General features: G+C 46.3%; 2 protein-coding genes across 2 annotated transcripts; both read left to right on the plus strand.

Annotated features, from left to right (window-relative positions):
- Window positions 1-12,289: 12,289 nt before the first annotated feature.
- LOC141074073 (oocyte zinc finger protein XlCOF29-like) lies at window positions 12,290-44,363 on the plus strand. Its single transcript, XM_073561590.1, has 3 exons — window positions 12,290-12,334; window positions 43,960-44,139; window positions 44,223-44,363. The coding sequence occupies exons 1-3, from the start codon at window positions 12,290-12,292 to the stop codon at window positions 44,361-44,363; spliced, it is 366 nt and encodes a 121-aa protein (XP_073417691.1).
- An 8,786-nt stretch (window positions 44,364-53,149) lies between these two features.
- On the plus strand, window positions 53,150-55,084 carry LOC141074074 (uncharacterized; the record flags this gene model as incomplete). The annotated part of the gene is made up of 1 exon (XM_073561591.1): window positions 53,150-55,084. A coding segment is annotated over one exon (1,125 nt), but the record flags the coding sequence as incomplete, so codon positions are not given.
- Between the last annotated feature and the right edge of the window lie 17,005 nt (window positions 55,085-72,089).

A 72,089-nucleotide genomic window follows, 5' to 3' on the forward strand; every position in this document is an offset into this window, starting at 1 on the left:
CAGAATGTGGGAAATGTTTTAGCAGGAAATCAAATTATGTTCAGCACCAGAGAACCCACACAGAGGAGAAGCCTTTTTCCTGTTAATGTGGGAAATTTTTTAACCAGAAAGCGCTTCTTGATCGCCATCAGAGCAGTCACACAGAGGAGAAGCCATTTTCATTTTCTTAATGTGGGAAATATTTTACTTGGAAATCAGCTGTTAATAAACATCAGAGACGTCACGTAGGGGAGAAGCCTTTTTTATGTTCATAATGTTGGAATGGTTTTAACCAAAATTGAATCTTCTCAAATGGGTTGTCTCTTGTCATTCCTCATGTTTGCTGACAAAAGGATAAAACTAAACCTTATTAATTCCAAATATAAAGCTATACCCAAATTCACCCCCTGAAGATTAGTCAGAAGGTGACTAATAGAAAAAACATATACCACACATCTCAGTATATAGGGTGAGGTGACGTTTACACACTCACTCTCCAAGCCTTTCATTTCTATGGGTTTCATCGTCTTCACCGAAGACGACTCATGAAGAGACTATTTAATATTGCCCTATATTGAAGCGAGACTAAACGAAAAAAAAAACTATAATCATGTATCATATTATCCGAAACAGTCAGAAAACTAGCCCCATATTGGCAGATCCCACACCTCAAACTATATACTTTGGAAGTTTATAAGCCACTCCAGTGTCAGGAATAGATAATATGATTTTGAATTTACCAAATGGCTGCAATGAAACAAAGAGTGAAAAATTTAATGGGGTCTGAATACTTTCCATACCCACTGTATCAGTAAAAATAACTCCTCTTTATTAGGTAAAGTATGAAAGAATTGCGCCATTTTCCGATACCCGTCGCTTCTCCATTTTTCATGATTTCAGGTTGGGTGAAGGCTTATTTTTCGTGTCAAGCTGAATTTTTTAATGGATACCATTTTGGTGCAGATACGATCTTTTGGTCATCCTTTACTGAATTTTAATGTTGTGGTGACCAAGAAAAGTAATTCTGGTGCTTTGACTTTTTTTCTCTTTACGCCATTTAGCGATCGGGTTAATTCTTTTTTATATTGATAGATCGGGCGATTCTGAATGCCGCTATAACAAATATGTGTATCTTTGATTTTTTTCATTGTTTTATTTTGAAAGGGGGGTGATTTGAACTTTTATATTTTTTTAATATTTTTAAAAACTTTTTTACTTTTGGCATTGTGAAGACATACAGCATTGTATCTTAATTAACCAGACGACTATTTTTTAGCAAATGAAGAATAATAGAATGTTATCTGTATGTTGGCTTTAAATTTAAGTGTTGATTTCTAGTTGGTCAAGAAAACAGACTTTTGTTTGTGTAAGCAGGTAATATTGACTTTTATTGTGCGCTTATCCTTGATCACTGGTGATGTTTGCTGATATGCTAATTATACATTGTGTTATGGAGCCAGTTTGTTGACTTATAAAGCAGAGAGAGAAAAACTATGCAAATAGCTTAAATAATCAAGTAATGCTATAATAATCTCATCTCCATTCTTGCCCTTTATGTAAATACTGAATGAGGGACACTTGTTAAGTCTAAAAATAGGTTACATGCCTCTGTATAAAGAGACTGAGAGAAACAGCCAGAGAGATTCTGCCAAGACATCCATACATCCAAAGGACAAGAGACAGGACAGCAGCCATATTATCACAAGGGACATGGATCTATGATTCTATAGGAAACAACCTAGGGGTTTTCAGCCTCGGTTGGAAGAATACAGATCTGCTCCATTGACCATCACTGAACCATGGAGACGTTCGGAGAAGCCAGATTGTGGTCTTTGGATCAACTGGCCTTGTACCTTGTATGGACTCAATGGACTGTCATCTTCCTACACTTGTCGTTACCTCCTCTCTGTGTGCGGGCCACAGGTGGAGTAGTCGACCCTGGAAGATGAAGCCAGGTTGTGATCCTCGGATCAACTGGCCTTGTACCTTGTATGGACTGTCATCTCCCTACGCTTGTCATTACCCCCTGTGTGTGTGCCACAGGTGGAGTAGCAACCCTGGAAGATCTGAAGTCACAGCTGCCATTATCCCAGCGGGTCAGTGGAAGGGTGAGACTCTGTAATGTGCCCCATCTTGGGTGCTGTGCGGGGACTGTTCTATGTGTTATCTGCCTGTTCTGTGGTAGAATAAAGCATTGCCCACACTGTGTTACCCTCACCCTGCGTTGTCTGAGTAGCGTTTTGAACATGTTAAAAGTAGAGCGGGAGTTCGGCCGGACGATCCCTGATCCATGTGGTTTTGGCTAGCGGGCGGCGCTCATAGCATTCCGGCAGTGACAAGCATAGAGGTCTGCTGGAGATCTCTGGTTGTCATGCCAACCCATCCGTGACCCATGATCCTTTGATCGGGTCACCGATGGGTGGGATTTCCTACGTGCTAGCTGGAAGTGCACATTAAATGCCGCTGTCAGAGGCTGTTAGGGGCAAATGGCAGATGTGCAATACAGCTGACATGTGCCAGAAAAGATGTCGGCTCACCACCGGAGCCCTCATCAAAGGGAGGAAGCACATTTACTCCCAATGTCAGAAAGGGGTTAAATGGGATTGTTTTCACAGAGACAGAAGTAATTAATCATGTATACATACAAATAATTACAGAAATACGCAGCTTCTAATGGTAAATAGTATAGAGTTACCACAAGAAAATATAATTTGTGTAAACCATGTGTAGATATAAAAATTCAGGCAAATGTCAAATGTAGCTCCATCTAGTGGCCATGTGCAGAAGTGCCATCATAGAGTAACATGTATCCTAAGAGAGTGTCACTATCAAGGTGGAGATGAGATAAGTGCACCGTATTTATTGAGTATAAGATAAATCCATACATAGATATATGTAACCGGATTGTAGATCTATCACTGGATATCAGTGTATAAGGGGAATAGATCCTGTGCACTTATAGATGAATAGCTTATATAATGAGAGGACACAGAGCAAAGGGTATAAATAGTGAGAGAATAAAGAGCTGACAGCGCATTACATCCCTGGAGTACAAATATATATAATATAAATATTAGTCACCTGTGATCTGTGTCTCTCCCAGAAGAGAAGTCATCTGTTACACCGCTCCGCCATACTCACCCGGCCTCCGCTCCCACGCCGCAGTCGCCCTCCGCTCCCACGCCGCAGCCTCTCTCCACCCGACGGCCGCGGCGGTCACCTGAGACAGGCCCGCGACCGATGCCTTCCCTGCATGCTATGCGCATGCGCCATAGGCCGCGGCCGCGCCTCCTTCCTGCTTCTTATGCTCCGGCTGTGCCCTGACCCGGAAGCACCTTTGGACCAATGGCTGACCAGACGGGTCCATATCAGGCCGCTTCCCCCTGAGGGAGGCGCCTGATCGTTGTGTTTCCTGACACTCTGGCCTCGCTCCATCGTGCACTCTCTGCTCCTGCAGTTCCTGTCTCGGCTGCTCCTCACAGCAGCTTCTCAGTCCTGCTACCCGTGTGCCTGGTTACCTACTCCAGTCCTGCCTTCAGTGTTCCTGTCGTCCTACTCCAGACCTGCCTTGTGTTCCTGCCGTCCTACTCCAGTCCTGCCTTCAGTGTTCCTGCCGTCCTACTCCAGTCCTGCCTTGTGTTCCTGCCGTCCTACTCCAGTCCTGCCTTCAGTGTTCCTGCCGTCCTACTCCAGTCCTGCCTTCAGTGTTCCTGCCGTCCTACTCCAGTCCTGTCTTCAGTGCTCCTGCCGTCTACTCCAGTCTCAGTCTTACTCCGGTCCATCCTGAGCCGCCCCTCTCGGTACCGGCTACCGTGGTACTCGAACCCCTGGGCCTGCTCCTAACGGTCCCTGTATAGGGGTCGGTTCCACCTGGCAGCTCGCCCGGGGTCCCTCGGTGCCACGGTCCAGAGGGTCCACTCTCGGAGCTCCCGCTCCTGACCACCCACGCTAACAGTACGATCAGGCCATGGACTCCGCCGGTACTACGGCTGCTACCCAGAAAGAGTTGCTATTCCTACGGGAGAATCAGGGGCGCATTATGTCAATCATGAAGTTGATGGACACCCGTTTGTCGGCCTTACAGGTGGCCGATCCTGGAAATGCCACTCAGCTGGCCAGTCTCCAACAGGAGCTGGGTCAGCAGCAAGATACTCAAACCCACATTTTGTCCTACATGGCCTCCTTTGATAGTCGCTTGTCGGCCCTCCAGGCTGCCGCTGCAGTGCCGACTCCTCCCCCTGCGTCTGCTGCTCCTCCGACTCCCCGCCTCGCCAAGCCTCCTCGTTTCACCGGGGATCCCAAGCTCTGTAGGGGGTTCTTAAATCAGTGTAGTCTCCACTTTGAATGGCTGCCGCAGCAATGTCCCTCGGACCGGGCCAAAGTGGCCTTCATCATGTCCCATCTGGAGGGAGAGGCCCTTTCTTGGGTAAACCCGCTCTGGGAACGTGACGACCCGGTCGTTTCGAGTCTCCCGGTTTTCCTGGATACTTTTCGTAAGGTTTTCGATGAGCCGGGCCGGTTAGCCTCTCTCACTGAGTCACTCTTTAACTTACACCAGGGCTCTCTCACGGTCGCACAGTACGCTATTCGCTTTCGCACTATTTCCTCTGAGCTCGGCTGGAATAACGCAGCTTTGGTGGGGGCATTCTGGCGCGGTCTTTCTAGTAAAATAAAGGATGAACTCGCTGGTCGAGATACCCCGTCCACCTTAGAGGACCTTATCTCGCTGGCTACCCGCATTGACCTGCGCTTCCTGGAGCGCGCTCGGGAGTCAGTGAGAGACAGGCGCTCCTCCAGGTCAGTTTCTCCTTTCACTCAGTCGGCCAGCTCACGTTCAGTCGGATCTTCTTCCCTTTCTTCGGGTGAGCCCATGCAGATAGATCATCTCAGGTTGGCCGAGTTACGTCAGAGAGAGAGACGGGCACAAGGTCTGTGCCTCTATTGCGGTCATTCGTCACACTATATCCGCACCTGTCCTAAGAGACAGGGAAACGACTCCACCTAGGTCAGGTAAGAGAGGCCTTCCTAGGTGATGATGATGATTCCTCTCAACCCCTTACGATTTCTGTGCTTTTGGTTTCAGGAGGGAGGCGTGGTTCCGAGGTGGCCTACGTGGATTCGGGCTCAGCGGGTAACTTCATTCGGCCGGAAGAGGTAGACAAATACCAAATTCCTGTAGTCACTCTATCTAACCCAATTCAGATTGCCACCGTGGATGGCAAACCGCTACAGGTGACCGTCACCTTGGTCACTGAAGAGGTGGAATTGCAAATCGGAGCCTTACATCGAGAGAAGATAGCCTTTTACGTTTTACCTAAGCTCTCTCACGCCATTCTACTTGGTCTTCCATGGTTAAGAACTCATCAGCCTGTTCTCGACTGGTCTTCTGGGGAGATACTCCGCTGGGGGCACCCGTGCCAAGCTCGCTGTCTGACTCCTGTCCGCCTGGCGGCCGCTCCACGGTCACCTCCAGACCTCCCGGGTCTTCCTCCCGCTTACAGCTCCTACGCCGATGTTTTTGATAAGAAGGAAGCGGAGGTCCTCCCTCCACACCGGCCGTTTGACTGCCCAATTGAACTTGTTTCTGCTTCAACCCCCCCAAGGGGCAGAATCTACCCTCTGTCTCCCGCGGAGACCACCGCCATGTCCGAGTACGTCCGAGAGAACCTCGCCAAAGGCTTTATACGGAAATCCTCTTCGCCCGCGGGAGCCGGGTTCTTCTTCGTCAAAAAGAAGGACGGGACTCTACGACCATGCATTGACTATAGGGGCTTGAATGAGATTACCATCAAGAACAGGTACCCTCTTCCACTCATTCCGGAACTGTTTGACCGTCTCAGAGGGGCTCGGGTCTTTACCAAGCTGGACCTCAGAGGAGCCTACAATCTGGTCCGTATCCGTGCAGGTGACGAGTGGAAGACCGCTTTCAACACTCGAGATGGCCATTACGAGTACCTGGTCATGCCCTTCGGTCTTTGCAATGCTCCTGCAGTCTTTCAAGAGTTCGTCAACGAGATCTTCCGGGATCTCTTGTACTCCTGTGTGGTCGTGTACTTAGACGACATCCTCGTCTTCTCGCCGGACCTCTCGTCCCACAGAAAAAGTGTCCGCCTGGTGCTTCAGCGTCTTCGGGAGAACCGTCTGTATGCAAAGATCGAGAAATGTCTCTTCGAACAGACCTCTCTGCCATTTCTGGGATACATTATCTCCGACGCTGGTCTAAAGATGGATCCCGAGAAGTTGTCTGCCATCCTCAAATGGCCTCGCCCCGTCGGATTAAAGGCGATACAACGATTCCTCGGGTTCGCCAACTATTACCGGCAATTTGTCTCCCACTTCTCCGCGATCACAAGACCCATTTCTGTGCTCACCCGTAAAGGGTCTACTTCCAAGGATTGGTCTCCTGAGGCAGAGGAGGCCTTTCTGTCCCTAAAACGGGCTTTCTCCACGGCTCCGGTCCTGCATCGCCCTGAGAGCGATCGACCTTTTGTACTCGAGGTGGACGCTTCCTCGACTGGTGCCGGGGCGGTGCTGTCCCAGAGAACCGCCTCCGGTCGCCTGCACCCTTGTGGCTTCTTCTCGAAGGCCTTTTCTCCATCCGAGTGTAACTACTCGATCGGTGACCGGGAACTTTTGGCCATCAAGTTGGCCTTGGAGGAATGGCGCCACCTCCTGGAAGGAGCTGTCCATCCTTTTGTCATCTTCTCGGACCACAAGAATCTGGCCTATCTCCAGTCTGCCCAGAGACTAAACCCTCGCCAGGCCAGATGGTCTTTATTTTTTGCCCGATTTGATTTCGAGCTCCGATTCCGTCCCGGCAACAAGAATTCCAAAGCCGACGCCCTGTCCAGGGTCTTCCAACCACACGAATCCACGGAGGAACCGTCACATATCATTGATCCCACTAGGATCATCACCGTGGCTCCAGTGAACTGGCTTACTCCTCCGCCTGGCAAGACGCTTGTGCCAGAGAATCTCAAGCAAAAGGTTCTTCTATGGGGGCACTCCTCCAAACTGGCCGGCCATGCCGGAACTAAGAAGACCCTTGACCTTATCAAACGTCACTACTGGTGGCCCTCACTTCGCCAAGATGTACTCGACTTTGTGGCTTCTTGTCCATCCTGTGCAAAGAACAAGGTGCCACGGAGATCTCCGTCTGGCTTGTTGCTTCCGTTGCCTGTCCCTACGGTTCCTTGGGAGAACATCGCCATGGATTTCATCACCGACCTACCCTGCTCTGCGGGCTGCTCAGTCATTCTGGTGGTGGTGGATCGTTTTTCCAAGATGGCTCACTTCATCCCTCTGCCCGGTCTTCCCTCAGCGCCAGAGCTGGCCGAGATCTTCATTCATCAAGTCTTCAGGCTTCATGGACTACCTCGACGCATTGTGTCTGACCGAGGGGTTCAGTTTACCTCCAAGTTCTGGCATTCGCTTTGTAAGCTTATGAACGTTTCCCTCGACTTCTCCTCGGCCTACCATCCACAGTCCAACGGACAAGTAGAGCGTACCAACCAGACGCTTACGGGATACTTACGCCACTTCTCTAACGCCCACCAGAACGATTGGGTCAACTTACTCCCCTGGGCAGAGTTCGCTTATAACAACCATGCTGGTGAGTCTTCGGTCAAGTCTCCGTTTTTCATTGTTTTTGGCAGACATCCTGGTGTCCCTCTTCCGATAACCCCTGCCTCTGAGGTACCCGCGGCCAATGCCTTGTCCTCGGAATTTTCTAAGATTTGGGCTGAGACCAACACATCACTCAAGAGATCCGCTGATCAGATGAAGAACTATGCAGACAAAAAGAGGTTGGATTCTCCTCCGTATCGTGTTGGCGACAAGGTCTGGCTCTCCTCCAAATTCGTCCGACTAAAACTGCCCTCCTACAAGTTGGGTCCACGCTACATCGGTCCGTTTGAAATTCTGGGATGTATTAACGAAGTTGCCTACAAATTGAGGTTGCCTGCTTCGCTCCGGATCCCGAACACCTTTCACGTCTCTCTCCTGAAGCCTGTGGTGCTGAATCGTTTCCATTCCTCGCTTGATCTTGGTCCTCAGCCGGTGGGTGCCGACAACGTTTTTGAAGTGCAGGACATCCTCGCTGTGAAAAGGGTTAGAGGTAGGACTTTCTTTCTCGTTGATTGGAAGGGCTTTGGTCCTGAGGAGAGATCCTGGGAGCCTCGGGAGAATATTAATGCTCCCCGTATCCTCAAGAGGTTTCTTGTTAATCTCCGGGGGGGGGGCGGCTTAGGGGAGGGGGTACTGTTACACCGCTCCGCCATACTCACCCGGCCTCCGCTCCCACGCCGCAGTCGCCCTCCGCTCCCACGCCGCAGCCTCTCTCCACCCGACGGCCGCGGCGGTCACCTGAGACAGGCCCGCGACCGATGCCTTCCCTGCATGCTATGCGCATGCGCCATAGGCCGCGGCCGCGCCTCCTTCCTGCTTCTTATGCTCCGGCTGTGCCCTGACCCGGAAGCACCTTTGGACCAATGGCTGACCAGACGGGTCCATATCAGGCCGCTTCCCCCTGAGGGAGGCGCCTGATCGTTGTGTTTCCTGACACTCTGGCCTCGCTCCATCGTGCACTCTCTGCTCCTGCAGTTCCTGTCTCGGCTGCTCCTCACAGCAGCTTCTCAGTCCTGCTACCCGTGTTCCTGGTTACCTACTCCAGTCCTGCCTTCAGTGTTCCTGTCGTCCTACTCCAGTCCTGCCTTGTGTTCCTGCCGTCCTACTCCAGTCCTGCCTTCAGTGTTCCTGCCGTCCTACTCCAGTCCTGCCTTGTGTTCCTGCCGTCCTACTCCAGTCCTGCCTTCAGTGTTCCTGCAGTCCTACTCCAGTCCTGCCTTCAGTGTTCCTGCCGTCCTACTCCAGTCCTGTCTTCAGTGCTCCTGCCGTCCTACTCCAGTCTCAGTCTTACTCCGGTCCATCCTGAGCCGCCCCTCTCGGTACCGGCTACCGTGGTACTCGAACCCCTGGGCCTGCTTCTAACGGTCCCTGTATAGGGGTCGGTTCCACCTGGCAGCTCGCCCGGGGTCCCTCGGTGCCACGGTCCAGAGGGTCCACTCTCGGAGCTCCCGCTCCTGACCACCCACGCTAACATCATCACAGCGTCATTCCCCGTAATAACCGTATAGAGGAGGAAATGATCGCGGAGAGAGCGTCCATTGTTAGAATAGTGGGGAGACACAGATGGGATCCAATGCTCCTGACTGTCCGGATGTCTAGAGTGTCACGCTCGCGCCTTGGCTGAATGGCGCGAACCGGGGGTTGTGGCCCCACTGTGCCACAGACCAGACTACCCTGGAAGGGGCGTGACTGCGACAGCTACCTTGGTCTTCACTGGAGCCTCTGATGGTGAGCTCAGGCTTGTGCGGCAGATAGCTGTCGGGTGCCACTCCAGGGTGGTGTCTGGCTGTGGCTGCTGATCCCACTTGGAGACAAGTCACTTGGACAGATGTGACTGACAGGCAGACTGAGACACAGGGCAAGAAGGTACGACAGATACAGGGCAAGCAGGCGTGGCTTGGAGACACAGTACAGGCGGGCACGGATTGAGACACAGTACAGGCGGGCACGGCTTGAGACACAGGACAGGCGGGCACGGCTTGAGACACAGGACAGGCGGGCACGGCTTGAGACACAGGACAGGCGGGCACGGCTTGAGAAGGAACAGGTAGGGACCTGTTCACACAGCAGGTGCAGGTATGGATGCAGGCAGGCAGGAGTGGAATATGAAGGAACAGGTTTTGACCTGTTCACACAGGAGGTGCAGGTATGGATGCAGGCAGGCGTGGAATATGAAGGAACGGGTTTGGACCTGTTCACACAGGAGGTGCAGGTATGGATGCAGGCAGGCGTGGAATATGAAGGAACAGGTTTGGACCTGTTCACACAGGAGGTGCAGGTATGGATGCAGGCAGGCAAGAGTGAAATAAGAAGGAACAGGTTTGGACCTGTTCACACAGGAGGTGCAGGTGAAGGCAGGAGTGGAGAGAGAAGCTGCAGAAAGAGGTTCTGCAGCGGCAGCAGGAGTTGAGCAAAGCTGAACCACAAGGTCTGTGGAGAGAAGCTGCATCAAGAGGTTCCGCAGCAGGAATGGAGCAAAGCAGAACCACAAGGTCTGTGGAGAGAAGCTGCAGCAAGAGGTTCTGCAGCGGCAGCAGGACTGGAGCAAAGCAGAACCACAAGGTCTGTGGAGAGAAGCTGCAGCAAGGTGTTCTGCAGCAGCAGCAGGAATGGAGCAAAGCTGAACCACAAGGTCTGTGGAGGGAAGCTGCAGCAAGAGGTTCTGCAGCGGCAGCAGGAGTGGAGCAAAGCTGAACCACAAGGTCTGTGGAGAGAAGCTGCATCAAGAGGTTCCGCAGCAGGAATGGAGCAAAGCAGAACCACAAGGTCTGTGGAGAGAAGCTGCAGCAAGAGGTTCTGCAGCGGCAGCAGGACTGGAGCAAAGCAGAACCACAAGGTCTGTGGAGAGAAGCTGCACCAAGGGGTTCTGCAGCAGCAGCAGGAATGGAGCAAAGCTGAACCACAAGGTCTGTGGAGGGAAGCTGCAGCAAGAGGTTCTGCAGTGGCAGCAGGAATGGAGCAAAGCTGAACCACAAGGTCTGTGGAGAGAAGCTGCATCAAGAGGTTCCGCAGCAGGAATGGAGCAAAGCAGAACCACAAGGTCTGTGGAGAGAAGCTGCAGCAAGAGGTTCTGCAGCGGCAGCAGGACTGGAGCAAAGCAGAACCACAAGGTCTGTGGAGAGAAGCTGCAGCAAGGGGTTCTGCAGCAGCAGCAGGAATGGAGCAAAGCTGAACCACAAGGTCTGTGGAGGGAAGCTGCAGCAAGAGGTTCTGCAGTGGCAGCAGGAATGGAGCAAAGCTGAACCACAAGGTCTGTGGAGAGAAGCTGCAGCAAGACGTTCTGCAGCGGCAGCAGGAGCCGTGCAGACAGAGCGGCTAGAGTACAGATGCACAGATAAAGGTGCGAGAGTGCAGATGCACAGACAGGGAGGACACAAGGAAAGACACAGCAAGGAAGGGAGCCACGGACAAGGAGAAAGGGAGACTGATAGACAAAGGTAAGACTGAGTTCAGACAGAGACACAGACAAAGACACAAGGACCAGGATATTCAGCCTCCTGGCAGGCGGACAGAGAACAGACAAGGCACTGGGAACAAGACTCAAGGGCCAGGATATTCTGCCTCCTGGCAGGCAGACAGAGAAATGCTAGGCAAGGTACCAAGACACAAGAGTTCGCAGTAAGCGCCTTCAGAGAAGGCAAGACACAGAACAGGGCCTGGCTGGCTCAGCAGCAAGGCGCTAACTGAGTTTAGACATTGCACAGGCCATGTTTCAGTGGGTGTCACGGAGCTAAATAGTCAAGGGCTCCAGGTGATTGGTAAGGGACAGACTACACAGGTGCACCCTGACTGCATAAGAACCAGAGAATTCTGGCACCGCCCCCCCTATACACACATGGACAGGAAACATACAGGAGAGCAGAGGCAGAAAGTACGGAACACAGGGCTGGCAAGAGACAGAATTCACAGCATGGCTTGAAGCAGAAAGTAAGTTGGTGTGCGGGGGATGGGAGGCCATGCAGTGATGCCAGCAAGGTTGTTACATAGAGGATCGTCACCATCGGAGAGTAAAGTGCAGATCGGCAATCTTGTGACCGGTGTATTATGGGGAAATAAAAACAAATAAGACACATTGAGATCAGAGAAAACTGTTCTATGTAATAAAGAGTGTAGAGAACGAATTCCACCAAACCCCCTATAGGAAAGGGGAGAAGCTGAGAACTTCATTTACACCATTGGGATGTCAGGGATTTAATTGCCGGATCCATTTAGTTTCTAATTGTGACCATTAGTGATGGGCGAACCCCCCGATGATCGGGATCGGTGGCTTCACCCGAGTTTTTTTGTAAAGTTCAAGCTTGGGGCCGGAGATGACGCGAACTTGCGTCCGAACCCCGAGCTTGGACTTTACAGATATGGGATGGGGCGGGGGGCTGTAAAACAAAGCATAAAATTAATCATAAACATTATAATTATACTTACTGGTCCAGCGACGCGTCCTCCTGTCTCACTGTCTCCCGGCCCATCTACTTCGGGGGCCGCTCATTAACTTCCGGGTTATTTACTCCACCGTTCGGCAATTTTCAGTCGGCGACGTTTGTGTGGTGACGTCAGGGTTCACCCCACTTCATGGCCCGACCCATGAACTGGGATGAACTCTGACGTCACCACACGAACACTGCCGGAAACAGCCGAAGACTGCCGAGTGCAGTGAATACCGCCAGAAGGTAATGCGCGGAAGCAGATGTGGCCGGGAGTCAGCGGGATTGGAGGACGCGTCGCTGGACAGGTAAGCATAAGGATAATGTTTATTAGTCATTTTATGCTATTATGCTATTACAGGATTGGACCCGAACTGTAACATGGGTTTCCCATGGAAACCCATGTTCAGGACCTTGTGACCGAACACTATGTGTTTGGTACGGGTCCAGAACTTTACAGTTTGGGTTGGTCCATTTTCGTTTTTTTGTTTCTATTTTTCCTTCCCTTCTTCCCAGAGCCATAACTCTTTTCTCTCTGGCCACATAGACATATGAGGGCTTGATGTTTGCGGGGCGAGTTGTACTTTTCAATGACTCCCTTAATTTTACCACATAGTGTACTCAAAAACGAGGAAAAAATTCCAAGTGCGGTGAAATTGTGAAAAAAGCAATTCTGACATTGTTTTTTGTGAATTGTTTTTGTACATTTTGTGGTATAATTGACCATGTAATATGATTCTCCTCATCACTATGATTACGGCAACACCGAACATGTCCAGTTTTTATTCTTTTAATGCAGAAAAAAATCTGAGGTTTGCAATGAAAAATTTTCGGAGTAGTTTCTCCATTTCCCGAGACCCGTAACATTGTTATTTTCCTCCGGTGGAGCTGTATGATGGATTATTTTCTGCAGGACGAGATAACGTTTTTATTAGTACAATTGTGATCGCTCGTTACAGCATTTTTTGTGGAATTGTGCCATCCATAAATATGTAATTTTGGCAATTCTCACATTTTTTCTATTTCCGGTGTTTACTGATCGGGTTAATTGTTTTTATGTTTTTTACAGAGTGGTAAAAGACACACAGGCAGTGCTGTACTAAAACAACAGATAATGTAACAAAAAAGAACAGCGAGCACTGAAGGAGATAAAAACTGCCAAGATCCTGTTATTAGAGAAGCCGATAAAGGCAATAATGTAGTGTTAGTAGCAATGGACAATATAGTAAGGAGCAGAAAGACAGCGATCAGAGAGCAGCACATATAAAGGGCCTGTCACACTAAGCGATATCGCTGTGTCTGATACTTACCTCCGACCGCTCCCCCTCTGGTTATCGCTGATCGCGCAAAAACGTCCAGGACCGTTTCTCGTCGTCAGCCTCCTGCTGGGCTTCCTGTGGAGAGACGAGCGACGAGCGTGGACGCGGGTGGGAGGACATCAGGATCTCCTCATCTGACAGGTAAGTAGCGACCCCCGACCCCTGCGATGTCGCTGGTGAGGTCTGCCTGTGTGGCAGCTCACTATCGACCATTTAGCGATGTACCAGCGATCCTGACCGCTGGTCGGGATCGCTGGTACATCGCTAAGTGTGACAGTACCTTAAGAACAAGCGCTGATCCCGCAAATAAAGAGAAGGAACAACTAAGATCTTCTGTAAGATTTCAGATCGAGAAGGGACGATTGTCTAAGAAATACCAGAGAAACTCTTCCCTGAATTTCCACACAAGCCGCATTGGTGTTATATTCCTAAAGTCCACAAAGACTCAGCGCCCCCACCAGGCCGCCCGATAGTGTGCGGGGTCGGATCAGTAACAGAATCTTTATCTACATTTATAGACCGGTGTCTGAGACCATTACTGAGAATAGCACCTGCTCACATCAAGGACACCGGAGATTTATAGAGAATTGTGTCCGGTATAGATTGGCAGGAGGGTTATAAATTGGCTTTGATCGACGTCGGGAGCTTGTACGCACGAATTCCACAAATCACAGGACTGGAAGCAATAAAAAATCTATGGAAAACACTGCTGAAACAGATGACTATATTGGATTCATCCAGGAAAGCCTGAATGTTATATTGTCCCATAAGGCCTTCTCTTCTGGGGGCAGCTGGTCCACCCAGATGACGGGGACAGCGATGGGGGCGCCGGATGCTGCAGTTTCACTAATTTGTTCTTGCCAGACTTTGAAAACAAATATATTTATAGTGTAAAACCCCCACCTGACACCTCCGTGCGGACCACCGGTACATGGTTGATGTGTTTCTGGTGTGGGCTGGTACACAGTGGCGTAACTACAAAGTTATGGGCCCTGGTGTGAACTTTCAAATGGGGCCCCCATGCCATAATACACGTACATCTCTGCTCCTTACACCTCGTACACACGCAGCTCCGCTCCGTTCACCTCGTATACACACGGCTCTGCTCCGTTCACCTCTTATACACGTGGCTCCGCTCCGTACACCTCGTACACACGCAGCTCCGCTCCGTTCACCTCGTACACACACGGCTCTGCTCCGTTCACCTCTTATACACGTGGCTCCGCTCCGTACACCTCGTACACATGGCTCTGCTCCGTATACCTTGTACACATGCGGCTCCGCTCCTTAGACCTCGTACACATGGCTCCATTCCGTACACCTTGTACACACACGGCTCTGCTCCGTACACCTCGTACACACAGGGCTCCGCTCCGTACACCTTGTACACACACGGCTCCAAGAACACAAGAACTAAAATTATACATAAATTGCAATTTTATTAGAAATATCAATTTTTTTATATCACGTAACATTTATTATTAAGCAATTGTCTACCATATTTGAAAGGAAGAATAAGGCTAAGACATCATTAAACACAGTATGCAAATAAAAACTAAAAAAATCATTTCTGCTAATTTGCAAAAAAATATTCCACCATGAGATAATAAATATTATTATAAAAAAATCCTTTCCTAAATAATTAGCTGTAATTTTATCTGTCACATAAAGCATTATATAAAATATGCCAAAAAAGAATGTAATTATGACGGTGCTTTCATCTAGGAATTACCCACAGGTGAATAAAACAAAAAGACTCGTGCATCAATGTCTCTCCGCATACAAGAGCTGCGCTGATTCAGTCATTCTAATCATCTGCCGAAGGGCAGAGAACCAGAAAGAAGCGCTGCTAATACAATACAGTAGAGTTGAGTGAAACGGGTCGAAAAAATTCAAAAGTCGCAGACTTTCGCCAAAGTCGGGTTTCATGAAACGAAACTTGACCTTAGCGTGAGGTCGGCCATGAGGTCGGCGACTTTAGCACAAAAGTCGCGTTTCAAAAGATGCTTTAGCACCCTTTTGCAGCCAATCAGGAAGACCGGACACTGTGGGCAACGTGATGACATAGGCAGTGGTTACCACAATCTTGGAGAAGGGCATGCAAGTGATTGGCTTGCTTTGTGGGGCGTCACAGGGGGTATAAAAGGGCGGGGACGCCGACCACCATGTTACTCATGCTGATCTCAGAATAGGGAGAGCTGCTGCTGATTCTGTAGGGAGAGCGTTAGGAAGGCAAAAAGAAAAAAAACCGCTTCTGCTGATAGCACTTTTCACTGTAGTTACTGTGCAGTGAAAGGGGAGAATTTTTGCTTTTGTGCAGCAGCGCTGGTGGTGATTAGCCTGCCTTTTAAGGCTAGCTGCATTACTGTGTGCACACTGGTGTTCAAACTGCTTTTTTAAAAGCAATCCAAATTGTATTGTTTTGTCCTGGTGAGGTAGTGAGCGTTCATTTTTTCACACACCGTACAGCGGTGTACACTCCTCACACAGTACCGTGTACTGGCTGTTATCACAGCCAAATTGAAGCTATCTACGTGTCTGATTCTGTAAGGAAAAGTCGAGGAGTTTGTCCGTTCTTACAGACCTACACCTTATAGTTTTGTCCGTTTTTCAAACAGTTTAGTATATTTGCTGTTTGATTACATTCAAAACTAAAGAGAGACAGCATGTGTCAGCCGGAAAACAAAAACACGGAGCTTGACAATTATACATACACCGTACAGCGGTGTACGTGCACACTCCTCTCTCAGTACCGTGTAGCGGCTGTTATCACGGCCAAATTGAAGCTATCTACGTGTGTGACTCTGTAAGGAAAAGGCGAGGAGTTTGTAAATTCTTACAGACCTACACCTTATAGTTTTGTCCGTTTTTCAAACAGTTTAGTATATTTGCTGTTTGATTACATTCAAAACTAGAGAGAGACAGCGTGTGTCAGTCCGTATACAAAAACACGGAGCTTGACAATTTTACATACACTGACGAAGGAAGTTCTATTCCGAAACGCGTGTCGGGGCGCGTTCACAGGCATCCCCAGGCATCATCCTTCGGCTCTTTAGGTATTTTTCTTTTATTTCCAGCTCCCATTTCTTCTTTTTCTCTTTTCACATCATGTGGCACTCCATCAGTGTCTCTTTTTTGTCCACAGCACACATTTATTTTATTTTTTTTTTTATTTCACTTCTCATTTTATACATTGTTTGCACAGCTGTTGTTGTTCATTATTATTTTTTATTAATTTTTGTACACTGTGTATATACAACTTTTGGATATTTATCATTACATGGTGCACTGTATGCACAATTCTTTTTGGGGGCTTTATTAAGGTTTTATTTATATTTATTTATTTTTCTTTTTTCATATTTTTGAGCTTGTGCCTTATGGGTATATATTTAACCCTATGCTGTAGGTCATTATAATCCAACATTACGCATTTATTTGGGATACCTTTTTATTTATTTATTTTTAGTGTACACCCATTTATATTTCAATAAAGGTGTTTTTATTTATTTTCACGTGTTGCTGTACATATTGTTTCTACTTGGCACTCTGTCAGCATCATCTTCCACCATACTCATTGGTATTGGGTTTTTTCACAGCGGTGTACATGCACGCTCCTCTCTCAGTACCGTGTAACGGCTGATATCACGGCCAAGTTGAAGCTATCTACGTGTGTGACTCTGTAAGGAAAAGTCGAGGAGTTGTTCCGTTCTTACAAACCTACACCTTATAGTTTTGTCCGTTTTTCAAACAGTTTAGTATATTTGCTGTTTGATTACATTCAAAACTAGAGAGAGACAGCGTGTGTCAGTCCGTATACAAAAACACGGAGCTTGACAATTTTACATACACTGTACAGCGGTGTACATGCACGCTCCTCTCTCAGTACCGTGTAATGGCTGTTATCACGGCCAAATTGAATCTAAGTGTGTGACTCTGTAAGGAAAAGCTGATGAGTTTGTCCATTCTTACAGACCTACACTCTAGGGAGATTACAATTCTGCCCAATTCTATATACACCTTGTAGTTTGTCATACACTAGGCAATTTCTGCCGGTAACATTGCGGTGTTATAGACACAGGGCCTGACAGAATCCAACTGTGTCCTGAAGTGTAGAGAGATTCCAATTCTCCACAGTCCTCTATCCACCTTTCTTACAACATCCAGAATCTGCCTGTCACATTGCGGTGTAAAATAAACAGGGCCTGACAGAATCCAACTGTGTCCTGAAGTCTACAGAGATTCCAATTCTCCCCACTACTATATACACCTTGTACCTTGTTTTACAGTACCATATAGTTGGTGGTTTTTTGGGTACATTTTCCCCAAAAATGAGGAAGTGTGGTGGAAGAGTCCGTGGAAGTGGGCGGGGGTTGGCAGCTGGTAATGATGGTGTTGGTGGTGGATCTGCTGGTAGTGGCAAAAGCAAAATAGCACCTAATGCAGGAGGTGTTGAGCCTGCGTCATCATCTGGCTCCACAAGGCCTCGAAGGCTCCCTTTTCTGGGAGTAGGTAAACCGCTTTTAAAGCCGGAGCTTCAAGAACAAGTTTTGGCTTACATTGCTGACTCAGCCTCCAGTTCTATCGCCTCCTCTTCTGCAGTTTTAAAAAATAAAAGCACTGAATCATCATTGGAGGCTCATGTTCATGAACCACACCTTTCCTTGTGTCCTTCACCCCAACCAAAATTGAAGGATGCGGCAGGCCACACTACAGATTACTCCATGGAACTGTTTTCACATACCATGCCTGGGTTATCAAGTCAAATCGTGAATTACCCAGGCAAAGATGAATCTGACATGGCGTGTACTGATGCACAGCCACTGATAGATGATTCTGCTGGTACATTCCTTCAGAGCACTACATTGTCCTCGCAGTGTACTGAGCCAGAATCTGACCCAGATGAAACTCAGGTGCCCCTTCCCGCATACTATACCACCATACACGGTGACACAGAGGAAGGTGCACATGACATTGAAGAGGAGGTGATGGATGACCCAGTTGTTGACCCAGATTGGCATCCACTGGGGGTAGAGGGTGCCGCTGCCAATCGCTCAGAAGAGGAGGAGGAGGAGGAGCATCCGTAGCAGGCATCAACATTGCAACAGTTGTTATCTGGCAGGCCTGGAGCAGTCCAAAAACGGGTTACAAAAACCAAAAGAGTTGCAGGACAGCTTGGCCAGACGGTCAAAATAGCACAGCGTGCAAGGCCTCAAAATGTCTTCCATAGTAGGAAGAGTGCAGTGTGGCACTTTTTTGAACAAAATCCTAATGATCAGGCAAAGGTTATCTGTAAGAAGTGCGCAAAGACCTTTAACTGAGGGAAAAATCTGAGAAATTTGAATACCAGTTGCATGCTAAGACATTTAACCACCATGCACTTGCAAGCATGGACGGACTACCAAAACTCACGTACCACATGTGCTACTGCTCCCAAGGAAGGTAGTCAGCAACGCTACATTGTTTCCCCCACTGTAAGTCCACCGGTTAGCACACCACCAGCAGCAAATGTTGAGTTGTCGTCGCAAGGGCAAATCAGTCAGGGAATCACACTGTTATTACAACGAAAGACTGAATCTAGGCCATCAGAAAGAACACCAACTCCATCACCATCATCAACCCTCTCTCAGTCCGCCATGTCCACCGCTAGTTCCACCATATGCAGCTCTCAAGTCCAGCTCACCCTACCAGAGACTATGAGTAGGACAAGAAAGTACCCATCCTCTCATCCGCGTACACAGGGTTTGAACGCCCACATTGCCAAACTAATCTCGTTAGAGATTTTGCCCTATCGGTTGGTTGAAAGCGCAGCTTTCCGTGAACTCATGGCCTACGCAGTACCACGCTATGACCTACCCAGTCGCCACTTCTTTTCTCGCAAAGCCATCCCAGCCCTCCACCTTCATGTGAAAGACCGCATTGTCCATGCACTCAAGCAATCAGTGAGTGGAAAGGTGCACCTCACAACTGATGCATGGTCTAGTAGGCATGGCCAGGGCTGTTACGTGTCCATCACTGCGCACTGGGTTATTGTGGTGGATGCAGGGTCCACAGGGGACAGCTGTGATGGCACAGTGCTGTCTAGCCCATGGTATAGGAAACAGTTGGCTGTAGGCGTTCGACCCCCCTCCTCCTCCTCCTCCAGAAGCGAAAGCTCGTCCACAGAGCGCAGTTGCACGAGCACTGCATCCGCAGCTGACAGTGGTGCACACGATGTGTCCCTCTATTGATAAGCTAGTGGAAAGCGTCAGCAGGCTGTGTTGCAGATGATGTGTTTGGGCGACAGACACACATCGGAGGTACTGGCCGACTACTTTCAGTGACAAACTGAGTCATGGCTGGGCAGTCTACATCTTGAGGCAGGCAAGGTAGTTAGTGATAACGGCCAGATTTTTGAATTTTGTGGCAGCCGTAGCCCTTTCAAAACTCAGACACATACCTTGCCTGGCTCACACCTTGAACCTGGTGGTGCAGTGCTTCCTCACTAATTATCCGGAGTTAACAGCCCTGCTCCATAAGGTTCGAAGACTGTGCTCGCACATCTGCCGTTCGCCAGTACACTCCAGTCGTATGCAGAAGCTGCAGCGATTGCTCCACCTTCCCAACCACCGCCTCATTATCGACGTTGCAACAACGTGGAACTCCACCCTGCACATGGTTGAGCGGCTGTGCGAACAGTGACAGGCCGTAATGCATTTGTGGGAGGATACAAGGGCAGGCACTTTGAGGGCAGACATGGAGTTGACAAGTGTGCAGTGGTCGAAGCTGAAAGACTTCGGTAAAGTCCTTCAATGTTTTGAGGAATGCACACGGCTGGTAAGCGCAGACGACGCCATCATAAGCATGAGCATCCCACTTATGTGTCTGCTCATGCAAACTTTGACGGACATCAAGGAGCAGGCGTCTGCAGCCAAGGATGATGAGGAAGAGGAGGAGGGAAGCCTTGATGACAGTCAGCCATTGTCTGTTCAGGGAACTGTCGTGGACGAGGTGGAGGAAGAAGAGGAGGATGATGAAGGGGATGATTATTTAGGGGAGGAGGATGCTTCTCATGGGGCAAGAGAAAATGTTGGCGTGGCAAGGTCTGGTACTGGGTTTGTGCGTGACTGGAGGGATGGGGATTTGCCTGAAAGTGCTCATCCACCCAGCACTCGCAGTGCATCACTGACACCGGGAACATTGGCCCACATGTCAGATTATGCCTTGCAGATCCTAAAAAGGGACCCACGCATTGCCAAAATGATGAACGATGATGACTACTGGTTGGCCAGCATCCTGAATCCACCCTATAAAGGCAAATTCCAAAACATCATGCCACAGGAGAACCTTGACCTAATATTGGCTAACAAACAAGCAACTCTGGTAAACCGGTTGGTTGAGGCAGTCCCAGCACACAGCAGCGGTGATTGTTGTCACACGAGCCGTAGGGGCCGGGGGCAACTTGGAAGAGGTGTTGGTGGTGCACACATCAGAAGTGGCGTTGGAGACAGGGGTTTCATGACCATGTTGTGGACTGATTTTTCAAGTCCCGCTCACACGACTGGTAATACTGCATCAATTGAAAGTGACAGGAGACAGCACTTGTCAACTATGGTTACAAACTACTTTTCCTCCCATATTGATGTTCTCCCTCACAGGTCATTCCCATTTGACTATTGGGCAGCTAAACTGGACACCTGGCCTGAATTGGCACAATATGCCTTACAGGAGCTCGCTTGCCCAGCTGCAAGTGTGCTATCGGAAAGAGTCTTCAGTGCTGCTGGATCAATCCTGACAGAAAAAAGGACCCGTCTGTCGACTCAAAATGTGGATGATCTAACCTTCATTAAAATGAACCATGCTTGGGTTTCCAAGGATTTTGTCACACCTTACCCTGATGACACATAGGTTGACAGAAAAATGGCTTTCTTTGGTTCGCCTCTTCCTGGGACTTGACCAATTTCGCCTTTAGTAGCAGGTGAATGTCCCACATCAACATATGCCATTTTGTAAACCTCCCTAAATGGGCTGCCTCCTCCCCCATGGCCAGGGTCACCACCTAGAGCACGCAACCGTGCGAGTGCCGTTGCCCTGGACAGGTGGGTGGGCCGACTCTTGGGCGCGGGCACTGGCACAGGGTCCCTCATAGTGCAATCAAGTGTCTCTGATGGTGGGGGTGCACACCCGCCGTCAGACACACCGCCGTACTATGAGGGACCCTGTGCGAGTAACGACGTCCACGAGTGGGCCCCCTTGCTTGGGCAGGGCCCCAGCATTTGCAATGTTTACTTCTCCCTCCTCCTCCTCCACTGTGTAGTCTGGGCTGTAAAATCCTTCACTGGGACTGCCACTACAAATTTGGTGAACTGATAGAAGATGATGGTTAAGACGTAGCTATGCCCTGTCCCGCTGGCCGGGATCTAGCTTCAGATGATCAATGGCTTCCATTTCTTATGGACGTCGACTCACAATGAGATGCAGTGGTGGTTTCTCATCAGCTTTCACAGTTTTCCTACCCACAGACGTGTGACATTCCAGCGTACATTTTTAAATGTGCCCTCTCATGCCAATCCAAATGAATCGCCTACGGCCTGTGGCATCTGTCTTTTGCACTCCAAAGTTACGTGGCAGAGCATGATAGGCAGTGAGCACCATGTTTACATCTCTTCCTGTGATCAAAATTATATGGATATGAGTAATGGCGATGGGATCAACGGTACTGCGATACAGCAACACTTTCTTCACAAAGAAAGGTTTTTGCTGTCTCCACACACCAATTAATTGAGGGTCTGCATCGCCTCTGAGAATTGTGACGGAAGTTTATCCCGTGAATAGGAATTCCTAGATTTCTGCAATCACTAGAATTTATGTCAGTAATTGTATGCATCTCATTTCCTATTGCGGAGAGTCTGGAATGTCTTACTGAGACAGAAATATATATGAATATTTAAAAATACCACAAAAAGTGTATACTGGTGTACACATCAAATACACTTCCTTTTTTCTACTTTTCAGATTGTTGTCTAATCCATACTGAGAAGACGGAGATTTTAAATATTTAAACTATGCTATATATACCTGCTATCCAGTGATAATGTACCCTTTCTCACCTTTGTAAAAGCTGGTCAAATCCATACTGGGCCTGAGACCGTCTGAGCCTGCCTCCTGATCTATAGACATAGGTTTTTAATGTGTAAACTATGCTATACATACCTGTAATCCGGTGATGCGTTACCCTTTCTCACCTTTGTCCAATCACGTCTAATCCATACTGGGCCTGAGACCGTCTGAGCCTGCCTCCTGATATATAGACATAGGTTTTTAATGTGTAAACTATGCTACATATATACGTGTTACCCGGTGAAACTGTACCCTTTATCAACTTTCTAGAATTTTGTCGAATCCATACTGGGCCTGAGAATGGCGGCAGAGCTGTTAAGCAAGCTACAGCACCTGTGGTTTGGACATGTAATTTTTTGCATTTTTTCAGGAATGCCGGTTAGGCCTAATTCAGGAACTGCGGTTGACCTGCACTTACTGGGAAATCATCGTTCGCGGGGAATAATTGGAATCACAGATCCCCATCACTAACGGTGTTCTGCTGGTTATCTGCACCTGTAAGTGACAAAAGCTGGTCCTTTCAGTGTAGCGCGCATGCAGCCCCGGACATGTAACGCCATGATAGACCATGATAGTGCCAGAGCTTTGCGTATCCCTCTAGTAAGCTTGACGCGTACCGCGGGGCCATGCCGGAGTCTCGTTCGTTAACTGAATAAAGCTGACAAATTGCTAGCACAACTACAAACGGACATACCACACCACACACACAATCGACAAAGCTTTCAATGTGTGCATCTTTTCTTGAGGTGGCATGTAGAGTTGAGCGATACCGTCCGATACTTCAAAGTATCGTATCGGATGGTATCGGCCGATCTTTAAAAAAAGTATCGGTATCGCCGATTCCGATACCGGAAGTCCCATTCAAGTCTATGGGACTTCCGGTATCGGAATAAGAAAAACCCTTTCCTGCCCTTGTACAGCCTCTCTGGGGTCTGTACGGGCCTTTCGGGGGGCTGTGCCGGCCTGCCAGGGGGTCTGTGCAGGCTCCGGTGGTCTGTGCCGGCCTGCCGGTGGTCTGTGCAGGCTCCGGGGGGCTGTGCCGGCCTGCCGGGGGGCTGTGTTGGCCTGCCGGGGGGCTGTGCAGGCTCCGGGGGGCTGTGCCGGCCTGCCGGGGGGCTGTGCCGGCCTGCCGGTGGTCTGTGCAGGCTCCGGGGGTCTGTGCAGGCATCGTCCGATGGGACTACAAGTCCCATCGGGCGATGCCTGCTACCATGACAGTGATTGACACATTAGCCAATGATGGGACAGTAGTAGTCCCATCATCCGGCTAATGTGTTAAATGTAAAAAAAAAAAAAAAAAAATTACATGCTACATACATACAACATGCATACTACATACATGCTACATTCATACTACATACTACATACATGCTACATTCATACTACATAAATACTACATGCAACATACATACTACATATATACTACATGCATGCTACATACATACTGCATGCTACATACATACCACATATATACTACATACATACTACATGCATGCTACATACATAACACATATATACTACATGCATGCTACATACATACTACATGCTACATACTACATATATACTACATGCATGCTACATACATACTACATGCTACATACTACATATATACTACATGCATGCTACATACATACTACATGCTACATACATACTACATATATACTACATGCATGCTACATACATACTACATGCTACATACATACTACATATATACTACATACATACTACATACATACTACATGCATGCTACATGCATGCTACATACATACCACATACATAACACATATATACTACATGCATGCTACATACATACTACATGCTACATACATACCATATACATACTACATGCATGCTACATACATACTACATGCATGCTACATACATACTACATGCTACATACATACTACATATATACTACATGCATGCTACATACATACTACATGCTACATACATACTACATATATACTACATGCATGCTACATACTACATGCTACATACATACTACATGCATGCTACATACATACTACATGCATGCTACATACATACTACATGCTACATACATACCACATACATACTACATATATACTACATGCATGCTACATACATACTGCATGCTACATGCATGCTACATACATACTACATACATACTACATGCTACATACATACCACATATATACTACATACATACAATACATTCATACAATACATACATAGACATACAGTACATATAACATAGAGTAACATACTTACCAATACTTGTCACATTGTTCCCCGAAGCCATTGTCTTTTCCGGAATAAATATTAACATAACAAACCACAAAAATACTCACCCACGATCCGAAGCAGTCCACGAGTGTGTCCCACGACGATCTTGGGTAGAGAACGGCAGCATCAGCTGTTGCTGCCGTTCTCTACGGGCTGCAGGAATCCAATGACGGAAGGTAGGTATCCTTCCGCACTGTATTCCTCCGCCACTTAAAAAAAAAAAAGTCCCTAGTCTCACTTTATGCCATTGCTGTGTGGGAATTTCCCACGCAGCAATGGCATAAAGTGAGACTAGGGACTTTTTTTTTTTTAAGTGGCGGAGGAATACAGTGCGGAAGGATACCTACCTTCCGTCATTGGATTCCTGCAGCCCGTAGAGAACGGCAGCAACAGCTGATGCTGCCGTTCTCTACCCAAGATCGTCGTGGGACACACTCGTGGACTGCTTCGGATCGTGGGTGAGTATTTTTGTGGTTTGTTATGTTAATATTTATTCCGGAAAAGACAATGGCTTCGGGGAACAATGTGACAAGTATTGGTAAGTATGTTACTCTATGTTATATGTACTGTATGTCTATGTATGTATTGTATGAATGTATTGTATGTATGTAGTATATATGTGGTATGTATGTAGCATGTAGTATGTATGTAGTATGTATGTAGCATGCATGTAGCATGCAGTATGTATGTAGCATGCATGTAGTATATATGTAGTATGTATGTGGTATGTATGTAGCATGTAGTATGTATGTAGCATGTAGTATGTATGTAGCATGCATGTAGTATGTATGTAGCATGCATGTAGTATGTATGTAGCATGCATGTAGTATGTATGTAGCATGTAGTATGTAGCATGCATGTAGTATATATGTAGTATGTATGTAGCATGTAGTATGTATGTAGCATGCATGTAGTATATATGTAGTATGTACGTAGCATGTATGTAGTATGTATGTGGTATGTATGTAGCATGTAGTATGTATGTAGCATGCATGTAGTATATATGTAGTATGTATGTAGCATGTAGTATGTATGTAGTATGTATGTGGTATGTATGTGGCATGTAGTATGTATGTAGCATGCATGTAGTATGTATGTAGCATGCATGTAGTATGTATGTAGTATGTATGTAGTATGTAGCATGTATGTAGTATGTATGTGGTATGTATGTAGCATGTAGTATGTATGTAGCATGCATGTAGTATATATGTAGTATGTAGTATGTATGTAGTATGTATGTGGTATGTATGTAGCATGTAGTATGTATGTAGCATGCATGTAGCATGCATGTAGTATGTATGTAGCATGCATGTAGTATGTATGTAGCATGCATGTAGTATGTATGTAGTATGTATGTAGTATGTATGTAGCATGTAGCATGTATGTAGCATGTATGTAGTATGTATGTAGCATATATGTAGTATGTATGTAGTATATATGTAGTATGTATGTAGCATGTAGTATGTATGTAGCATGCATGTAGTATGTATGTAGCATGTTGTATGTATGTAGCATGCATGTAGTATGTATGTAGCATGTATGTAGTATGTATGTAGTATATATGTAGTATGTATGTAGCATGTAGTATGTATGTAGCATGCATGTAGTATGTATGTAGTATTTTTTTTTTTAACATTTAACACATTAGCCGGATGATGGGACTACTACTGTCCCATCATTGGCTAATGTGTCAATCACTGTCATGGTAGCAGGCATCGCCCGATGGGACTTGTAGTCCCATCGGACGATGCTTGCACAGACCCCCGGACATCAGCACAGCCCCCCGGCAGGCCGGCACAGCCCCCCGGCAGGCCGGTACAGACCCCCACAGGGTGCACAGACCACCGGCAGGCCGGCAAAGCCCACCGGCAGGCCGGTACAGACCCCCACAGGGTGCACAGACCACCGGCAGGCCGGCACAGCCCCCCGGCAGGCCGGTACAGACCCCCACAGGGTGCACAGACCACCGGCAGGCCGGCACAGCCCCCCGGCAGGCCGGTACAGACCCCGGGCAGTCCACACAGCCCCCCGGCAGGCCGGCACAGCCCCCCGGCAGGCCGGCAGAGACCCCCGGAAGGCCCGAAATGACGGCGCATCATGATGCGCACACACCGCGCATCATGATGACGTCAGTCTGTCAATCAACTTTGAACTTCCGATTCCGATGCCGAATTCCGATATTGAAAAAATATCGGAAGTCGGTATCGGAATTCCGATACAGCAAGTATCGGCCGATACCCGATACTTGCGGTATCGGAATGCTCAACACTAGTGGCATGGTTGTGGTTTCCCGGGTGGAGTCCAATTAAGCCGCAGGCTCCACTCCTGGTGGTGCCCATTTGGACATTCCTTTAAGGTTCAGCTTTGCAATCATACTGCCCCCGGAAAGCAAACACTTTGCCTTCATGGATGCTGTTTGGAGGTTCGTGGGAATAACGCCGCCCGATCGCCAGTTGGCATAATTTATTGGTGGGAAGTCCGACGGTATATGATCGTGTTCGATTTCAGAATTTTTTTTTTTTGGTTGGTATTTTACATTTTTATTTCAGCTTTTCTTGACTTCATAAGGGAATGACAAGTCTATATCTGTGTCTCCTCCACCTCCTCCTTTTACTCCGCCACCTCTTTTCTAATTGTAGTTGCCCTTTTCCATATGTAATTTTTGTCTCCTGAGCATTTTGTCGGCTTTGAGACACCTTTTAAGGTGTTTTGCAATTGTTTTGTATGTGTTAGTATGTGTTTGTGTTTGCGTGCCATTGTTTTCAATGGGGTTCGACGAACATTCGACGAACTTGCCTCCTGTGCGACGAACCAAAACACTAGCGGGGTGGCTCAACACTACTCCTGATATATAGACGTACATTGTTAGTGTTTAAACTATGCTATGTATACCTGCTATCTGATGATACTGTACACTTTGTCTACTTTTTATATTCTTGTCTAATCCATACTGAGCCTGGGAGTGTCTCTGTGTGACTGATGGAATATATATGGAGATTGACAATTATCCTTTGACTGAATAGAGCTGTACGCTTCTGATATAGTACCATGTATCTGATGTTATTTTGTGTCTATTTTGCAAAATTTTGAAGTTTGGTGGAAGAGGCCGCGGACGTGGGTGCGGGGGGGCCAGCTGGTGATGATGGTGGTGGTGCATCTGCTGGTAGTGGCAAAAGCACAATATCAGCTAAGGCAGGAGGTGTTGAGCCTGCGTCATGGTCTGGCTCCGGAACGCCTGGAATGATAACTTTTCTGGGAGTAGGTTAACCGCTTTTAAAGGCGCAGCATGAGGAACTGGTTTTGGCTTACATTGCAGAAACAGCCTCCATCAAATATGCCCGCCTCTTCTGAAGTTTCAAAAAAATGCAAGCACTGAGTCGTCAGTGCAGGCTCCTGGTCAGGAAGAACCCCTTTCCTTGTGTCCTGCACCCCCACCCAAACTGAATGAGGCAGCAGGCCACACTTCACATTAGTCCATGTAGCTCTTTCTATCATACCATGCCTGGGTTATCAAGTCAAATCATGAATTCCCCAGTCCAAGATGAATCTGACATGGAGTGTGGGTGGCCAGCCAGGGCAGTGGGGTTAATCGGTACCGGGCCGGTGTCTCACAGGGATGTGTCACGGAGGTGGTGACCTGTTAAGTGGCCCTGGGCGTCCATACAAAGGGGTGAATTAGTTTATAGGTGAATGATACGTGAAGCCACCTGTGGTTTCTGAGTAGATTGACCAGTGCTGCAGTGTCGCTTCTCTGGGACAGAAGTTGTGGTGCAGCTAAGATGTAGAAGACCTGCACAGGTAGGGCCGTAGTCGCAGGGCAGATGAAAGAGTTGGGAGATGGTGTGCAGTGCAGGATGTAGCTGAGCCGTGCGCCAGGCGCAGGAGAAAGATGACAGACACAGTCGTGCAGTTCCTTTACCTGTACTTGGTAGGTGCTGTCCAGGACCCAGAGTACAGATGGAGAAGGAGTTGGTCAGCCTGGAAGCAAATTTGGATTTCTCTCTCTGCAGATAGGTAGTGTGGCCTCCGTTCTAGCGCTTATCTGAGGTACTCGCAGTGCTGAGTTCAATGAAGTTCCCCCTGTTGACTCTCTTTTGGAACTTTCTTGTATGGCTGGCAGCCGTAGTCTTTTCCTTCTGGCTCACACACGTAGATGCTGGGGCCTCCGAGCCTCAGATGGGTACAGAGCATTTACAGCTGCTACTTCCTCCGGTTTCTGCTGCAGGAACGTCAGTGTTCCTACAAACTTGGAGACCGGAATCCGGACCATGCGCTCCAGCTAGGAGTGAGCCTTAACTCTGCTCATCCTCCAGCTCCCCTTCTCACGTCCACACACTTCCCCTTCCCTGCACAGAATGGCCTAACTTACCTCCTCCCGACCACAGAGCGCAGCTCCTCAGCAGTCATGTTCAGAGGTCTCCCTGCTGGCGTGGAGTGGGAAATGTGTTGTGTGTTGGTTTAACTGCTAGAGAGATCCTTCGTTGCTCCAAGCATGACATCACACTCCCTAGGAGGAAGGTAATGCCACTGTGGCGACCGTACTCCTGGGGACGCCACAAGTGCACTGATGCCCAGCCACTGCTAGATGATTCTGCTGGTACATTGACCCAGACCACTACATTCCCCTCACACTCTACACAGCCAGAATTTGACCCAGAGGAAACTCAGGTTCCCCTTCCCGCATACTATACCACCTTACACGGTGACAAAGAGGAAGGTGCAGATGAAAGTGCAGGTTCCTTGAGCTGGTGGGGGGGACATACTCATGGGCGACGGCACTGGCACAGGGCCCCTCATAGTACGCAAAAGTGTCTCTGCCGGTGGGTGGAGGGCCCACCCCCACCAGCCGTCAGACACACCACCACACACCGCCGTACTATTAGAGGGGCCCTGTGCCACTGCCGTCACCAATGAGTGGGCCCCCCTGCTTGCTCAGGTTCACAGCACTTGCAAAATTGAAATACTTACCTCTCCCTGCTCCACCGCCATGACGTCTTCCGCATTTCCTGACAGTGATAGTCTGATCAGAGAGCGCAATGACATCACGTCTATACGCCCTCTACCTAAACAGCCAAGTGCAGTGAGATGGACGATGGGGACGACAAGGAGTCCCGACTAGTACAGGGATTCCATAGTGAGGAGACTTATTTAATTGTTTTCAATGTTGGGACAGCAATTTTTGGGGAGCACTATACTCTGGAGAATGATATATGGGGCCCACCATACACTGGAGCATTCCAAAGGTGGACATCAGACACTGGAGCAGCATTTACAGGGCACATTATACACTAGAGCATTAGAAATGGGGTCCATTATGTTTGGAGCATTATTTGGGCCCATAAGACAGTGGAGCTTCATCCATTGGGACCAACATATACTGTAGCATTATGTGGAGCTAATCATATACTGTTTCAAACATTATATGGGACCAATGATTCTGTATGGAGAAATATATGGGCCTCATTACTCTGTATAGCGCACTATGCGGTGGCCATAATACTGTATGGAGCAATATACTGTCCGTTTTTGGAGCTATTAAAAATGGATATCAGTCATGAGATGTAAAAAGTGAAGTATTTTTCATTGTACTGTGCCGCTATTTCTCTGCGGTATCGGAGCATCATGAGTTGTGGTATGTGTTAAAGGGGCGCTCTTTGGCCCAGGGCACATGAAAAGCTGGAGCCAGCCCTACCCCCCCCCAGAAATTTAGCCAAATAACCCCCATTTTTCAGTGCGTAACTAGTATTATGAAGTAAATTAAGGTTGAAAAGCTTCAGTAATCAGAATTGATGTTTTTGGCATTCTAAAGGGCACTGTAGGTGTGTTTCCTGTCCTCCTCTCACTGCCGACTTGTCTTCCCCATTGACTTACATTGGGTTTCGTGTTTCAGTCGGCCTTCAACTTTTCACGATAATCGGCAGATTTCGTTCTACCCGACTTTTGCGAAAGTCGGGTTTCATGAAACCAGACTCGACCAGAAAAAAGGCAAAGTCGCTCGTCTCTACAATACAGGTTGTAGTGAAACAATTTTAAACAAACTTACATGTGCGATGGCTAAAGCCGTGCTCCTCAAAACCCCCCTATTAATCGCTTAATAATAAATTTTATGTGATATGAAAAAAATTGATATTTCTAATAAAATTGCAATTTCTCTATAATTTTAGTTCTTGTGTTTTACCTGTTAATTCTATGTCTTGATGGAGTTTTGTGAGTGACAGTTTCTTGGATTTTACTAATTTAAATAACACAAGTTATTTGGGATCATTAGTTGATTTAATACTACTAACAAGAGAAGCAGCATGGATTGTGGATTGCGATGCACAAGTTCCCCTTGGCCTCAATGATACATTGAATATGTCTGTGTGGCTATGATCTATGTTATATTTCTTTTAATTTTTTATATTAATCATTTCACTGTACTCACTGTAAATGATCTGCACTTCTCAGTTAACCATTTCCTAACCCTTGTAAAAAGGAAGTGGTGTAACCCCCTGACAAGCATGGACCGGTAGAAGCGCTAAGCAAGTGCGAAACGGCCGTAGTCCGTCAGGCTCTCTCATCTGTATAGCTCCCTGCTACCTGCACACCGCACTCCAATATGGTTTGATGTCACGTTTCACCATGGAATAAAATTGTAAGAAGGATCTGGGTGACAAATCTTTCAATCCCTTATGATTCCTCTTATACGTATACGCAATGGTGACGAATGGAAGACCGCATTCAATACACCGGAGGGGCATACTGAAAATTTGGTGATGCCATTCAGATTAAACAATGCTCCAGAAGTCTTTGAAAATGTCATTTTTTTTCTCACCGATGGGTAGATTTGCGGTAGTTTACCTGGATGATATATTGAGTTACTCACGTCCTCTGCAGGAGCATCATGAGCATGTCAGACAACTGGAATGGGAAAAACATTACCCAGCAATCCCTTTTTGACATTTTTAAGACTTCCATAATTGAAAAATGTCCTAGCGCCAAGAAACATAAAAGAGGAGGAAGATTTGCTAATAATCGCCTGTCTACCGAATAAAATCATTACATGCAATCTGAAACCTTGCCTATGTTGTCACTCGATCTGCCATGGTCTCTCTGAATTCTGAGTATCGTGCGCTGCGTCGCTGCTGCATCGCTGTGAGGTCTGCCTGTGTGACAGCTCACTAGCGATCATTTAGCGATGCACCAGCAATCCTGACCGGGTCGGATCGCTGGTGCATCGCTAAATGTAAAAGGGCCTTAACTCACTATATCATCCATGAAAATTACCACAAATCTACCGATCAGTGAGAAAAAAATATAATTAATGACATTTTCACAGACTGCCGGAGCATTGGTTACCCCGAATGGCAGCATTAGATTTTATATCTGCCCCTCAGGTGTATTGAATGCGGCCTTCCATTCAATCCCTGTTTGCTGTCATCTAGTGCAACCTCTCATTTAATGGTACAATCTCTGCTCCTGCTACTACTATAATCCCTGTTTGCTGTCATCTAGTGCAACCTCTCATTTAATGGTATATAACAGTGCCTACTGAATGTTTGCTAAATTCATTTGCTGCATTGAACTCAATACTTACTGCTGTATAGCCATCGTGGGGCCAGTAGAGATGTTATCAGGTGTAAGGTGTTACTAGCATATGGATGTAGTTAGGCCCTGTGCCTTTGATTGTCTAACATCCCCTGGTGTGCTAGGCAATTGGTAATTTATCCCAAATCAGTTCCCACAATCCCTCTCACCTGTTCCTCTAATCAGTCCTATATATTCAGATGCCTTCTAGGGGGGCACGTGTGCGGGTCAGGCACGTGTCTCTCTGCAGCATAAGTATCACTGCAGCAAAAGTATTGCGAAAATGCAGTTATTACTACGGCAGTTATTCTCGGCAGGAGTCAGGACCCCACACTATATACCTGTCTCTTTTGGGTATGTCTGCTGAGTAAGCCATTCTTATTACTTGGACTTAGCTTTTCTTAACCTATCTTATTTGTTCACCATGTTTACATATGCCCTCACAGTGTTTGCTCCTTTAGTCCTCACTCTCCTTCGCTATCCCCAAACCCCAGCAGCCTCTAACCAAATAATCATCTCCCCTTCACTCTTTCCTTCCCACCTGACCTCCTCTGCTGAACGGCTCCTCAACCTCAAATCTGTCCGAATGAAACATAAAACAAGCTGCCCACTCTCCTTCTCCCATCTGCTCTCCCTTTCTCTGCTTCTCCTCACTGCTGGCGTCATATCTCCCAATCTTAGACCCCCACAGCTCACACCCCCAACTACTTCCCCTTCCTACCGCTCCCTATCTAATAAGAAATACCGCAATCTTTCCAACTTAAAACCTGTGCCATTGACACCCAACCCCCTGCTCCCTCTCTCGGGAGCACTTTGGAATGCCAGCTCCATATGCAATAAGCTCCATGTGATTCATGACCTCTTTCTCTCTCACAATCTTGCCTTCCTTGGCCTCACAGAAACATGGCTGACACCCTCTGACACTGCCTCCCCTGCTGTGCTGTGTTACGGCGGCCTCCACTTTACCCACACTCCTCGCCCTGGCAACAGACACGGTGGAGGAGTGGGTCTTCTCCTTTCTTCCAACTGCACCTTCAACCCAATCCCAATCCCACCTCTTCCCTCCCTAATCCTCCCCTCTTTTGAAGTCCACTTTGTCCGCATCTACTCTCCCTCCAACCTCCAAGTGGCCATCATATACCGACCTCCAGACCTGACCACTGCCTTCATTGACCAATTCTCTACCTGGCTTCTTCATTTTCTTTCAACTGACACCCCACTATCATCATGGGTGACTTCAACATCCCCACTGATACCCTTCAGTCAGCAACCTCAAAACTCCTGTCCATTACTTCATCCTTTGGACTTACTCAGTGGTCCACCTCAGCCACCCACACAGATGGACACACACTAGACCTGGTCTTCACCCGTCTCTGCTCTCTTTCTAACTTCACCACCTCCCCTCTCCCTCTATCTGACCATCATCTACTCACTTTCTCATCCCTGTCCTCCTCACCTGGCACCCATGTCCAGCAACACGCACACCCACAGAAACCTTGCACACCTAGACACCCACGTTCTCTGACTCTATTCTACCACTGGCATCCATATCCTCACTCTATGACACAGACGGTGCCACTGTTTACTACAATGCCACTCTCGCATCAGCTATTGACGCGGTTGCCCCTCTCGTTCATGGCAGAATGCGACGTACCAACAGACAACCCTGACACAATAGCACCACTAAAAAGCTCCGGCAAGTGTCCAGGATTGCAGAGCTCCGCTGGAAGAAAACAAATTTGCAAGATGACTTCACCACATTCAAACAGGCAACACTCGATTTCAAATCTGCCCTCAACTCTGCTAAACAGGCCTACTTCACAACCCTCATATCTTCCCTATCTTACAACCCAAAACAGTTATTCAAAACTTTTAACTCCCTCCTCCACCCACCACTGTCTCCTCCAACCTCGATCATCTCTGCCGAGGACTTTGCCACACACTTCAAGAACAAGATTGACCAAACAAGGCAAATCTTCATCACTCAACCACCACAACCCCTTTGCATGCCAGACCAATGCCCAAACCCCATAACCTCACTCTCCAACATCACTGAAGGGGAGCTTAATCGTCTCTTCTCCAAATCGCACCTCACATCCTGTGCACTCGACCCCATCCATCCCACCTCCTCTCCAACCTCACCTCCACACTTATCCCATCCCTAACCCACCTCTTCAACCTATCACTAACGTCCGGTACCTTCCCTTCTGCTTTCAAGCATGCCACAATCACGCCTATCCTCAAAAAACCAACCCTCGACCCAACCGCTATATCCAGCTATCGCCCAATATCATTGCTTCCATTCGCTTCCAAACTCCTGGAACAGCACTTCCATGCTGAACTTTTTTCCCACCTATCATCTAACTTGCTCTTTGACAATCTACAATCTGGTTTCTGCCCCCATCACTCCACTGAGACAGCCCTGACCAAAATTACTAATGACCTACTTACAGCCAAATCAAATGGACAATACTCTATACTCCTGTTTCTAGACCTGCGTTGATCCAGGGAGCTAGTCTGATTGCCGTATGTGGAGTCGGGAAGGAATTATTTTCCCCAATGTGAAGCTTACTGTTTGCCACATGGGTTTTATTTGCCTTCCTCTGGATCAACATGTTAGGGCAAGTTATGATAGGATATGGGTTGAACTAGATGATCTTAAAGTCTCCCTTCAACCTTAATAACTATGTTACTATGTTACTATGTTAGACCTGTCCTCTGCATTTGACATAGTTGACCACTGTCTTCTACTACAGATCCTCTCCTCCTTCGGCATCAAAGGCCTTGCCCTATCCTGGATCTCCTCATACCATTCCAACCGCACATTCAGCGTCTCCCACTCCCACACCACCTCCTCATCCCACCATCTCTCTGTTGGAGTCCCCCAAGGCTCTGTTTTAAGATCCCTACTCTTCCCAATCTATACACTTGGTCTGGGGCAACTCATAAAGTCCCACAGATTCCACTACCACCTTTATGCTGATGACACTCAGATCTACCTCTCTGGCCCAGACGTCACCTCTCTGCTGTCCAGAATCCCAGAGTGTCAATCAGCCATATCCTCCTTCTTCTCCTCTCGTTTCCTCAAACTCAATGTCGACAAATCTGAACTCATCATCTTTCCTCCATCTCACAGATCTTCCTTACCCAACCAAGCTATAACAATTAATGACATCACACTTTCCCCCGTACCAGAAGTCCGCTGCCTCGGAGTAACCGTTGACTTTGCCCTGTCCTTCAAACCGCACATCCAAGCTCTTTCTACCTCCTGTCGCCTCCAGCTCAAAACTATATCCAGAATCCGTCCTTTCCTCCACCCTCAATCTACTAAAATGCTTGTGCATGCCCTCATCATCTCCCGCCTCAACTACTGCAACATCCTTTTCTGTGGTCTCCCTGCTAACACCCTCGCACCTCTCCAGTCTATCCTTAACTCTGCCGCCCGACTAATTCATCTCTCTCCTCGCTACTCCTCCACTTCGCCCCTCTGCAAATCTCTTCACTGGCTCCCATTCCCTCAGCGTATCCAGTTCAAATTACTAATACTGACCTACAAGGCCATCTACAACCTGCCTCCCCCATATGTCTCTGAACTAATCTCCCGATACCTTCCCTCACGTAATCTCCGGTCTTCCCAAGACCTCCTTCTCTCCTCCACACTTATTCGCTCCTCACCCAACCGCCTCCAAGACTTCTCCCGAATAGCTCCTATTCTCTGAAATTCTTTGCCCCACCAAGTCCGCCTATCAACCACATTTGGATACTTCAAACGGAAACTGAAAACCCACCTCTTCAGGAAAACCTACAGCCTGCAATGACTCCGCTACCTCCTTCTCTCTCACCACTACCGGTGATATCACCTCAGCCAACACCGGAACCGCTGCAACCCCCCAACCTACTGTATCCTTCCCCACCATCCTGTAGAATGTAAGCCCGACAGGGCAGGGTCCTCTCCCCTCTGTATCAGTCTGTCATTGTTAGTTTGTTTACTGTAAGTGATATCTGTAATTTGTATGTAACCCCTTCTCATGTACAGCACCATGGAACAAATTATGCTATATAAATAAATAATAATAATAATAATCACCCTGACGTACACTTATAAGGTTATATTCCCCTCTCACGGTAAGTTTGTAAAACCATTTAGCTGCAGACAATTGGATAAACAGGTCAGGTATAAGGGGTAAAGGATAGGGAAGGTGACCCGTGACTCACAGGCCCAACCCTCCATCCTTCTACCAAACCCCCCACGGTGACTGGAGAGGAGCATGGCCGTATATGAACCTCAGCCGGACTCTGGAAGGGAGGAATTAACCGAGATTTGGGCATTTTAGCTCCTGGTGTGGAGTTGATAGCACAATCATATGCCGCCATATAGTAGACGGCCGGTAACTGGTGAGAATTCCCTCATGTGTGGGGTCTATTTCCCTCCAGAGAAATCACACGTTACATTCCACACATAACACTGTGTAGAGAAGGCGGCGCGGGGTAATTGTGCCAGTAGTGAGGGGCGAATAATGACGGGAATGTCACTGACTGAGGAGAAGCCTCCATGGAGCGTCTTCACTCCGGAGATCATGTGACCCCTGACTCCTCCCCTCCTGTGACCTCATCACAGGTCCTGTGCACAGAGCAGCCATATATGTGGAGTGCGGCTCTGCAGGTTAGTGATGGGCAGTCCGGCTCTTCTTATTATTATTATTTATTTATATAGCACCATTGATTCCATGGTGCTGTACATGAGAAGGGGTTACATACAAATTACAGATATCACTCATAGTAAACAAACTAACAATGACAGACTGATACAGAGGAGAGAGAGGACCCTGCCCTTTCGGGCTGATATGCTACAGGATGGTGGGGAAGGAGACAGTAGGTTGGGGGGTTGCAGCAGTTCCGGTGTTCTTTGAGGTGATATCGCCGGTAGTGGTGAGAGAGAAGGAGGTAGCGGGGTCATTGCAGGCTGTAGGCTTTCTTGAAGAGGTGAGTATTCAGGTTCCGTCAGAAGGATCTAAATGTGGTTGATAGTCGGACTTGTTGGGGCAAAGAATTCCAGAGAATAGGGGCTATTCGGGAGAAGTCTTGGAGGCGGTTGGGTGAGGAGCGAATAAGTGTGGAGGAGAGAAGGAGGTCTTGGGAGGACCGGAGATTACGTGAGGGAAGGTATCGGGAGATTAGTTCAGAGACATATGGAGGAGACAGGTTATAGATGGCCTTGTAGGTCAGTATTAGTAATTTGAACTGGATACACTGAGGGAATGGGAGCCAGTGAAGAGATTTGCAGAGGGGAGAAATGGAGGAGTAGCGAGGAGAGAGATGAATTAGTTGGGCGGCAAAGTTAAGGATGGACTGGAGAGGTGGGAGGGTGTTAGCAGGGAGGCCACAGAAAAGGATGTTGCAGTAGTCGAGGCGGGAGATGATGAGGGCATGCACAAGCATTTTAGTAGATTGAGGGTGGAGGAAAGGACGGATTCTGGATATATTTTTGAGCTGGAGGCGACAGGAGGTAGAAAGAGCTTGGATGTGCGGTTTCCCACTTTTCTCCCTCCTGTCCCTTCACTATAAAGCCTGGGCCTCATTATACAGCTGTACAGGGATCTAGTGAAGGCTTTTCAGCCCTTTCCTCAGACTGTAGCTCCTGGGATCAGGCCCTCACTCCTGTCCCTTCACTATAAAGCCTGGGCCTCATTATACAGCTGTACAGGGGTCTAGTGAAGGCTTGTTAGCCCTTTCCTCAGACTGTAGCTCCTGGGAACAGGCCCTCACTCCTGTCCCTTCACTATAAAGCCTGGGCCTCATTATACAGCTGTACAGGGATCTAGTGAAGGCTTTTCAGCCCTTTCCTCAGACTGTAGCTCCTGGGATCAGGCCCTCACTCCTGTCCCTTCACTATAAAGCCTGGGCCTCATTATACAGCTGTACAGGGGTCTAGTGAAGGCTTTTTAGCCCTTTCCTCAGACTGTAGCTCCTGGGAACAGACCCTCACTCCTGTCCCTTCACTATAAAGCCTGGGCCTCATTATACAGCTGTACAGGGATCTAGTGAAGGCTTTTCAGCCCTTTCCTCAGACTGTAGCTCCTGGGAACAGGCCCTCACTCCTGTCCCTTCACTATAAAGCCTGGGCCTCATTATACAGCTGTACAGGGGTCTAGTGAAGGCTTTTTAGCCCTTTCCTCAGACTGTAGATCCTGGGCACAGGCCCTCACTCCTGTCCCTTCACTATAAAGCCTGGGCCTCATTATACAGCTGTACAGGGGTCTAGTGAAGGCTTTTTAGCTCTTTCCTCAGACTGGAGCTCCTGGGAACAGGCCCTCACTCCTGTCCCTTCACTATAAAGCCTGGCCTCATTATACAGCTGTACAGGGGTCTAGTGAAGGCTTTTCAGCCCTTTCCTCAGACTGTAGCTCCTGGGAACAGGCCCTCACTCCTGTCCCTTCATTATAAAGCCTGGACCTCATTATACAGCTGTACAGGGGTCTAGTGAAGGCTTTTTAGCCCTTTCCTCAGACTGTAGCTCCTGGTCACCATGTGATCTCACCGTAACCCTAACAAGCTAATTAAGGTGTGAAATCTTGGTCAAAATTATCTCAGTACACAAATCTCCAAGGGTGCCCAAAGTTTTGCATCGCCCTTTTTCCTTTTTGCAATTATGAAATTGTAAAAAAGTCTCTTTTTATTTTTATTATTATTTTTGCCTAGAATACAAAGGCCATGTGTCATCTTAGAGGTTCGGCCTTTTAGAGATCATTTCATCTTCATCTTACTACTGCTCACAATAACGGTCATTTTGACCAGGGGCGCCCACACTTTTACATGCCGCTGTCAATGCTTCGTCCCGCTGGTGCTCAATATTTAATAGGGTCTTGCTATTAAACTTAATGAAAAGTTTGGTGAATTTCTTTGAGCTGTTATTACTAGAGATGAGCGAATATCATCGGAGAAGTTGTTATTGGCTAATATCACTTACCGAATAGCTGCATCGGGACCCCGGATCCCTGGAGCGCTCCCGATAATCAGCTGCATGTGTCGCCCTCCATGCAGGTGCTGTGACTATCACACAGCGCGACACACGCAGCTGATTATCGGGAGCGCTCCAGCACACTGAGTCCTGCACACACTGAGGCCCCTGATCATGTGACCCCTGACTCCTCCCCTCCTGTGACCTCATCACAGGTCCTGTGCACAGAGCAGTCATATATGTGGCGGACACTTGCTGGATCTTCTGCTTTCTGGGCCGGTTCCTCCTGTGAGTCCTATTAACCCTTTCGCTCCCTGTATTCTCCTTTCTGACAGGACAATATCTGAATCCTGATAGCGTGACAGGAATTTAAGCAATGTGGAAGGAAAAAATGACAATTTTACTTTTTTCCTCACAAAAATGTGACTTTAGCCCCAAAATTGGCAGCGTAACAAATCCTTATTTCCCCCACTGTAGTTTGTAGACTCCATATACAGATCTCTTAAGTGAGAAAAGAGCTGAATTCCCCACTTAAGTTATTGCATTTTGGAAATTGCCCCCCACTGGGAATTTATCTCCAGGTAAAGGTGTGGCGCCCCTGAGGCTCAGTCGCCACAGATGTACTGCACCTTCTCCTAAGGTGTGGTGCCCCACCAACTAGGTAAGTTGGGAACTCCTTTCCACGCTCCAACACCTGCATGTCACACACAGGATAGTTCAGTAGGTCCACCTAGCAGCTTCAGGCTGGGGGTAGCAGAGCACCCTTCATGAAACCCTGCTTTGTAACAAGAGAGTATAAAAGAGGGGGAAAGTTGAGGATCGTAGGTCAGTCTGACAGGAGGTCTATCGAGAAGGAGTTCAGTTCGGAAGTTAGTTTTGAGTTCAGTTTGAGCTCAGTTTAGAAAGAGTGCTGCAGCTGCCTCAGTGATCTGAGCCAGCTGGCACGGGAAAGAGAAGAGAAGGAGAAAGACGTAGAACTGCAACCTAAGCTTCCATAAGAGAGAGAAGGAACAGCGCGGAATGAAGGAGTAGGAGAACAGAGAGGAGTTGTGGGTTGGAAGAGGAACCCTGCCTATAGGTTCTCAGCACAAGGCTGGGGCCCGGTCCCCGAGGTTGTATGGACACTTCTGGTTCTGCAGCAGACACCGGTGGTGTAGTTGGCTGTAAGTGCACTACTCCCATCTAAGACTTGGGACACAACAGCAACTGGATAGAGAGCCAGGACTTCTGAGAAGGGAGTCCCCGATAAGAGGCTACCGCTGTCTGTCATACAAGTGAGGTTCTAGGAACATCTGACAGGAGGAATTCCAGAGAACTACGGTACTGGAGTTCTTCACACTAAAAGCCGCAATAGAGGAGTCGTTCAGGAAAGGCACATCTTGGCGGAGTGTTGGAGAGGAGAACTCTGACTTGCCCGGGATGTTGATTGAGTCTCTACCCCGGAGGACACGGCACGGAGGCAGGCACCAGTGGGTACCACGAACTGTGAGTAAAGCGTTGAAACTGCAAGCTCTGGTGTCCTCCATTCATTCGTCGCTAACACCTCCAGCAACGCTACATCTGGGTAACAGCATCTATACCATTCTGCGCCTCTCCTTATCCATTGCACCTACACTGCCCTGGGACTACAGCTCCACCTGTGGGGAGCTATACCATCTTTGCTGCACCACACCATCAGTCCCCGCGGATCTGCATGCAGCATTGGCTTAACATCTCCCTTGCCAAACACCATGGGTGGCGTCACAAACTATTCAAATAAGCTTTAACACCATTAACACCACCGCCATTAATATTGGGCGCCCAGGGCCATGGACCGGGTCACTGCTGCTGTGACACATTCCCCCTTACACCGGCCCGCTACCGGGTACCCCACAGCCCTGGGAGGGTGACCCAAAGGCACAATTTTGTCTCCATGGGGGTTGTGCTCACAGCCCAACATCATGTGGCCCTCCAAAGAAATGCCACCCCACACCATTACTGACCACTGCCAAACCGGTCATGCTGAAGGATGTTGCAGGCAGCAGATCGCTCTCCATGGCGTCTCCAGACTCTGTCACGTCTGTCACATGTGCTCAGTGTGAACCTGCTTTCATCTGTGAAGAGCACAGGGCGCCAGTGGTGAATTTGCTGATCCTGGTGCTCTGTGACAAATGCTAAGTGTCCTGTACGGTGTTGGGCTGTGCGCGCAACCCCCATCTGTGGACGTCGGGACCTCAGATCATCCTAATGGAGTCAGTTTTTAACCGTTTGTGCAGACACATGAAACTTTGTGGCCTGCTGAAGATCATTTTGCAGGGCTCTGGCAGTGCTCCTCCTGTTCCTCCTTGCACAAAGTTGGAGGTAGTGGTCCTGCTGCTGGGTTGTTGCCCTCATACAGCCCCCTCCACATCTCCTGGTGTACTGGCCTGTCTCCTGGTAGCACCTCCAGCCTCTGGACACTGCGCTGACAGACACAGCAAACCTTCTTGCCACAGCTTGCATTGATGTGCCATCCTGGATGAGCTGCACTACCTGAGCCACTTGTGTGGGTTGTAGAGTTCGTGTCATGTTACCACGAGTGTGAAAGCACAACCAACATTCAAAAGTGACCAAAACATCAGCCAGAAAGCATTGGTACTGAGATGTGGTCTGTGGTCCCCACCTGCAGAACCACTCCTTTATTGAGGGTGTCTTGATAATTGCTAATAATTTCCGTCTGTTGTCTATTCCATTTGCACAACAGCATGTGAAATTGATGGTCAATCAGTGTTGCTTCCTAAGTGGACAGTTTGATTTCACAGAAGTTTGATTTACTTGGAGTTATATTCTGTTGTTTAAGTGTCCCCTTTATTTTTTTGAACAGTGTATATAGATGGAGAGATTTTTTTTTTCTTTACATTGGAGGGTCCAATTCCAGCTATTGCTGTGGGATCTGTGATTTCTATCAACTCCACTGTGTACAGGATAATAGAGTATAATAAAGTAGTTATGGACGTGACGTAACTAACATTGTGCAGTGACTCTGCTTTCCATATAGTGATGGATATTTCTTGTTGCTGAAACTGATTTATTTTCCACTTTAAACCTTTTTTAAACCCCTCTGATCAGTGCGGCCATACAACATATAAGCCTCTGATGGCTCCGGTGATGCCCTGTACTACTGTAGTGCCGTGTATCATCACTGCCTGTCAGTGTAATACTAACGGCCCCATACACATGAGATCAGAGTTGGCTGAACGGTCATTTGGCAGACGGCGCTCTCTCCCGACTCCCCCATACACACAAATATTCCAGCTTTCCTGTGGTCTGTATGAGAGAGTCGCCTCCAGACTCCTCTAGAGGAGGATTATCTACAGGAAGAACAGACGGATTATCCTCTGAAATTCAGGATGCCGGATCCTTCTCTGCCCTGACATCATCTGTTGGGAGGCCCCCAAATACATTATATGGTCGGCCAAACCCCCCGAAATCAGAGCTTTCATGGAACTTTAGTCTAATGTGTATGGGGCGTTATAAGGTAACTTATTGGACGCTGCCTCTGGCCCGGCCTAATAGACCTTCATACATTGCAGCCCAGACACCATTATTAGGCATGTAAGTATCGGAGTAACTAGGCCGCCCCATACTATCGAGTACTTGGAGGCGGGGGGCATTCAGCCGGACTCTGTCACACCTTCTTAGATGTCATGTTTGCTTTTCAGGGTTTTTGCGGTGTACATCTATGTTCTGGGGCCCAAAAAGATTAATTTATTTTTAATAAATATTTAACATGTTAAAAATTATACAATGTGTCTTCTGCTTTTTGCATATTTTTTTCTTCTTACAAGAATTGTTGGAGCCAATTTTCTTTAGAAACATTTTAATTTTTCTGGAGTTTTTCTTGTAATATAGGAAAGCCTAAGGCCAGAAATAAACCCCATAAATCACTGTACATGGAGACTTTGGGGTCAGATCATTTCTGTCCGTTGTGTTTGTGGAAACAAAAAATCTTTTCTAAAAGCCTCAAACTTCTGTGTGTGACTCAGAGCTGAGATCTAACGTGATAGAAGATTCCAGTGCTGGGAAGACGGGAAACCTTCATATAGACGGCCGGTGGGGATGGAGGCTGTGACCGACTCTGGCCAAATCTGTCTCTAGAGCCGCAGTAGGAGATGAAGATGTCGTCCTCATCATGAAGGAGTTATTTCTCATTTCACGTGTAATGAATATCTCCTGCAGTATTGCTAATGCCGATTCCAGTGTCGGCAATGAGACGAGAATTAGCGTTATGGAAGATGAGTCTATGAAGAACGTGTTCAGCTGCCGACTCCGAGGAGGAAACTGCTTGTTGTCTGTGGCCTAAATATATAGGTTTTATTAGTAGATGTCAGTAAAATAATAAATCTCCTCATATGTTTCCCTTATTGTCTCCAGTAATTGTTTTATTACACCGGATTCTTATGATGTTACATCGGATCATCTTCTCATTCAGGTCTCTACAATATCGGATCCTCTCAGTGAAGATCTTCTACAGAAGAGAATTCTCCTGATTTACCCATCAAGGATGGATATGGACAGAGGCAAGATGGCGGAGAGGATGTTACACCTCACCCTAGAGATCCTCTTCCGTCTCACTGGAGAGGTGAGAGATTCTGATGACGTCACATTACATCATTCTTATCTATGGGAATAACAGATGGACAGAACTGGAGAGGTGAGGACTCTGGAAATGTCTGTAGTGAGATTTATTAATGTGTCTCTCCATTACCAGGATTACACAGTGGTGAAGAAGACCTCTAGTGATCGCTGTCAGGACCCTGTGTCTGAGGGATGGGGAAGACCCCTGAGCCCAATCACGGGGCCTCCACCTCACCCCCTGATCCATGAGGACATCAATGACCAGAAGATCCTAGAACTCATCTACAAGATGATTGAGCTGCTGACTGGAGAGGTGACACTGCTGGGAATGCTGGGACATTATACAGTAACACTATGAAGGGATCGGGGGGATGACGGTATCATTGTATGTGTCAGGTTCCTATAAGGTGTCAGGATGTCGCTGTCTATTTCTCCATGGAGGAGTGGGAGTATTTAGAAGGACACAGAGATCTGTACAAGAACGTCATAATGGAGGTTCCCCAGCCCCTCACATCACCAGGTAATAGACAGGACTAAATACACACGGCCTATAATTATCTGTATGTAGAGAATGAATTCAGTCCCTGTATGTGTTTCCTCCAGATCTATCCAGTAAGAGGACAACACCAGAGAGATGTCCCCGTCCTCTTCTTCCACAGGACTGTAACCAAGAAGATCCCAGTGCTCCTCAGGATCATCAGGTAGATGGAGAGAAGGTGTCAGGAGATCTCCCCTATGATGTGTAGACGGCTGTGAAGGTCTTGTGCTCAGTCTTGTTTTATCTCACCATCCTCTTCTCTGAACTTGGTCTCGCTTTTCAATGTTTTTTTTAAATGTGGTGCCCAGAACTGGACACAGTGTTCCAGAAGAGATCTGACCAAGAAGGAGTAGATGAGAATAATTATTTGACGTGATGTAGACTCTATACTTCTCTTAATACATCACAGAACTTGTGTTGGCAGCGGATTACTCACGATTCTCTTCAAGCATGAGACAACAGAACTTGTTTATTCAGAAACAATCAGGAATAGGGATGAGCGAGTATACTCGTTAGGATTCGGTACTCGGCGAGTAATGCGGTACTTGAATCCTGGCGAGTAAATTTCACTACTCGCCTCGCAATATTCGGCACAGCCTGCACAGTCCCTGCACAGCACAGTCCACACACACTCCCGTACAGCCCAGCACAATCCCGCACAGCCCAGCACAGTCCCCGCACGGTACCTGCACAGCCCAGCACAGTCCCGAACAGCCCGGCACAGTCCCTGCACAGTCCTAGCCCATCACACACACACAGCCCATTACTCGCATTTCCCATAGACTTACATTTGACTCGCTACTCGTTGCAAGTACCCAAGTATTAGGAGGTACTCATAACGAGTACAGCGAGTCCGAGTATTTCACTACTCGCTCATCCCTAATCAGGAACAATATATGATAAGCTTAATAGATCAGGAATAAATAATTTGTGCGTCTCTATCTGTGCAGCATCTACAGCAGGCTGCTTCTCTCATACACAGACACAGCAGGAAAACAGGAAATACAGTCACATGAGGTGTGAGCCTCTGCAAGTTTTTTTTTAAAACTTTATAAACAGCATACAAAACTAGCAACTAAACACTCATACACAGGAATGGAGTTGTTGCACTAAACATATTCCAACAACTTGTGTAATGAGAACGGTGGAGATGGCAGGATTAGAGCTGATCATAGATGGGACTTCTCCATCTGTCTGTGACTTTTACAATATTTGTTTCAGGGTGAAGATCTGACCCATATTAATACTACAGAGACATATGTGAGGGGTGATGAGCGGTGTAAAGAGGAGATTCCCATATATGACTACCCAGGTGAGTAGTAACCACTGAATGCAGAGAAGTCACAGATTCCTCTCAGTCACCGGCTGTGGCTGCTTTATCGGTGGTGTAGTCCGGCCGTATCACCATGATCACCATTTTGCCTCCAGACCACATTCTCCACCACCCAAAACTGTTCAAATGACTTTGGGCATTGGAAGCCCTTTTCTATAGAACTTAGAACCTGGAGGATCCATCCACCTCAAAATGCTGACCGTTACCTGCCCAGTTCTGTAACTATAAAGCCAAATGACAGCGTACGTAGAATGTGCTGACAAGATAGAAAATCACTTGAAGAAAAATCTTATGCTGGGCCTGTAAGAGAAAGCGGAGGGTAATGATGCTGTTGGCTTCCTAGAATCCTGAGATCTAATTTCAGGGCTGAAATCTCATCTCCCAAGATCTTGATCCCGAGATCTCCATCTGCGCATGCGCCGCCCCCCCGGCGGTGGCCATGTTAACGGAGTCCACTGCACAGGACATCCAAGGGGCTCTGGCCTTTCATGAAATGTTGACAGAGCCCCCCACAGTGGCAGACACCCGGGCAGCAGCGCCAGGCACTCCAGCAGCACCAAACACTCGCAGCAGCGCACTGCACATCGGACACACTCTCATCCCATCCTGCAGTCTGCAGCATCACCCCACTCCTGCCTCCTCCAGCAGCGACCCTGGGACCCCGCTTCACCACAGTAATAAGATGCATGGATTTTAAGAAGCACCACCATGTTGTTAAAAAAAATTGTTCCTATTTTTCTCCTCAAAATTTGGGGTGCGTCTTATAATCCAAAAAATATGGTAACATGTATTTTATTCTAGTTCTTTTGGTACAGGTTCATTTTGTATGGTAGTTTGATGATGGTGGGATCGGCCTGCCTCACTTATGTGAGTCTGCAACTACCTGGTAGCCTTTTAAATAAGGTCTCCATTACCTCTGCCAAATGCCTGAGATCTAAATTTAAGACACATCAGCTCTGCACTACTATAAAAAGTTCTCTACAAATGTTTAATCTTTCTTCTTGAAACTCATCTGACAGAAAATATTGGCCCTTACGATAGTTTAGATTGCCAAGAGCCACCGAGCCCCATACTCTAATTACCCAGAGAGTTTTCACCAGGATAATAGGAAACAAATGGACCTTACAAATTATTTCCCAATGTCTCTTAGAATCATAGAATCATAGAATCGTAGAGTTGGAAGGGACCTCCTGGGCCATCTGGTCCAACCCCCTGCTCAAAGCAGGATTCGCTAAATCATCCCAGTTAGATGTCTGTCCAGCCTCTGTTTGAAGACTTCCATTGAAGGAGAACTCACCACTTCTCGTGGCAGCCTGTTCCACTCATTGATCACTCTAACTGTCAAAAAGTTTTTTCTAATATCTAATCTGTGTCTCCTCCCATTCAGCTTCATCCCATTGCTTCTAGTCTTTCCTTGTGCAAATGAGAATAAAGTTGATCCTTCTACAATGTGACAGCCCTTTAGATATTTGTAGACAGCTATTAAGTCTCCTCTCAGTCTTCTCTTTTGCAAACTAAACATTCCCAAATCCTGCAACCTTTCCTCATAAGACAGGGTTTGCAGACCGGTCACCATTCTGGTCGCTCTTTTCTGAACTTGCTCCAGTTTGTTGATGTCTTTTTTAAAATGTGGTGCCCAAAATTGGACACAATATTCCAGATGAGGTCTGACCAAAGAGGAGTAGAGGGAAATAATTACTTCACGTGATCTAGACTGTATGCTTCTGTTAATACATCCTAGAATTGCATTTGCCTTTTTTGCTGCTGCATCACACTGTTGACTCATATTCAGTCTGTGATCTATTAGTATACCCAAGTCTTTTTCACATGTGCTGTCACTTAGCCCTATTCCTCCCATTCTATATATGCTTTTTTCATTTTTATTGCCCAGATGTAGTACTTTGCATTTCTCCCTGTTAAAAACCATTCTGTTAGTTGCTGCCCACTTCTCCAGTTTATTTAAATCTTTTTGAATCCTCTCTCTCTTCTCTAGTATTAGCTATCCCTCCTAGCTTTGTGTCATCAGCAAATTTAATCAGTTTACCCTCAATTCCTTCATCTAAATCGTTGATAAAGATGTTGAACAATACAGGGCCCAGGACAGAGCCCTGTGGTACCCCACTTGAGACATTCTTCCAACTGGATGTGCAGCCATTTACGACCACTCTTTGGGTCCGATCACTAAGCCAGTTATGAATCCACCTAACAGTTGCCTTGTCCATTCCATACTTAGTCATTTTTTCAATAAGGATTGTATGAGAGACTTTGTCAAATGCTTTGCTGAAGTCAAGATATACTATATCTACAGCATTTCCTTGATCCACCCAATCAGTAATACCATCATAGAAGGAAATTAAATTAGTCTGACATGACTTATTAGTTACAAACCCATGCTGACTCTGTTTAATCACTTCATTCTTATCCAGGTATTGACATACATGTTGTTTAATAATTTGTTCAAAGATCTTTCCTGGTATAGAAGTCAGACTCACCGGCCTATAGTTGCCTGGGTCCACCTTCTTCCCCTTTTTGAAGATAGGAACAACATTTGCTCTTCTCCAGTCTTCTGGCACTTCTCCTGTTCTCCAAGAATTTTCAAAGATTATGGAGAGGGGTTCAAAAATTTCTTCTGCTATCTCCTTCAGTACTCTGGGGTGTAATTCATCTGGACCTGGAGACTTGAATACATTTAGGTTAGCTAAGTGTTTCCTCACTATCTTTCTGTTTATAGATATCCTGGATTCTTCTATTCCCTTAATAGGACAGTGAATAACAGTTGATGTTACATTTCCTTTCTGAGAGAAAACAGATGCAAAATAGGAATTTAAAAGTTCAGCCTTCTCAACATCCTGTCTTACCATTTCATCATTTTCATCCTGTAAAAATCCTATAGCATCTTTGACTTTTCATTTACTTTTGACATATCCCCAAAATCCTTTATTATTGCTTTTGACATCTCTTGCAAGCCTCAATTCATTTTCAGCTTTAGCTAATCTGATTTGTGCCTTGCAGGTTCTGCAGACAGCATTATATTCTTCTTTAGATATGCCTCCTTCTTTCCATTTTATAAACATTTTTTGCTTCCTTTTTAGCATGTGCTTAAGTTCTGTGTTCATCCATCCTGGTTTCCTTAAATGCTTCCTATTCTTCCCTCTTTTCGGAATTGTTAACAACTGTGCTTTGAGAATTTCATTTTTCAAGATTTCCCATCCTTCCTGGACATTTTTGTCTTTAAGGATATCCAGCCATTGGATCCCTCCAATTCTCTTTCTGAATCCCTTAAAATCTGCCTTTCTGAAATCTAACCTTGACGTCTGAGTCTTCACAGGTCTTCCGCCTCTAGTTATCCAAAATTCTAAAATAGCATGGTCGCTACCTCCTAGGGTCCCAGCCACTTTTACCTCCTCAACCATTTCCTCCCTGTTTATAAGGATTAGATCCAAGGTAGCAGTTCCCCTTGTTTTCTCCTTTACCTTTTGGAAGATAAAGTTGTCAGCAAGAGAGGATAAGAATTTCCTTGACCTGTTAGTTTTGCCTGAGAGAGATTCCCAACAAATGTCTGGATAGTTGAAATCTCCCATGACAACTATGTCATATTTTTTGGAGAACTTGGCCATTTGATGCATAAAGAGTTCATCCATATCTTCAGCTTGCACAGGCGGCCTGTAGTAAATGCCTACAATGGTGTCCTTTCCATTGTTCTGTCCTTGTATTCTTACCCAAACAGTTTCCACAGAACTCCCAGTCTCTGAAGCTTCAATCTCTGTGCAGATATACGCATTTCTAACATACAATGCGACACCCCCTCCTCGTTTATCAAGTCTGTTTCTTGCAAATAAGTTGTATCCTTCTAGTCTTGTATTCCAATCATGTGTATTGTCCCACCAAGTTTCAGTGATTCCAATGACATCATATTTCTTTTCCTGTGTTAGTAGTTCCAATTCTCCTTGTTTGTTGCCCATGCTTTGTGCATTAGTATAGAAACATTTTAGTTTGTGATTGGTTTCTCTTTCTCCAATATTTTTTTTAATTAGATTCTTTCGTCTTTGTTCTTCCTTTCCACTTCTAATAGCAGAGTTCTCAGTAGCATTTGTCAGGTGTATGGCTTTTTCTGGTCTTTTGCTTCCCTTCCCATGTTGTTCTAGTTTAAAGCTCTCCTTACAAGTGTAGCAAGGCGACTTCCAAATACCTGCTTTCCAGTCTTCGTAAGGTGCACCCCATCTCTAGCAAGTAGTCCATCGTATAAGTAGTTCACTCCGTGATCCAGAAATCCAAATCGTTGCTGACGGCACCATCGACGTAGCCAGTTGTTCACCTGCAGAATCTTATTCCACCTCCTTGTTCCATGGCCATCCACTGGGAGGATGGAAGAGAAGACCACCTGCGCTCCCAGTTCTTTCACTTTCTTGCCTAAGTCTTCAAAGTCTCTGCAGATGGTTTCCAGGTCGTTTCTTGCGGTGTCATTTGTCCCCACATGTAGTAGCAGGAATGGGTAGTCATCTGTAGGTCTGAAGAGTCCTGATATCCTGTCAGACACATCTTTAATTTTTGCACCTGGAAGACAGCACATTTCTCTTGAAGTTATATCCGGTCTGCAGATAGCGGCCTCTGTTCCTCTCAACAGGGAATCCCCCATGACCACCACTCTCCGTTTCTTCTTCACAACATTTTTCTTTCTCCATCCAGGAGGACTCTGAAGGCGTACAAGGTTGCTGTTTGTTGGCAAAGTCTTATCCTGATGTATTTCTTCATCGTTTTCCTGCGTGAGAGCCTGGTACTGGTTTCTGAGCAGTATGGGTGCTGACTGCCTCCTGATCCTCCTGCTTCTCTGGGTCACATGTCTCCAATCCTCTGTTTCTTCAGGTGCACTTCGAATTTCTTCTCTTTCTGTAACATGAAGAGATAATTCTGCTCTGTCCAAGAACTCTTCACCTTCCTTAATGATCTTCAACGTAGCTAACCTCTCTTCGAGATTTTGCAACTTTTCCTCCAACAGAGTCACAAGCTTGCATTTGTGGCATGTGAAGTTTGGCTTTTCCACTGGTAAATCTGTGAACATGTAGCAAGAAATGCAGCTCACCAAATGGCTCCTGGCCTCTTCCATCTTGAGATTTCTTAAAAAGATGAAAGATGAGACAAAATTTGCGCGCCGACAGGCGCGCGGTTTCTCCGATTTCCTCTTTTCAGCTGCAACGGCCAAAACCCAGTGATCGTTGAGCTCGCGGAGACTCTTCACTTATCCCAGAAGGCACTGGGAATATGCAAATGATCTCCTCAAGACTCTTCCCCTGGTTTCTCCGATTTCCTCTTTTCAGCTGCAACGGCCAAAACCCAGTGATCGTTGAGCTCGCGGAGACTCTTCACTTATCCCAGAAGGCACTGGGAATATGCAAATGATCTCCTCAAGACTCTTCCCCTGGTTTCTCCGATTTCCTCTTTTCAGCTGCAACGGCCAAAACCCAGTGATCGTTGAGCTCGCGGAGACTCTTCACTTATCCCAGAAGGCACTGGGAATATGCAAATGATCTCCTCAAGACTCTTCCCCTGGTTTCTCCGATTTCCTCTTTTCAGCTGCAACAGCCAAAACCCAGTGATCGTTGAGCTCGCGGAGACTCTTCACTTATCCCAGAAGGCACTGGGAATATGCAAATGATCTCCTCAAGACTCTTCCCCTGGTTTCTCCGATTTCCTCTTTTCAGCTGCAACGGCCAAAACCCAGTGATCGTTGAGCTCGCGGAGACTCTTCACTTATCCCAGAAGGCACTGGGAATATGCAAATGATCTCCTCAAGACTCTTCCCCTGGTTTCTCCGATTTCCTCTTTTCAGCTGCAACGGCCAAAACCCAGTGATCGTTGAGCTCGTGGAGACTCTTCACTTATCCCAGAAGGCACTGGGAATATGCAAATGATCTCCTCAAGACTCTTCCCCTGGTCTTGAATCCAACAATCCCCTGTATATGGTTGTACACTACTTTCTGGGCACATGGTAGGGCTAAGAAAGGAAGGAGCGCCATTTAGCTATTCGTACACAGATCTTGATGGAATAGTTTGCAGACACGATGTATTGGGAGCACTGTTAGTGATCACCTGGCAGATCAAAAGATGGCCACCACGAGAAGGCTTGGCTCTATCTACTCTATTTTCCAGATCCCAGTGATTGCCTTGCTCATCATCCTTTAACCCCTCTATATGGTTCTGGACTTACACAGAGACCCCTAGGCTTGAGCCATGGTGTTACCCGCTATTCTGTGGAGCGAGATGGCAAGAAGAATAGTCAGGTAGCTGGTCGAAACCAGGAGGGCAGAGAAAGTACAAAATCAGAAGACACAAGTGTAGTCAGTAAGCGGGCTGGGATTACACCAGGAAACAAATACACCAGCTGAGCACAGAGGACTGAACCAGAGGAGAACAAGGCTGTATCTGGCAGATTCCAGGAATATGCTTCAAGCTTTAGTAGGGTTTGGTGCTTTCTAATTGGCTTAAGCAGGTAGCAGATTACTACCAGATTGCTGGACAGCACACAAACCCATACTGCCAGGCTGGATGAAACTACTGGTCTCAGGAACCCTAATCTTAGTGGCTGGACAGAGCCAGCGCCACCCAGAGCTTCTGGTTTTGACGTCTCTTCTATTACCAGCAACGCCTTCACAATAAATAAGGCGCTGCTTGGTGACGGATTCAAACATCACAGGAGCAGATTCCAGTGGAGAGGGGACACACCATCTGCAGATGCCCTAATATAACACAATTACAGGAAACTAAAGCAGTAGAAATCCCCATAAAGTGACTCCATTATGGAAATTATAACCCTCAGTGAATTATTCTATGGGAGTAGTGACACTTTACGGAAATTAGCTCGCACTGGATGTTGCAACATGAAAATTGCCATTTGCCATTTTATTATCCAACACATAATGCCCAGATTGTGCTCCAGGAAACACACACCGTAAATTAAGTGGGTTCGTCTCACTATAGTAATGCCAAATATATGGATGCTAAATATGGTTTGGGTGCACTACAAGGCTCAGAAGAGAGTGGATATTTGACTTTGGGAGAGCGGATATTGCTGGATTGGTTTATGGAAGCCATGTTGCTTTTCAAGAGCTTTTGAGCCACAAATATTGTGGAAACCTTTTGGTTTTCCTCTGACAGATGATGGACCTTAGTGGTGTCTTGTGTTTCCGTGAGATGAGTAGAAGTTTTATTGGTATAATTTTTACCTATATAACATTGTTTGTTGGCTTTTTATTCCATGTTTGGGAAGCAGAATGAACAAACCATTGAACACCATGATGCGCTGGTTCATGCTATGAGGCTTTCGATTAGACTGTGAACTGTCATTGTCTTGGAGAATAATTCAGTATTTTTAAAAAGCTTGTATTTTCTATGGACAGCTTAAGAAGAAATGTTCAAAAGTATAAAATGTGAAGATATTTTATTCAAAATTATTAATTGGTTTTATTTTTAGCAGATGACTGTACCAGGAGATCAGAGGGAACGCTGACATCTTCAATTTTTAAATCTGATGATCTTGAGATCTCACAGGACCCAATTGAAGTTAATGCCATTACTCCAGATATACCATCATCCCTTCATAGCCAAGATCTGTCATCTAATACTTTGAAACAGGTCCCATCTTTTGGTTCATTACCAACTACTAAAAAAAATCAAAGTCACAATATAAGCATTACAAAATTAATTGATTCTAAAGGAAAGGAGCTATTTTCATATTCAGAATATGGAAATAGTTTTCTTGAAAAGACTTGTCTTACACATGAAAAAATTCACATAACAGACAATAGATTTTCCTGTTCACAATGTGGGAAATGCTGTACAAAGAAATCACATTTGGATAAGCACCAAAGAACTCACACAAGGGAGAAACCTTTTTGCTGTTCAGAATGTGGGAAATTTTTTAACCAGAAATCAGATTTGGTTAGGCACCAAAGAACTCACACAGGGGAGAAGCCTTTTTCCTGTTTAGAATGTGGGAAATGTTTTGTGAGGAAATCATCTCTTCTTAGTCACCAAAAAACTCACACAGGGGAGAAGCCTTTTTCATGTTCAGAATGTGGGAAATGTTTTAACCAGAAATCTAATTTTGTTACACACCAGAAAACTCACACAGGAGAGAAGCCTTTTTCATGTTCAGAATGTGGGAAATGTTTTAACCATAAAGGGAATCTTGTTACACACCAAATAACTCACACAGGGGAGAAGCCTTTTTCATGTTCAGAATGTGGGAAATGTTTTAACAAGAAATCTAATTTTGTTACACACCAGAAAACTCACACAGGGGAGAAGCTTTTTTCCTGTTCAGAATGTTGGAAATGTTTTAGCCAGACATCAGATTTGGTTAAGCACCATAGAACTCACACAGGGGAGAAGCCTTTTTCCTGCTCAGAATGTGGGAAATGTTTTATCCAGAAATCAGATTTGTTTAAGCACCAAAGAACTCACACGGGGGAGAAGCCTTTTTCCTGTTCAGAATGTGGGAAATGTTTTACAAAGAAATCATATGTGGCTAATCACCATAGAACCCACACAGGGGAGAAGCCTTTTTCCTGTTCAGAATGAGGGAAATGTTTTGCACATAAATCACATTTTGTTACTCACCATAAAACTCACACAGGCGAGAAACCTTTTTCCTGTTCAGAATGCGGGAAATGTTTTACCCAGAAATCAAATTTGATTAAGCACCAAAGAACTCACACAGGGGAGAAGCCTTTTTCCTGTTCAGAATGTGAGAAGTATTTTAACTGGAAATCAGATTTGTTTAAGCATCAAAGAACTCACACGGGGGAGAATCCTTTCTCCTCTTCAGAATGTGGGAAATGTTTTGTGAGGAAATCATCTCTTCTTAGTCATAGTAACATAGTAACATAGTTTTGAAGGCTGAAGGAAGACCTTATGTCCATCTAGTTCAGCCTATTTTTAGTGCAGCTGCTTTGTATTGTTGATCCTGGGGAAGGCAAAAAACCCACAGAGTAGAAGCCAATTTTCTCCATAGGGAAAAAAATTCCTTCCCCTAAGCTGGGTCAGCCATCTACCTATAATATTCTGTTATTCGTAACCTTCTATACTGTTACTCCCAAGAAAAGCATCCATTCCTTTCTTAAATTCATTCAGTGAGTTGGCCATCACCACTTCCTCAGGAAGAGAATTCCAGAGCCTCACTGCTCTTACCATGAAGAACCCTCTTCTATGCTGGTGCAGAAATTGTCTTTCCTCCAAACGAAGAGAATGCCCCCTTGTTCTTGTCACAGTCCTTGGTACAAACAGTTCATTGGAGAGATCTCTGTATTGCCCTCTGATATACTTGAACATATTTATTAGTTCTCCCCTAAGTCTTCTCTTTTCTAGAGTAAATAGACCTAATTTTGATAACCTTTCTGGGTATTGTAGTGAACCAACTCCATTTATCATTTTAGTAGCCCGCCTTTGAACCCTTTCAAGTTCAGTAATGTCTTTCTTGAGCATCGGCGTCCAAAATTACACACAATACTTCTAGTGTGGTCTGACGAGTGATTTGTACAGAGGGAGAATTATGTTTTCATCTCGTGTCCCCAGACCTCTTCTAATGCATACCATGACCCTATTTGCTTTGGTGGCAGCTGCCTGACACTGGGCACTCCAATTTAGCTTCTTATTGACTAAGATGCCTAAGTCTTTTTCCATGCCTGATTTCCCCAGCAGTTTCCCATTTAGTAAGTAATTATAGCATCTGTTTCTCCTTCCCATGTGCATAACCTTACACTTATCTGTGTTAAACCTCATTTGCCATTTTTCAGCCCAATTCTCCAATTTACTCAAATCTGTCTGTAGTTGCAAACTGTCCTTCTCTGTGTTAACTACCTTACATAGTTTTGTATCATCTGCAAATACTGATATTTTACTGTGTAAGCCATCCACTAGATCATTAATAAATATATTAAATAGTAGGGGGCCCAATACAGAACCCTGTGGTACCCCACTAGTAACCCTGGTTGTTGTGAGCTCATTTTCTCGTTCACCTTTGATGTCCGATTAACTCCCTCTGCTGGTGAAAGGAGGTGGTGAAACTGATTTGGATGGGAGAAACCTGTCACCTGAACAGGGGGATTGCGATTGGAAATCCGGAATCTCTGAGTGGATATAAGGCAGCCGACGCCCTGTATGTTTGCTGGTGATTTCTCTGCTCTGAGCTCTGGCCTCCAGTTCAGTTCCTGTCTTCTAAAGCTAAGTTTTGCTCTGTTATTGTTCCATGAGATTTTGTCTGATTTGCTTAGTTTTGTGTTCTGCCAGCCCCGGCTGGGGCTCTGCTGAATTTCCATTTTTGTCCCTGATTGGTTAAATCTCTTTGCTCTGTTTTCAGAATATACCTGAGTGCTGATATAGGGATTTTGAAGTCTAGTGACTTCAGGGCCGTTTTTTCCTATCAGACGTGTTGGGACATTTTTGGTAGGGTTTTTGCGGATTGCAGCCAGCATCTTTTCTGTCCTTCCTATCTAGTTAGTTGGGCCCCATCGTTTGCTCTGCCAGTCTTTCTGTCTACGTTTGTGTTTTCATCTGTTTTCACCGACAATACATGTTGGGGGCTGTCTATTGCTTTGGTGTCTGCTCTGGGGCAGTTTAGATTTCCCCTTTCTTTCTTTAGGCTTATTTAGTTCTCTGGCTGTGAAGAGCCATCTAGGACCACCATAGGAATGCTCCATGGCTACTGTTAGTTGTTGTGAATAGGATCAGGGGTCTGCAATCCGCTAGCTACCAACCTCTCCTGTTTTCTGGACTTAGCTTGCATTTTTGTTTTTTCCTCCTCCGGTGACTCATTCATAACAGAATCACCAGCCATACCACAGATTCTAGGGTACTCAATAGCAGGAAAGAATTGTAAAAAAAAAAAGTGTCAGAATTTTTCTTTTTTTTTAATGTATATTTTTTTCCTCTTTTTCTCTGGGGCCGTAGGAGGAATTTTTTCTTAATGGAGATTAAGCAATTGTCTGATCGTGTGGAGCAGCTCGCTGCTGAAGTGTGGGGAATTTCTGCCTATCTTGCTCATTCACGTGCTGCTGAACCAAAGATCCCTACTCCTGATGTGTTTTTTGGGGATCGGTCTAAATTTTTGAATTTTAAGAATAATTGTAAATTATTTCTTGTCTTGAAACCTAGCTCATTGGGGAGCTCTGCGCAGCAGGTTAAAATTGTCATCTCTTTGCTGCACGGCGATCCCCAGGATTGGGCGTTTTCTTTGACACCTGATGATCCTAATCTAACTAATGTGGACGCATATTTTCAAGCCTTGGGGTTGTTGTATGATGAACTTAATGCTATTGATCGAGCTGAAAAAGCCCTGTTGGCATTGAGCCAGGGTCAGGATTCTGCAGAGTTGTACTGTCAAAAATTCTGAAAGTGGGCGGTCCTTACTACCTGGAATGATGGTGCCTTGGCAGCTCTCTTTCGGAAGGGTTTGTCAGAAACCGTAAAAGATACTATGGTGGGATTTCCTGTTCCCTCCGGTCTTGATGATTCTATGTCATTAGCCATTCAGGTTGATCGGCGTTTACGTGAACGTAAAATTACACGAGAAATGTTGCCACCTGTTGAACAAATGTCTGAACCTATGCAGTGTGATAGAGTTTTGTTTAGGGCGCAACGTCAGCAGTTCAGAAGGCGTAATAAACTGTGTTTTTTCTGTGGAGATGCCTCTCATAATATTTCTGTCTGCCTTAAACGAGAGAAGCATTTTGCACACACATTTGCTGTGGGTGTGCACAACTAAGTTTCTTCTGGCAATTACTCTGATCTGCTCCCTGTCCACATTTTCCGCTAAGGCTTTTGTGGATTCAGGAGCGGCTCTGAACCTGATGGACTTGGATTTTGCTAAACTTTGTGGGTTTCCTATGACACCTCTGCGGACTCCTATCCCTTTGAGGAGTATTGATGCTACTCCTTTGGCGAAGAAAAACCTCAGTTTTGGACCCAGGTGGTAATGCGGGTCACCCAAGACCATCAAGAAAATTGCAGATTTTTGGTGTGGCATAATTTGCATGATACCATTGTTCTGGGGTTTCCCTGTTTGCAAATCCATAATCCAGTTGTGGATTGGAAATCTGTGTCTGTGGTGAGTTGGGGTTGTCAGTGTGCTCTTAGTGACACTCCTGTTTTCTCCACCTCTCCACAGTTGCATGATGTTCCTGATTATTTGGCTGATTTTTATGATGTATTTAGTGAGAATAAGTCTGCGTCTTTGCCTCCTCATAGGAGTTATGACTGTGCAATTGAGCTGAGCCCTGGGTGTAAATTTCCCAAGGGTCGACTTTTCAATTTATCTGTACCCGAGCATGAGGATATGCGATCTTATATTAAGGAGTCGTTGGAGAAGGGTCATATTAGACCATCCTCTTCTCCCTTTGGTGCTGGTTTTTTTTTCGTGGCCAAGAAAGATGGTTCATTAAGGCCTTGTATTGACTATCGTTCCCTCAACAAAATTACTGTTAAATATCAGTATCCGTTACCCCTGATTTCTGATCTATTCTCCAGAGTTAAAGGTGCTTGCTGGTTTACCAAGCTTGACCTCAGGGGGGCGTATAATCTTATTCGCATTAAGCATGGGGATGAATGGAAGACGGCGTTTAATACTCCGGAGGGACATTTTGAGTACCTGGTGATGCCTTTTGGGCTCACTAATGCCCCTTCTGTCTTCCAGTGCTTCATGAATTATATTTTCCGAGACTTTGTGGATACATTTTTGATCATCTATCTGGATGATATTTTGATCTTTTCCAAGGATTGGGACTCTCATGTGGAACATGTTCGGACTGTGTTCCGGATTTTGAGGGAGAATTCCCTGTATGTCAAGGGATCGAAATGCCTTTTTGGTGTACAGAGGATTTCATTTTTGGGATTTATTTTGTCTCCGTCAACTATTGAAATGGACCCGGCCAAGGTACAGGCCATTTATGATTGGGTTCATCCCACTTCTTTGAAGGCCATCTAGAAGTTTTTGGGTTTTGCTAATTTTTATCATAAATTTATAGCTAATTTTTCTGGTATTGCCAAACCATTGACTGATTTGACTAAGAAGGGTGCTGATGTGCTGAATTGGTCTCCAGAGGCTGTTTCTTCTTTTCAGGAGCTGAAGCGGAGGTTCACTTCTGCTCCAGTTTTGCGGCAACCTGATGTCTCACTCCCGCTTCAGGTAGAGGTGGACGCTTCTGAGATTGGTGCAGGAGCTGTTTTGTCCCAAAAAGATCCGGTAACATCTAAAATGAATCCCTGTGCTTTCTTTTCCCGAAAGTTCTCCCCATCTGAACGCAACTATGATGTGTGTAATCGGGAACTGTTAGCCATGAAATGGGCATTTGAGGAGTGGAGACATTGGTTGGAGGGAGCTAGACATCAAGTCGTGGTCCTCACTGACCACAAGAATTTGATTTACCTTGAGTCGGCCAAACGCTTGAATCCTAGGCAGGCTAGGTGGGCCTTGTTTTTCACACGTTTTGATTTTGTGGTCTCTTTTCTTCCGGGCACTAAGAATGTCAAGGCAGACGCCCTCTCTAGGAGTTTCTTTACTGATTCTCCTATTGTGACCAAGTCTGCTACCATCTTAGGTGAGGGGGTAGTTCTTTCTGCCATCTCGCCCGATTTGAGACATGCTCTGGAAGAGTTTCAGGAGGACAAACCTGAGCGTTGTCCCATTGGAAAATTGTATGTTCCTGACCAGTGGAGGAAGAGAGTAATATCTGAAGTTCATTGCACCGCATTGGCTGGTCATCCAGGTATTTTTGGTACTAGAGATTTGGTGAGTCGATCTTTTTGGTGGCCCGCCTTATCTCGTGATGTCAGGAATTTTGTGCAGTCCTGTGGGACTTGCTCCCGGTCTAAACCTTGCTCTCGCTTTAGTGGGTTGTTGATGCCTTTGCCCAGGAGGCCATGGACCCATATTTCAATGGGTTTTATTTCTGATCTGCCTGTCTTTCAGAGAATGACTTATCTGGGTGATTTGTGATAGATTCTCTAAGATGGTCCATCTTGTACCACTCCCTAAGTTGCCATCTTCCTCAGAGTTGGTGCCCTTGTTTTTGCAACAGGTGGTTCGCTTGCATGGGATTCCTATGAACATTGTATCTGACAGAGGAGTTCAGTTTGTCTCTAGATTTTGGAGGACTTTTTGTTCCAAGCTGGGAATTCAGTAGTCCTTCTCCTCTGCGTTTCACCCTCAGACCAATGGGCAGACGGAGAGAACAAACCAGACTTTGGAGTCTTATTTGAGATGTTTTATCTCTACTGATCAGGATGATTGGGTCTCATTTTTGCCTTTGGCCGAATTTGCTTTAAATAATAGAGCTAGTTCTTCCACTTTGATGTCACCTTTTTTTTGTAACTTTGGGTTTCATCCTCGATTCTCTTCAGGGCAGGTGGAGTCTTCTGCCTGCCCAGGTGTTGACACTGTGGTGGAGAGAATGCACCAGATTTGGGACCAAGTGGTGGATAAGTTGTCTCTCTCCCAGGAAAAGGCCCAGCGGTTTTCCAACCGGCATAGGACGATTGGTCCCCGATTTAAGGTGGGTGATATGGTTTGGTTGTCATCAAAGAATATCTCTATGAAAGTGGCTTCTCCAAAGTTTAAACCTAGATTTATTGGACCTTACAAGATTTTGGAGATTCTTAATCCGGTCTCTTTTCGATTGGCTCTTCCTGTTACATTTAAGATCCATAACGTGTTTCATAAGTCTCTGTTGAAGAGGTTTGTTGAACCAGTAGTTCCTGTGGTGGCACCTCCTGGCCCTGTATTGGTTGAAGGTATTGTGGAATATGAGGTTGAGAAGATACTGGATTCTCGTCTGGCTAGACGGAGACTCCAGTATCTGGTTAAGTGGAAGGGTTATGGCCAGGAGGATAATTCTTGGGTCTTAGCATCTGATATTCATGCCGAAAGAATGGTTCGTGCTTTTCATCGGGCCCATCCTGATCAGCCTGGTTGCGTGGATGAGGGTTCGGTGACCCCTCCTCAAGGGGGTGGTACTGTTGTGAGCTCATTTTCTCGTTCACCTTTGATGTCCGATGAACTCCCTCTGCTGGTGAAAGGAGGTGGTGAAACTGATTTGGATGGGAGAAACCTGTCACCTGAACAGGGGGATTGCGATTGGACATCCGGAATCTCTGAGTGGATATAAGGCAGCCGATGCCCTGTAGGGTTGCTGGTGATTTCTCTGCTCTGAGCTCTGGCCTCCAGTTTAGTTCCTGTCTTCTAAAGCTAAGTTTTGCTCTGTTATTGTTCCATAAGATTTTGTCTGATTTGCTTAGTTTTGTGTTCTGCCAGCCCCAGCTGGGGCTCTGCTGAATTTCCATTTTTGTCCCTGATCGGTTAAATCTCTTTTGCTCTGTCTTCAGAATATATCGGAGTGCTGATATAGGGATTTTGAAGTCTAGTGACTTCAGGGCCGTTTTTTCCTCTCAGACGTGTTGGGACATTTTTGGTAGGGTTTTTGCGGATTGCAGCCAGCATCTTTTCTGTCCTTTCCTATCTAGTTAGTTGGGCCCCATTGTTTGCTCTGCCTGTCTTTCTGTCTGTGTTTGTGTTTTCATCTGTTTTCACTGACAATACATGTTGGGGGCTGTCTATTGCTTTGGGGTCTGCTCTGGGGCAGTTTAGATTTCCCCTTTCTTTCTTTAGGCTTATTTAGTTCTCCGGCTGTGAAGAGGCGTCTTGGACCACCATAGGAATGCTCCACGGCTACTGTTAGTTGTTGTGAATAGGATCAGGGGTGTTAGGGACGGTGGAACACGCTAAATAAAAATATAATTAAAGGGTGTTCGCCGCCCGGGGTCCACCGTGCGGCAGGTGTAAAAAGTGCTGCTAGAGAGGCAGAGCACAAGGGCGGTAATGTGCACAGGGTTCTAACTGCACCCAGTGCACTAAAGCAAGCTCTGTTAGAGACACAGAGCTGCAAGCTTTAAAGCATGCAAAACCGCTGAGTCTGTTCTAGGTCACAGACTCCAGCGGACCAGACAAGGTATTTAAAAGTCACAGGAGTAGCCTTAGACGTCAGGACTACTCCATCTAGACCTACCGTAAACTGAAAAGCGGAACGTTGCAACTGCGAACGTCCAAGAAACTGCAACCGCAGCGCAGCGATAACTGAGCCGCAGGAAAAGCACCGCTATGCTGCAAGCGCGATGCAGGATGCTAGCTGCTGGCAGAGATGAAGCTTGAGCACGCTGGCACTAATACTGGCTGATGCCCAATCACTCACACAAACGTATTATCAGAGGGAAGGGGTTTCATAATAAGTCAGTCACTAGTCCAAGCATCCATCACTATACACGCAGCAGCAGTATGAAAAATACTAGCGCATGGCGGAACAGTCATGCGCACTTTTTATAGTGACCGGGACCTTCCGGAAATCTCCAGAGCCCTGAGCTGAACCAATGGAATCAGGAGCAGGACCTGAGCACCTGACTCCTGAACTCCAATGGGAGTACATTCCAGGAGCATGCTCTGAAGCTGGCTGAAAGGACTTAGCCTCTGGAGACAAATGTGAGGATCTGGATCTCTGCATAAGTATGGCAGGACACAGATTCCTAACATTACCCCCCCTCCTAAGGCCCCCTCCTCCCCGAGCCCTCCGGAATACCTTGTGCCCTACGGTGGCATAGGGCTCAAACTCGTCCGAGGGCGAGCTTGGTGTCCAGGTAGGGGTTATAGTAACCCGAGACACCTGGAAGGCATCAGAGGAACCGAGGTCACCAGATTTCAAGAGGGACACTTGGGAGATAGTAGGAGCGGGAGTGACAGAGGCACGCTGCCGTGTGTCGGCAGATGTCACCACCCTCTGTCTAGGAGGGTTAGACTGAGCACATAAGGTGCAAGCCTGAATAAATTTTTTTATGTCCCGAGCTCTATGGGGCCACCAATACACATCAGCCAACAGTTTTGAGATCTGCATATAGCCCTGATGGTGGTGCGTGTTAGGCGCATGCGCCCAGGTGAGCACCTGAGCCCTGAGATGAGGAGGGACAAAGGTCTCGACAGCCGGTTCAGACTCCAACCTTTGTGGGGAGCTGGCTTCTGGAGAAACTGCACAGACATGGTGACAACCGCAGATGGATTCCTGGTCAGAGTCTGTATTAAAGTTGGTGCGAGACACCTCCATGGGCTCAGGAGGTAGAACCTCCGGCTCGTCTAACTCAAGGGGTACAAAAAATTTGGAAGTCGAAACGGATTTGTGCTTGGAGTGAGCCCGCTCCATACCGCGTTCCGAAAAACGGAGATCGATACGTGAGGAGACTCAGATTAGCTTTTCCAAGCTAGTGGGAATCTCTCTAGTAGAGAGAGCATCCTTCATATGCTCCGCTAGACCTCGCCAAAAAACGGGGATTAGGGCCTTGTCGGACCATTCCAACTCAGACGCCAGTGTCCGAAAATGGACGGCATACTGGCTAACCGAGAGTGACCCCTGAGTAAGGGCGAGTAACTGCAGGGACGTATCATGCGTGACCCGAGGACCGAGAAAAACTTGCCTGATGGCAGTAAGCAAGTTAGCCGGGGACCGAATCTCGGGGTCACCAAGCTCCCACAGAGGCGTAACCCATTCCAGCGCCTTGCAAGACAGTAGGGAGATAACAAAAGCCACCTTAGCCCGCTCCGTAGGGAATTGCGCAGTCAGCAGCTCCAGGTGTATCGAGCACTGGCTGATAAAACCCCTACAGTAGGCGCCATCCCCAGCATATTTATCGGGCAACGGGAGGCGCGTAACTGTTGGTGCAAGGGCGGACATGGACATACGTCCTACCGCATCTGTGAGTGCCTGGATGGCAGCATCTGTAGCCTGCGCAGCTGAGAGAGACCTCTCCAGGGTAGCAAGACGAGCCTCGAGCTGACGCACAAGTTGTAACAGCTGCTGCTGATCTGCCATCTCTAGCCAGACCCTGGCGCTAGTATTGTGTTAGGGACGTCGGAACACGCTAAATAAAAATATAAATAAAGCGTGTTCGCCGCCCGGGGTCCACCGTGTGGCAGGTGTAAAAACCGATGCTAGAGGGGCAGATCACAAGGGCGGTAATGTGCACAGGGTTTTAACTGCACCCAGTGCACTAAAGCAAGCTCTGTTAGAGACACAGAGCTGCAAGCTTTAAAGCATGCAAAACCACTGAGTCTGTTCTAGGTCACAGACTCCAGCGGAGCAGACACGGTATTTAAAAGTCACAGGAGTAGCCTTAGACGTCAGGACTTTCCATCTAGACCTACCGTAAACTGAAAAGCGGAACGTCGCAACTGCGAACGTCCAACAAACTGCAACCGCAGCGCGGCGATAGCTGAGCCGCAGGAAAAGCATGGCTATGCTGCAAGCACAATGCACAACGCTAGCTGCTGGCAGAGATGAAGCTTGAGCGCGCTGGCGCTAATACTGGCTGATGCCCAATCACTCACACAAACGTATTATCAGAGGGAAGGGGTTTCATAATGTCAGTCACCAGTCCAAGCATCCGTCACCATACACACAGCAGCAGTATGAAAAATACTAGCGCATGGCGGAACAGCCATGTGCACTTTTTATAGTGACCGGGACCTTCCGGAAATCTCCAGAGCCCTGAGCTGAACCAATGGAATCAGAAGCAGGACCTGAGCAACTGACTCCTGAACTCCAATGGGAGCATGCACAGAAGCTGGCTGAAAGGACTTAGCCTCTGGAGACAAATGTGAGGATCTGGATCTCTGCATACGTATGGCAGGACACAGATTCCTAACAAGGGGTCTGCAATCCGCTAGCTACCAACCTCTCCTGTTTTCTGGACTTAGCTTGCATTTTTGTTTTTTCCTCCTCCGGTGACTCATTCATAACACCTGGCCCAATCTGAGTATGCACAATTAATAACCACTCTTTGTTTTCTATCACTAAGCCAGCTACCTACCCATCTACACACATTTTCCCCTAGCCCAAGCTTTCTCCTCTTACTTACCAATCTTTTATGTGGGACAGTGTCACATGATTTAGAGAAGTCGAGAGAAATGACATCCAATGATTCTCCTGGGTCCATTTGAGAGCTTACATCCTCATAGAAGCTGATCAGGTTAGTCTGACAGGAGCGATCCTTCATAAATCCATGTTGATATGGAGTTAAACATTTATTAACATTGAGATATTCCATAATGGTATCCCTTAGAAACCCTTCAAAAATTTTACCCACAACAGATGTTAAGCTTACCGGCCTATAGTTTCCAGGTTCCCTTTTACACCCCTTTTTGAATATTGGTACCACATTTGCTTGCCGCCAATCAAAAGGAACAGACCCTGTTTCTATAGAGTCTTTAAATATAAGGAATAGAGGCCTGTCTATCACATTGCTTAACTCCCATAATACCCGAGGGTGAATGTCATCAGGGCAAAAAAACTCAAACAGGGGAGAAACCTTTTTCCTGTTCTTAATGTGGGAAATGTTTTCTACTGAAATCAACTCTTAACCCCTTCACCCCCAAGGGTGGTTTGCACGTTTATGACCGGGCCAATTTTTACAATTCTGACCACTGTCCCTTTATGAGGTCATAACTCTGGAACGCTTCTATGGATCCTGGTGATTCTGACACTGTTTTCTCGTGACATATTGTACTTCATGTTAGTGGTAAAATTTCATTCAAATAACTTGCGTTTATTTGTGAAAAAAACGGAAATTTGGCAAAAATTTTGAAAATTTTGCAATTTTCCAACTTTGAATTTTTATGCCCTTCAATCACAGAGATACGGCACACAAAAAACTTGATAACTAACATTTCCCACATGTTTACTTTACATCAGCACAATTTTGGAACCAAAATTTTTTTTTGTTAGGAAGTTATAAGGGTTAAAAGTTGACCAGCGATTTCTCATTTTTACAACACCATTTTATTTTTAGGACCACATCACATTTGAAGCCACTTTGAGGGGTCTATAGGATAGAAAATACCCAAAAGTGACACCATTCTAAAAACTGCACCCCTTAAGGTGCTCAAAACCACATTCAAGAAGTTTATTAACCCTTTAGGTGCGTCACAGGAATTTTTTTGAATATTTAAAAAAAAATGAACATCTAACTTTTTTTCACAAAAAAATACTTCAGGTTCAATTTTTTTTATTTTACCAAGGGTAACAGGAGAAATTGGACTGCAAAAGTTATTGTGCAATTTGTCCTGAGTACGCTGATACCTGATTTGTGGTGGGGAACGACTGTTTCGGCACATGGCAGAGCTCAGAATGGAGCGCCGTTTGACTTTTTCAATGCAAAATTGGCTGGAATTCAGATCGGACGCCATGTAACATAGTAACATAGTAACATAGTTATTAAGGTTGAAGGGAGACTTTAAGTCCATCTAGTTCAACCCATATCCTATCCTAACTTGCCCTAACATGTTGATCCAGAGGAAGGCAAAAAAAACCCATGTGGCAACAGTAAGCTTCACATTGGGGAAAAAAATTCCTTCCCGACTCCACATACGGCAATCAGACTAGCTCCCTGGATCAACGCAATATTAAGGAGACTAGTGTATATACCCTGTAATATTATACTTTTCATAGTATGTCACGTTTGGAGAGTCCCTGATGTACCTAAACAGTGGAAACCCCCTACAAGTGACCCCATTTTGGAAACTAGACCCCCCAAGGAACTTATCTAGATATGTGGTGAGAACTTTGAACCCACAAGGGCTTTACAGAAGTTTATAACGTACAGCGGTACAATTAAAAAATCATATTTTTTCCACAAAAATGATCTTTTCACCCCAATTTTTATTTTCCCAAGGGTAACAGGACCCTAAAAGTTATTGTGCAATTTGTCCTGAGTATGCTGATACCCCACATGTGGGGGTAAACCACTATTTGGGCGCATGGCAGAGCTCGGAAGGGAAGCAGCGCCATTTGACGTTTTTGGCTGGAATTGAGATCGGACATCATGTCGCGATTGGAAAACCCCTGATGTACCAAAACAGTGGAAACCCCCCACAAATGACACCATTTTGGAAACTAGACCCCCTAAGGAACTTATCTAGATGTGTGGTGAGAACTTTGAATCCCCAAGGGCTTCACAGAGGTTTATAACATAAAGCCGTACAATTAAAAAATCATATTTTTTCCACAAAAATGATCTTTTCACCCTCAATTCTTATTTTTCCAAGGGTAACATCACCCTAAAAGTTATTGTGCAATTTGTCTTGAGTATGCTGATACCCCACATGTGGGGGTAAACCACTATTTGGGCGCATGGCAGAGCTCGGAAGGGAAGCAGCGCCATTTGACGTTTTTGGCTGGAATTGAGATCGGAGACCATGTTGCGATTGGAAAACCCCTGATGTACCTAAACAGTGGAAACCCCCCACAAATGACACCATTTTGGAAACTAGACCCCCTAAGGAACTTATCTAGATGTGTGGTGAGAACTTTGAACCCCTAAGGGCTTCACAGAAGTTTATAACATAAAGCCGTACAATTAAAAAATCATATTTTTTCCACAAAAATGATCTTTTCACCCTCAATTCTTATTTTTCCAAGGGTAACAGCACCCTAAAAGTTATTGTGCAATTTGTCCTGAGTATGCTGATACCCCACATGTGGGGGTAAACCACTATTTGGGCGCATGGCAGAGCTCGGAAGGGAAGCAGCGCCATTTGACGTTTTTGGCTGGAATTGAGATCGGAGACCATGTTGCGATTGGAAAACCCCTGATGTACCTAAACAGTGGAAACCCCCCACAAATGACCCCATTTTGAAAACTAGACCCCCTAAGGAACTTATCTAGATGTGAGGTGAGCACTTTGAACCCCCCAGTGCTTCACAGAAGTTTATAACGCCCGGGCGTGAAAATAAAAAATTCGTATTTTTTCCACAAACATGATCTTTTAGTCACCATTTTTTTATTTTCCCAAGGGTAACAGGAGAAATTGGACCCCAAAAGTTGTTGTCCAATTTGTCCTGAGTATGCTGATACCCCATATGTGGGAGAAAACTACTGTATGGGAACACGTCGGGGATCGGAAGTGAAGTAGTGACGTTTTGGAATGCAGACATTGATGGAATGGTCTGCGGGTGTCATGTTGCCTTTGGAGAGCCCCTAATGTACCTAAACAGTGGAAACCCCCCACAAATGACCCCATTTTGAAAACTAGACCCCCTAAGGAACTTATCTAGATGTGAGGTGAGCACTTTGAACCCCCCCAGTGCTTCACAGAAGTTTATAACGCCCGGGCGTGAAAATAAAAAATTCGTATTTTTTCCACAAACATGATCTTTTAGTCACCATTTTTTTATTTTCCCAAGGGTAACAGGAGAAATTGGACCCCAAAAGTTGTTGTCCAATTTGTCCTGAGTATGCTGATACCCCATATGTGGGAGAAAACTACTCTATGGGAACACGTCGGGGATCGGAAGTGAAGTAGTGACGTTTTGGAATGCAGACATTGATGGAATGGTCTGCGGGTGTCATGTTGCCTTTGGAGAGCCCCTAATGTACCTAAACAGTGGAAACCCCCCACAAATGACCCCATTTTGAAAACTAGACCCCCTAAGGAACTTATCTAGATGTGTGGTGAGCACTTTGAACCCCCAAGGGCTTCACAGAAGTTTATAATGCCAGGGCATGAAAATAAAAAAATCGTATTTTTTCCACAAACATGATCAATTATTCCCCAATTTTTTTATTTTCCCAAGGGTAACAGGAGAAATTGAACCCCAAAAGTTGTTGTCCAATTTGTCCTGAGTAAGCTGACACCCCATATGTGGGAGAAAACTACTGTATGGACACACGTCAGGGCTCTGAAGGGAAGTAGTGATGTTTTGGAATGCAGACATTGATGGAATGGTCTGCGGGTGTCATGTTGCCTTTGGAGAGCCCCTAATGTACCTAAACAGTGGAAACCCCCCACAAATGACCCCATTTTGAAAACTAGACCCCCTAAGGAACTTATCTAGATGTGAGGTGAGGACTTTGAACCCCCAAGGGCTTCACAGAAGTTTATAATGCCAGGGCATGAAAATAAAAAAATTGTATTTTTTCCACAAACATGATCAATTAGTCCCCAATTTTTTTATTTTCCCAAGGGTAACAGGAGAAATTGAACCCCAAAAGTTGTTGTCCAATTTGTCCTGAGTACGCTGACACCCCATATGTGGGAGAAAACTACTGTATGGACACACGTCAGGGCTCGGAAGGGAAGTAGTGACGTTTTGGAATGCAGACTTTGATGGAATGGTCTGCGGGTGTCATGTTGCCTTTGGAGAGCCCCTGATGTACCTAGACAGTGGAAACACCCACAAATGACCCCATTTTGGAAACAAGAACCCCTAAGGAACTTATCTAGATGTGTGGAGAGCACTTTGAACCCCCAAGGGCTTCACAGAAGTTTATAATGCCCGGGCATGAAAATAAAAAAATCGTATTTTTTCCACAAACATGATCAATTAGTCCCCAATTTTTTCATTTTCCCAAGGGTAACAGTAGAAATTGGACCGCAAAAGTTGTTGTCCAATTTGTCCTGAGTACGCTGACACCCCATATGTGGGAGAAAACTACTGTATGGACACACGTCGGGGCTCGGAAGGGAAGCAGTGCCATTTTGGAATGCAGACTTTGATGGAATGGTCTGCGGGAGTCATGTGCGTTTGGAGAGCCCCTGATGTACCTAAACTATTGAAACTCCCAACAGGTGACCCCATTTTGGACACTAGACCCCCCCACGGAACTTATCTAGATGTGTGGTGAGCACTTTGAACCCCCAAGTGCTTCACAGAAGTTTATAACGCTCGGACGTGAAAATAAAAAAAATCATTTTTTTCCACAAAAATGATATTTTTGCCCCCAATTTTTTATTTTCCTAAGGGTAACAGGAGAAATTGGACCCCAAAAATTGTTTTGCAATTTGTCCTGAGTAGGCTGATACCCTACATGTGGGGGTCAAACACTGTTTGGGCGCATGGCAGAGCTTGGGAGGGAAGGAGCACCATATGACTTTTTCAACTCAGAATTGGCTGGAATTGAGATCAGACGCAATGTTGCATTTGGAGAGCCCCTGATGTGCCCAAACAGTGGAAACCCCCAATTCTAACTCCAACCTGAACCCCAACACACCCCTAACCCTAATCTCAGCCCTAACCCTAGCCCTAACCCTAGCCCTATCCCTAACCCTAACCCTAGCCCTAACCCTAACCCTAGCCCTAATGGAAAAATGGAAATAAATACATTTTTTAAATTTTTTATTATTTTTCCCTAACTAAGGGGGTGATAACGGGTGGTTTGATTTACTATTTATGGCGGTTTTTATTTTTGGCAGCTGTCGCACGCTAAAAGACGCTTTTTATTGTAAAAATAGTTTTTGCATCACCACATATTGAGAGCTATAATTTTTCCGTATTTTGACCCACCGAGTCATGTGAGATCTTATTTTTTGCGGGACGAGTTGACGTTTTTATTGGTACCATTTTCGGGCACGTGACATTTTTTGATCGCTTTTTATTCCGATTTTTGGGATGCAGAATGAACAAAAACCAGCGTTTCATGAATTTCTTTTGGGGGAGTGCGTTTACACCGTTCCGCGTGCGGTAAAATTGATAAAGCGGTTTTATTCTTCGGGTCAGTACGGTTACAGCGATACCTCATTTAGGTCGTTTTTTTATGTTTTGTCGGTTTTATGCAATGAAAACTATTTTATATAAAATATAATTATTTTTGCATCACTTTATTCGGCGAGCTATAACTTTTTTATTTTTTCGCTGATGATGCTGTGTTTGGCTCGTTTTTTGCGGGACAAGATGACGTTTTCAGCGGTACCATGGGTATTTATATGCGTCTTTTTGATCGCGCGTTATTGCACTTTTTGTTTGGCGGTATGATAATAAATCATTATTTTTTGCTTCGTTTTTATTTTTATTTTTTAAGGGGTTCACTAAAGGGGTTAACTAATGGGACAGTTTTATAGGGTGGGTCGTTACGGACGTGGTGATACCTAATATGTGTACTTTTATTGTTTTGGGTTTTTTTTATTTTCAAAAAATGATTTTATTGGGGAATATTTTTTTTTTTTTACTAATTTATTTGGCGATTTTTTTAAAATTATTTTTACACTTTTTTTTAATTTTTTTTTTACTTTATTACATAGTCCCAGGTGGGACATCACTGTCCTGTGACAGATCGCTGATCTGTCACATCACAGATCACTGTGACAGATCAGCAATCTGTCACAGGCAGTGCACAAGGCTTCCTCATGCCTGCGCTTTGCAGGCACTGAGGAAGCCAGCTTCCTCCAGGCCCCCGAAGGCCCCCGTCGCCATCTTGGATCTGGGGGCCTGGAGGAAAGGAGTCCCCCGCAGCAGCGCTGCACATTGCGCTGCCATGGGGGGCTCAGGGAAGCATGGAGGGAGCCCCCTCCCTGCCGATGCTTCCCTTTAACTCCCGGTACACCGCGATCATGTTTGATCGCGGTGTGCAAGGGGTTAACGTGTCGGGGGCGGTCCGTGACCACCCCTGACACATAGTGCCGGGTGTCAGCTGTGATAATCAGCTGACACCCGGCCGCGATCAGCGGCGCTCACCATGTGGGCGCCGCTGATCGCGCTAGACGTACTATCCCGTCCATGGGCATAGGGTCCCGGGTCCCATGGACGGGATAGTACGTCTGATGTCAGGAAGGGGTTGATAAACATCAGCGAAGTCATACGGGGAGAAGCTTTTTTCATGTTCAAAATGTTGGAAATATTTTACCTCAAAATTGTATCTTCTTAAAGGTGTTGACCACTACTAGGACAACAGAAAAATAAGGAAAAGGTAGCGCTGAGCTTGTTAAACACACAGGGACACAGCGGCACACGTACGGTAGCTGAACACAGGAGTAGTTAAAGTTGCACTACAACCAAATGGACTTACCGTGAATGAGCGTGTGCACGGCGTCGCAACTGCGAACGCCACAGAAGTCTGCAACCGTAATAACACAAGCGCGATGCAGGACGCTTTGCTGCTGAGATGGCTGAAGCTTGAGCGTGCTGGCGCTAGCGCTGCTACTGGCTGACCCAATCACTCACATACTCGTAATAACCGAGGGAAGGGGTTTCATAATAAGTCATACACCAGACCAAGCATCCATCAACAAACATACAGCAGCAAGTATAGAAAATACTAGCGCATGGCATAGCGGCCATGCGCACTTTTTATAGCGTACGGGACCTGCCGGAAATCTCCAGAGCCCCGAGCATAACCAATCAAATCAGGAGCAGGACCTGAGCACCTGACTCCTGAACTCCAGTGAGAGCTCGTCCTCCCGTGAGCATGCTCAGTAGCAGGGAAAAAGGACTTAGCCTCTGGAGACAAATGTGAGAATCTGGGTTGCTGCATAAGCATAGAATTGTTGTGGATTTACTTTTGATTTGGGTAGATTTACCCCTGTGCATACTGTGGC

Source organism: Dendrobates tinctorius, unplaced genomic scaffold (genome assembly GCF_039654945.1).
Source record: "Dendrobates tinctorius isolate UK_male_01 unplaced genomic scaffold, ASM3965494v1 ptg000322l, whole genome shotgun sequence".
In the NCBI taxonomy this organism is placed as follows: domain Eukaryota; kingdom Metazoa; phylum Chordata; class Amphibia; order Anura; family Dendrobatidae; genus Dendrobates; species Dendrobates tinctorius.

What these genes read in the sequence shown, in the direction of transcription:
- LOC141074073 (XM_073561590.1), top strand. Translation starts at nt 12,290, where the DNA reads ATGTGGCCGGGAGTCAGCGGGATTGGAGGACGCGTCGCTGGACAG. An exon ending in GAGGACGCGTCGCTGGACAG is followed by an intron (nt 12,335 to 43,959) that starts GTAAGCATAAGG and finishes CTCCATTACCAG; the next exon opens with GATTACACAGTGGTGAAGAA. An exon ending in TTGAGCTGCTGACTGGAGAG is followed by an intron (nt 44,140 to 44,222) that starts GTGACACTGCTG and finishes TGTATGTGTCAG; the next exon opens with GTTCCTATAAGGTGTCAGGA.